This window comes from Microtus oregoni, unplaced genomic scaffold (genome assembly GCF_018167655.1).
Source record: "Microtus oregoni isolate MIOR12 unplaced genomic scaffold, Mior012 000103F_ref0000194, whole genome shotgun sequence".
NCBI classification, from domain to species: domain Eukaryota; kingdom Metazoa; phylum Chordata; class Mammalia; order Rodentia; family Cricetidae; genus Microtus; species Microtus oregoni.
Window position 1 is genome coordinate 3,694,240 of NW_024544717.1, and position 71,554 is coordinate 3,765,793.

At 44.7% G+C, this 71,554-nt stretch overlaps 1 protein-coding gene and 1 long non-coding RNA gene across 2 annotated transcripts; one reads left to right on the forward strand and one right to left on the reverse strand.

Annotated features, from left to right (window-relative positions):
* Nucleotides 1–16,828: 16,828 nt before the first annotated feature.
* On the reverse strand, nt 16,829–27,396 carry LOC121443264. Its single transcript, XR_005973643.1, has 3 exons — nt 27,253–27,396; nt 23,887–24,109; nt 16,829–16,943 (listed from the first exon to the last, which is right to left on the reverse strand). It is a non-coding gene; the product is annotated as an uncharacterized LOC121443264 (long non-coding RNA).
* A 2,848-nt stretch (nt 27,397–30,244) lies between these two features.
* On the forward strand, nt 30,245–54,995 carry LOC121443263 (mediator of RNA polymerase II transcription subunit 14-like). The gene is made up of 3 exons (XM_041644957.1): nt 30,245–30,532; nt 37,405–37,535; nt 53,633–54,995. Exons 1-3 carry the CDS (start codon nt 30,320–30,322, stop codon nt 53,766–53,768), a joined length of 480 nt encoding a protein of 159 aa, XP_041500891.1. The 5' UTR covers nt 30,245–30,319; the 3' UTR covers nt 53,769–54,995.
* The last annotated feature ends 16,559 nt before the right edge of the window (nt 54,996–71,554 follow it).

Genomic DNA, 71,554 nt, shown 5'->3' on the forward strand with positions numbered 1-71,554 from the left:
ACTCTAGAAACAGGAATCTGGAATTAGGGTCACACTTCCTGGGGGGCCCAAACTGACAGTGTTTCAACACTGTCTCAGCCTCAGGAAAGCAGAATATTATAGACCAGGTGGTTTGGGCAACAAACACTGATTCTCAAGGTTCTGGAAGCTCAGGGTCCAAAGTCTACCAGGCCAGGGGATGACCAATACCTACTTCCTGGTTTGCAACTGGCTATCTTCTTCTATCATTACATGAAGAAGATAAGAATACTCTCCCTTAGGTCACTTCTAACACTGGAACTGATTTTTTTCATGAGATTCACCCTGTCATGATGTAAATCCCTTCCAATGGCCCCCATCCTAATATCATTTCATTGGGAAAGTTAAGATTTTAAGATATTAATTTTAGGAAAACACTAACATAAGTGTTGACGTAACATTATCATCCACTGAATTGTTTGTGATTGTTATCAGTCCAATTTTTTTAATGTGTGTGTATAAATGTTCACGTGTTCATAGTACATATATGTAAAAGTCAAAGGTTGACATTAGTGCTCTCCACTTTTTTAAAAATAATTTATTTTATGTGCATTGGTGTTCTGCTGCACATGTGTCTGTGTAAGGGTGTTAGGTCCCCTGGAACTGGAACCTCAGACAGCCATGAGCTTCCATGAGGGTGCTGGGAACTGAACCTGGGTCCTCTGGAAGAGTAGTCAGTGCTCTCAACCACTGAGCCATCTCTTCGACCCCTTCCACTTTGTTTTTTTGAGACAGGGTCTCTTCTTGAACTTATCATTGACTTGCCTAGGCTAATGGGCCAGCAAGGTCTAACAATCTGTCCCTCTGTCTCCCAAGTGCTGAGATTCAACAACAACAAAAACCAAATATAAATGTTGGGCATTCAATCTCAGGTCCTCTTGCTTGCATAGTAAGCTCTTTACCAGTCATCTCTCCTGGCCACTCTAATTTCTGTCTCTCTTCCCTGCCAATCTTCTCCTGTGTGTTTCTACAGAGTCCTACTATAAATACACCACTGTATTTATAATACTGATTTAGCTCTCACCCCGATTCGTTATGACATCACCTTAGCTGTATAGGTACAAAGGCTCTCTTTCCAAATAAGGACATAAATGCAGGTGCTCATTTGGAATGCATTTTGGTGGGAGGTGAGGGAGGTCCAGTTTAGGCATCACAACATTTTCTGTATATAAAGGTTTGATGTCTTTGCGAATATGAAAGTACACGCCATTCTACCCAAATAATGTTCTAATGTCCCTGTCTCTTTAATTTTGGAAGGGCTCCTGGTGATGGGCACCTGCTGGCTTCGCTGGAGCACAGAACATAGCAGCACTCATTTTTGGACGGATGCAACAGAGGGAGTGTGCAGGTTAGTGAGCATGGCTATGCAGCCTATGAGGGAATCAGAGCCAGCTAATAATAGCTGCTCTCGAGAGGAGCGAGCTGGTGCTTTCTTCCACTGCTGAATCCTCAGAGCAGCGATGTGCTGATTGTACCATGTGACTTGTGAAACAAAGAAGACACATGACATCATAATTCAGAGTACTTTGGCTACTGCCATGCACCCTAAAGCTGTAGTGGCTTGCTACTTAAGAACACCCGCTGCTCTTCAAGAAGAGCCAGGATCTGTTCCCAGCACCCACATGAGGCAGCTTGCAAGTGCTTATAACTCCAATTCCAGGGGATCCAACACCCTCTCCTGGCCTCTGCAGGTATTATTAAGCATGCACGTGATGCACATGCGTGCATGTAGGAACTCACACATGTATATAAAATAAATAAGTCTGTAGCATTGTAGTAGCACCTGCAGCATTATTCTACAAAATGATAATGTCTTAAGCTTCTTTAACGTTTTTGTAATTGCCCTGGGAGCATCTCATAGTAGAAGTCCCTTTTTCTAAAAGCTTGAATGGTTGGATGGAGGCTTACTCAAATGACGTAGGCGCCCACTGAGAACTGAAAGCAACCGAAGGTGAGCCGGCACGATAACCCTCCCCAAAATCTGCGATTTTAACCAACTTCAAACATAGTTTCTTTTTCATTTACAGCTACTGTCTGTACTGATTTTAGACCTGAAGAAAAGTGCAGCGCAGATGACATGCAAATAAAAACAAGGTGTTCGCTTTCCACTTGGTCCTTCTAGTCTGGGGCTCTTCCTTTGCAGGGCCTTTGATTTTGCTCAGTCAAGAGTATCTTTTGGAAAATTCTATGTATGTCAGCTATATGCACCTGCTCTCTCTCTCTCTCTCTCTCTCTCTCTCTCTCTCTCTCTCTCTCACACACACACACACACACACACACACACACACACACACACATTTGCTAATCTCCTAATTTAGTGAGTTTACCTGCAACTTGAGCAACTGAAGTAAGCTCATCACACAGCATGTACCTCTTGTTCAAAGAACTTTAGGCATGGGTAATTGAGTTCCTACATTTGACCTCTGTCTTGACATTATAACCCTTCCTTGGTATCAGTGGGGCATTGGTTCTAAGACCCCACCCGTAGCAAATTGTGCAGGTGTTCAATGTCCCTTATGTGACATTATTTTGCCCTTGCATGGCATTGTGTCCTTCCTCCTGGATATGCTGCACCATCCCTTGAATCTCACAACCCCCCACACGATGTAAATGTTGTGCAAGCTGTTCCACTATGTTGTTTAAGGAGTAACAAGAAGACAAAAGTCTGAACATGTTCAACACAGGTGCAACTGCAGTTTTGCTTGGTTGGGTACAGAAATGTGGATCTCACAGATACCCAGGGCTGGCTGGCTGGCTGTACTTCTTTTCCAAACATGCTGGTGCTGCCCCACGAATACGTCTGTCCACGCAGGCTGAGTCGATGGGTACTCACCCATTCTTTCTCAGCAAATGATTTCTGCCAGATTTACATTTCCATGGGTAATTGTTTTCTTCGTCGCTCACCGTGTTGCCACGTCTTTATTGGAATTTGTGTTGTGTTTTCTTTTGTAAGACATTTGGAGTCTGTGAAAAGTGTTATGTATGTATGTAATAGAAACAACACCCACACCATTGCTTTGCTACTGGGGTGCTGCCACACTTCTGTTTGCTTTCTCTTCCTTTTTTTTTTCTTCCAAATCACCAGAATAGTTCCTAGGAATAGGAATGATAAAACATTCTTAAAGACACAGTAAGTCAGACTGCGGGGAGATGGCTCAGTAGAACAAGTGCTTGGCATGCAAGCAGAAGGGCCAGAGTTCGGGTCTCTAGGACCTATATAAATGCCGGGCCAGCCTAGCCTTGAAAGGTAGAGATGGAGGATCCCTGTGGCAAGCTGGCCAGACAGACCAGCTGAGTCATCAAATTCTGGGTTTGATTGGGAGATCCTGCCTCAAAGAGTAAGGTGGAAGGGTCATCAGGGTCAGGGAAGATGCCCGATATAAGTTTCAGGCCTCCACAGATGTTGGCACGCAAGTGTGCACCTACCTACACACAGGTGATCCCACATACACAGGAGCACACATACGCACATGCCTGCATACACATAACAATACAGCAAGTATATTATCACTCATTAGTGGGGAGTCACAGCCATGTGGAACCTGACCCTCCTGTAACTGACAGCCAGCCTGATGGAACCTCTCATGCCATTTTGTCCTGGCTTAAACGGCAGTCGCAGATGCACCGCGCTTGAAGTAATTTACTGACTGCTATAAATTGAGCATGGCGGGAGGTAAATATCAGCAGTCAGAGCGAAATAGCTGTATAGCAACCAGAGAAATTATGGAGCTTCTGCGCGAATTGGACTGCTTTTATAACATACATCAGGCAACAAAGTCCTCAGTGGGGGGGAGCCATACAGCAGTTATGCAAAATTATCGGGCTGGTTTTATGTAATCTTTCCTTTTTAAGCTGCTTTTAACTTACAGGGCAGAAAAGACAATCTTTGGGCTTTCATGGTCTTGCAGAAACAGGCACACAAGGTCCTGGAGTCACTGATGCTAAGAGAGAAGGTGTGGCCTGTTTGTATTGGCTTCTGCTGGCCTCTTCCTCTTTTGGAGGAGAGAAAGAGTGCAGAGCCTAATGGGTCAAGAGTAGCACCTGCCGGTGGGAAGGGGACAAAGCTAATATTCAGCCACCAAAAGGGGCACTGGTGTGAATGTGAAGTGTACCCCCCATGGGACCACATGTTTGAACTGTTGGCCCTCAGCTGACAGTGTTGTTTATGGACACCGTGGACCGTTTGGGATCTTGGGCACATTGAAAGTCATTCTTGTTTCTGGTTCAGTGCTGCACTCTCTGTCTTCTGATCTCCAACCCCCACCTCAAGGCTCTCACCTCTAAAAACAGAGCTGCTTCTGCCACCATGTGTCCCTCTGTCCTCATGGTGGGTTAAAATTCCTCAGACTCAGAAGATACCAATCTTTCCTAGACTTACCTATCAAGTACCCTGTCACAGTGACCCAAAGAGCCTGATACACTGAGCATCCCCTGGGAAGGCCAATGTACAGTGGTTAGAAACCTGTTGAAGGGGGGTTGGACCATGTGACTTGGTGATTTGGAATCCTATCTGTAGATGGGTACACTGCTGAATGAAGCCCAGGTAATAACAGTCAAAATCAGGCATGGCTTCAGGCTAACAGTTCAGATGTGGCTGGCCTGTCCCTAAAGGTGGAGAAGGTCACATCAGCAGTTTAGAGAGAAGGAAGACTCAGGGCAAGATTGCAATGTCCTCGGCTCTCTGTAGAGAACAGAGAACTAGCAGGTAGGACCACAGGCTTCTCTGGAGTGCTAGTGAGAACGAAAAGTGGGGGTCATCTGGTAATGGGATTGCCAGGTCCCCCAGCAGCCAAACCAGTTTCCTCTATTAATATGCCCAAGGATAGTGATGCCAATCAGATCTGGCCCTGGCACAACCGCACATAAGAATTCCTGAAACTCCTGTTCAAATGCAGGCTCTGATTCAGTATGTTTGAATTCGGAAGTTCTCACAGGATCCTGCCCTGATGCCTATGCCTGTAGTGTCCTAATGCGGAGGGTTCTGAGACACGCCACTTGCTCTCACTGCAGCGGCCCTGCACCTTTGTCCTCCATCCAGTCCCGCCAGCATCACATCTGACCTTTCTCTCCTTTTCCTGTGCCTTTGTATGACTGTTTTCTGTTTCCCTTCCAGAATGAGCACGGGGGTGGGGGTGGGGGGAGAACTTAGATTCAGAGAGTAGATAGAGCAAGATGGCCAAACCCAAAATGTGTGCTCCTTTGTCAAGTGCCTTGACCTGTTCAGGGCAGAAGGAAGCACTGTGGTACACCAAGGACAAGCAACAGAACTACTTTAGGTTGTCTCGGCTGTTGTGGTTACTTTTCTTGTTGCTGTGGAATGCTTGACCAATGTAACAAGGAGAAAATGGTTCCTATTGGCTCAGAGCTTGAGAGGGCAGTTTAGCATCCTCGGCAAGTCACGGCAGCAGGAGTGTGCAACAGCTGACCACACTCTGTCCACAGCCAGGATGCTTAAAAGATGCCTGCTGGTTCTCAGCTCACTCTCTCCTTTTTACTCAGTTCCCGATACCAGCCCAGAGACAGTGCTGTCCGCCTTCAGGGGAGTCTTCTCACTCCGGTTAAAGCAATCTAGAAACCCCCTCACAGACATGCCCCATTTTTCTCCTATCAAGTTGGTGATCAATATGAATCATTACAGGAATTTTTAAAAAGTCCTAAATCAGTTTGGAAATTTGTTCCAGGGTGCTTGCTGGAAGCGGCTGGGTCTGACATCCAGGTGGCATGAACTGGGCAGGTGGGAACACCACTCTGAGCTGTGCCTTTCCCTCAAGCCCCTGGGCCACTACCCTGCCAGTCTCCCTCCCTCCCTGCCTGGCCTTTCCTTTTGAAGCTGCTGCACCCGATGAGGTGGGAAGGCGACCTCCCCCACCCCTTTCATCTTTAAGCAGCTGCATTATTAACGGAGAAGGAAACATCTCCCATGAGCTATGGCAAAATCCTGCAGATTGGTTTGTGAATCACTGTAGCTTAGGCTAAAGCAACCTAATTTCCTGAAAGCCATTCTATGGCTTTGGGCTTCCAGAGAGGCATAAAGCTTGTATGGTCTTTCCTCTTAGTTAAAATCAAATAAGAATAGGGAAGAAAAAAAAACTGGAAGAGGAACTCGTCTGGGAAGACATGTCATTAACATGGGGAAAAATGAAAGGCTAGAAAGAAATGTGGGCAGACTATTCATACGGCAGTGAAGGGGGCCCGGCAGCATGGATGTAGCGAAGTGTTACAGTGCTAACTCCCTTCATGTCCTGGAGTTTGGTGTGGCTTTTTTACATACGTTTTTGGTGAAATGCACAGTGACACCCACAGAAAGTCCAACACAATCAGTTATATTAACGGCATATTTGGGTGGTGACAGAGTAAATGAAACCCAACCCCAAAGCCTTCCGCCCAACCTTTTTTGATAATGATCCACCATCCCTATTTTTTAAAACTTTTTATTGATTCTTTGTGGATTTCATATCCCCATCCCTTCCTATCTGCCCTTTGCCCTTGCAAACTCCCCCACCAATAAAATAAAATAAAATAAAATTTAAAAGAAAGAAAACATCTTGCCGTGGAAGCTGTGGTGTGTCACAGTGAGTCACACGGTGGACTCTTTAGTCCATGCGTCTTTACTTGCAAGCACTCATTGCAATGAGTCATTGATCCAGTTTGGGGCTTCTGGCTTCTGCTACACTGCCGATATCGGGCCCTCTCTGGGACTCGTCTTGGGTATTTTGTTGTTGCCCTGTGCATTGCAGATCCTGTAGCTTTGGATCTGTAGGTTCATCCCCTTCACATGTTACTGAAGATCATGGATGGGGTGGGTGTTGATGGACTAACCCTGGTTCTGGGCCTGGGTGGTAGCTGGGGTGGTCAGCACTGCCCCCCAGCTCACCTGGTACCTCAGACAGCAAAGGGCAGAGCCAGTCCTCATGCCCTCGTGCCCTCAGGGCCGGCTCACCTGCACCCATACCAGCAGGACCAACTCTACTGTGCTGCCCAAGGGGTGCAGGGCTGCTCTCCTGAGTGCTGCAGCTGGCGAGAGGCAGGGCCAGTTCTCCCACTCCCATGACCCAGGGACACCCTTGCCTATTTTTTTATATATATATTTATATATATATATTTTTTATTGAGAAAAGGAAAAAAAAACAAGTTTCTGCCTCCTCCCAGCCTCCCATTTCCTTCCCTCTCCTCCCACCCTTCTCCCCGTCCTCCCACCCTTCTCCCCCTCCCACCACTCCTCTCCCCTCCCTCTCCTGTCCAAAGAGCAGTCAGGGTTCCCTGCCCTGTGGTAAGTCCTAGGTCCTCCCCCCTCCGTCCATATCTAGGAAGGTGAACATCCAAACTGGCTAGACTCCCACAAAGCCAGCACATTAAGTAGGATCAAAACCCCGTGCCATTGTCCTTGGCTTCTCATCAGCCCTCATTGTTCGCCATGTTCAGAGAGTCCGGCCCTATCCCAAGCTTTTTCAGTCACAGTCCAGCTGGCCTTGGTGAGCTCCCAATAGATCAGCCCCACTGTCTCAGTGGGTGGGTGCACCCCTAGCGATCCTGACTTCTCTGCTCATGTTCTCCCTCCTTCTGCTCCTCATTGGGATTTTGGGAGCTCAGTCCAGTGCTCCAGTGTGGGTCTCTGTCTCTATCTCCATCCATCACCAGATGAAGGTTCTATGGTGATATGCAAGATATTCGTCCACCCTTGCCTATTTTTAAACTACTCTTCCTACTGCATTTTTCTTTCTTTTTGCATTACAGTTTTACTACTTAAGTATGCATTGGTAAAGAATACTTTTCAATTTTTTAAAACTTTATATGTATTTAAATGTATGTGCATGCCAGTCCTACTACATAGGAGTTAGGGGACAACTCCAGTTGCCACTGCCTGCCTTCTGCCTTCTTTGAAACAGGGTCTTCTACGGTTCTTCCACTGTGCTATGGGACTCTCTTGTCTGTGCCTTCCATTTCCCCGCAGGAATGTGAAGATTGTTGTGGAATATTATCTTAAGCTGTGTTACATTTGTTTATTCTGTGGGACATTATTTAATGATGTAAAGATGTGTTTCATTCTTTTATGCTGCATTTGTTTAACTCTGTGAAGCTGTGTTACTTTGTCTGTCTAAGACACCTGATTGGCCTAATAAAGAGCTGAACGGCCCATTGTAAGGCAGGAGAAAGGATAGGCATGGCTGGCAGGCAGAGAGAATAAATAGGAGGAGAAATCTGAGGAGAGAGAGATCAAGGAATGAGAAAAGAAAAGACCAGCCACCAGCAACCCAGCCAGCCACTGAGTAAGAAGTAAAGAAAAGATATCCAGAAATAGAGAAAGGTAAAAGCTCAGAGGAAAAAGATAGATGGGATAATTTAAGTTAAGAAAAGCTGGATAGAAATAAGTCAAGCTAAGGTGGGGCGTTCCTAAGTAAGAATAAGCTTTTGTGTAAGTGATTTATTTGGGAGCTAGGTGGTGGGGCCCCCAAAAGAGCCAAAGAGTAAAAAGAGTAACGAATCAAAACAGTCAACTACGGAAGATGGCAGATGTGCATAGACCCAGGATTTATGTGAGTTCTGGGGATGAGAACTCAGGTCTTCATGATTGAGTGGCAAGTGCTGTAACCTACTGAACCAGATCCCAGCTCCCTTTAAAAAAAGAAAAAGAAGAAAATGAAGGAAAATATGCGGGAGCATATGAATTTCTTTGCTTTTTTACTCCCACTGATTTATGGTGCAATAAGGTATTCCTAAGCTGGATAAACGACATTTTACAATATTTTCTGCTGATGGATGTTTCCCCTTGTCTCCAGTGCTTGGCTGTTATGAAAGGAAACTCTCTTCCTGTGGTGGATGTGCACCCTGGGGTTCACATCTTAGGCCCTAGATGAGTATCTTTCCTTTTAGTAGGTAATACCTAACAGTTCACCAAGAGATGGTAGCAATTCCCAGGCCTGAGAGTGCCCATCATGTTATAACGGGGGTGAGTATCACCTTTCTCTAGCTTCCTTCTTTTTATCCAAGTTTCCTGTTTTCCTCTTTAATAATTATCAATTTATTTAATTAAGAAAAATGCTACTCTAACACTTTTAAATAATTATATTGTCCATTGGGGGGGGGGTATTTGTTTTAAACCTTTTAACTGAAACAAATCAGTCTGTGGAAAAAATATATGAATCACACATACATGGCTTAATGGCTTATCACACAGTGGGTACCCCTGGGTAACCACCCACAGATCAGAATAGAACTTGCCAGCACTGAACAGCCTTCCGATCACAATTTACTTTGTCAATAAAGGAAAATGGTTAGACTTTGTTGAACAGCTATTTCTTCCCAACCGAAACACTCTCTTCTGGAGGAGAAGGGAAGTACATAATCCACAGAATGCTACAGAGACTTACAGAGGCTTGGGGAAAGTTCCATGATGGGCACGCCCGTTCCTGTACTCATGGAAGCGTTTTATGTGTAGGCAGCATTTGACTGGAGGGAGAGACTCTCTTGCATGGACCCAACTGCACGTTGTACAAGGCACTCCAGGGCTGCAGGTTTGTGAACTATCACTCCTGCTAGGGTGGGTTTTTATTTTCAGGTAATACAACTGCTTTTGAGTCACCCACACTCTCATAAGTAACCCCAATAAACTTCCTAAGTTCCCCCCAGCTAGACGTGGGTATAATTGTCTCTGGTTCGCCTTGCTGCCATCTGTTATGAACAGATGTTTGCTAGGTCTCCCCAGGAAAAGACACACAGCATACTCTCCCCCAACCCTAGAGTTTTGTAAGCCTTTGGACTTTTTCTTTTAAAACCAATGGAAACCATGTAGCCAATGATACCTTACATCCAGTCTTGGGTCCTCCAACACTGGGAGGGTTATCCTTGCTGCCCTGAGCGGTAGTTTGCTTACTTTCTTGAAGCAAAGCATGGGCTCAGGAAACTCATTTACTTCTTTTTGGAACTCACAGACTGTGTGGAACCCCTAGGCAGAGGTCATGTGTCATGACATGTGTTTGTGATAGATGATGTATCTCACTCTGACATTGAAAGAACTGTGGTTTCCAATTGAGTTTCTTTTTCCCCGTTTGCTACCCAGAATGCTAAGCAATAGCACATCCTTAGACTGCGTTTATGTAAATCAGAGCTGTTGGAGGAATTGAGCTTCTCTGGGAAGTTGATTTGTTTCTGAGAATATGGAAATCCACGGATATATATATATATGGCATTTGGCCACAGGACGAGCTCTTGGCCTACAATGCAGGGCAACTTCAAAACGGTGTTGTTTCATACTGGAGCCCATACTGGGAGGAAGAATCCTGCCCTCAGATCTTTGCAAGGGAGCAGTTCTAAAGCTGTCTTCCACAAGCAAAGGTGAAGCCAGCACCCTGTTGTGGGGACTATTAGTTTCAGATGTGTTGTGTTTGTTTATGCTGTGGAATATTTGTTTAATGATGCAAAGGTGGTCTGCTTCCTTTTACTTATTATTTATTTATTTGTTGTTTTTTGAGACAGGGTCTCCCTGTAGTTTTGGAGCCTGCCCTGGACTAGCTCTTGTAGACCAGGCTGGCCTTGAACTCACAGAGATCCGCCTGCCTCTGCCTTCCCAGTGCTGGGATTAATGTGAACGCTACCACCACCTGACCATGTTGCATTCTTTTATGTTGCTTTTGTTTTAGTCTGTGAAGCTGTGTTACTTTTCCTGCTTAAAACACCTGGTTGGTCTAATAACGAGCTAAACAACCAATACCTATGCAGAAGAGGGATAGGGAGGGCTGCCAAGCAGAGAGAATAAGTAGGAAAAGAGAAACGAGGAGGAAGGAGTGAGAAAACGAGAAAGAGAGGAGGATGCCAGAGCCAGACACACAGATACACAACCAGTCACCGAATAAGAAGGAAAGAAAGACATGTAGAATAAAGAAAGGTAACAAGCCTGGAGGCAAAATGTAGACTAGTTAGAAAGAAGTCAAGCTAAGGCCAGGCATTCATAAGTAAGAATAAGCTGTGTGGTAGGTCCCAAAGAATAATAATAATTAGAAAAAAAAACAAACTAAAAAACAAGTACAGTCTGTGCTTTTTACACTTTCAAATATTCAAATAAGAACCGTTCCACCCTTCTAAAAGAAACAATATTTTATAGCTAGCTTTTGTTTCATTTGAAATAGTTTCAACTGAACTGGATCTCAAGGTGGAATCTTAGGATCATTTCTCAGGCAGTCAGAAAGGCTCTCGGAGGCTAAGTCTCCAAGGCTGTGTATGAATGAATGTACTAAACACAATTTTCTTTTCTTTTTTTTTTAAAGACCCTGAGTGTAATTATTAAAGCTTCAATTGTCCCTAGTGATATTAACTAGATAATCAAATCTGGATCACAAGGATGAAATAATTTAAAGTATGCCTTCATTACTGTTCAACTGAAAATAACTCAGTCAAAATGGTTGTCACCCTCCCTCAGCCCCAGATCTGTCACGTGGTCATGGCACTGCTCAATACAGGTAAGAGGTGTACTCAAAAGGTCACACCGATTCTCTACAGCAAAGACCATTCTATGCAAACAAAGCAGATTAAAAGATTTCACCACAGAACCAGGAGAAAACACTGTAGCTATCATATGCAGAAAAGACAAAATCAGCATTTGGGGTAGAATTGCAAGAACTCGGAGCTCTCTGTTTCTAAATTAGCTATGTGGGACAGCCATCGTCAACTAGGAAGAGACTTTACTCAGGGACTATGAAGATGTAAATCGTCTGTGTGACAACTTGCTTAGTCTTACAGAAACTTGTACTATATGGACCAAGATTTCCTCTGACTGAACAGAGCCAGGGAGATCTTGCTGTGTTTTCTGTGACTAAGACAGTAAGTGCCTGTCATTTCTGCACCCGACAGGAGCAGGGAGAAGTTCTCCCATCAGCCATGCCCTGCTGGGAAGCCAGTGTGCAAGTGTCGGAGTCCCTTCAGCAATGCCTTTAATTCTTATCTAGTAATATTCTCTGCCACTTCATGAAAAGAGGGGCCCCAGCTGTGTCCAATACTGTCATAGCTGTATAACCCAGACACAATCCACAGGGGGTTAGGACAAAAATTAACAAATACATTTCAGCTTGAAACCTTACTGATAAAGAATTATCATCAATTTCCCAAAGCAGCCATAGACTCCTTCATCCTGATTTACAAAAAACCCAACTACAAAAGCTGCCACCACCAAGGTCACCTAACCTCAGATAAAGAGTGTCACAGCCGCGCCAACCATCCTTGAGGAGATAAAACACGCGTGGGGAGACAGAAGTGTCTTGGGTTCTACTGATGAATTCATCAGTATGCCACTAATCGCAAGGTCTTTCCCAATTTCCTGCATCTCTTTGTCCCAGATTTATGCCTATAAAAAAAAAAAACCCCAAACAAAACAAAATTGGGTCCTTTAGGGATACAGTCTTAATGGTACAGCATTGTGTTCTGCCCCTCAGTCTGGGATGAGGTCGTCAACCTGCTTCATTGTTCTTCCTCCAGTGGAGCGCCTCACCACATCTCCTTCCCACTGCTGCACCACGGGAGATGACGTAAGGAGATGACTCCCTCCTGGTGATGGTCTCCCATCATCTCTTAGAACCAGAGTCCACAGACAGGAAGTTGGAGTGTTAGCTTTTCGGGTTCTTTGCCGGGAAATCCACGACCAAATTGCCCCTTGCTCCGGAACTGAAATTTCTACCGTGTCCCATGGGAACATGCTATCTCATTAAGAGTTGGAAGAGGGTGAGATGAAGAAGTCTGGACTACGGGTATTGGTGACAGCCCCTTGAGTACTTAGGACCTGTCAATCAATGGTCCTTGCTTCCTGTAACTTTTGGAGTCATTAAATGAATAGTGTCAACATGTAATCATTGTAGGCAGGGCCCGGAGAACGGGTTGAGAGAGCGTGTTTTGAAATATCACCCTTGAGACCCGACATACGAGAGGATGTTCTGCACTGAGACTGTCAGCAAGCACCTTGAAGAAGAACTGACTGGGAGCCAAGTAACCTGTTCTATTAACCCTTCCTGCTTGTCAGCTCTCAGGGCTTCCTGAATCTCCAGTGGCTGCGGCACTCACTCTTTTGCAGGTCCGTGACAGCTATTTCAGGCCTAACAGAGCAGGACAAATGTGCACAAGTCCACACAGTATGACAGAAGAATTAAAAATGTATTTACCATCTGTTGGTCGCTTCCTTGTGGGACTCTTCTTTTCCTCTCCGGCAGCCACAAATAGGGTCTTTGCATTTCCTTCCGACTTCAGAAAGCTGGGCTCTCTGAAATTGCAGGGCTGGCTTCCTCCTCCTCCTCTTCCTCTGCCTCCTCCTCCTCCTCCTCCTCCTCCTCCTCCTCCTCCTCCTCCTCCTCCTCCTCCTCCTCCCCTGCCTCCTTCTCTTCCTCCTCTGTCCAAGACTGTTGAACTCTGGACCAATTCCAGCTTCTATAACCATATCTTTTAAGTATAACTTGGAAAGAGTCAGGCTAGGGAGATGGCTCAGTGATTAAGAGCATTGGCTGTTCCTGTAGAGGACCCATTTTCAATTCCCAGCACCCACATGGTAGCTCACAACTGTCTAGAATTCCAACTCTAAAGGATTCGTGGCACCAGGTATGTATGTGGTGCACATATCTGTTCATGGAGGCCAAATACCCATACACATAAAAATTGAAAGAGTCTACAAAAACTGTATAGTGTTTTACACTTAGGTAACTTCAAGACCCTCTGCTTAGTTCCAGTTCCTGAGGACTCTGTAAAGCTTGGGGTGGAACAAAGTCAACTTAAATGGAACTGTACATCGAAATGAGGCTTGGAAACTCACACTGGCCCCACTACGATGGACTCAGTCCTCATCGCAGAGGACTGGCCTGATAAAACACACCATTTAGACTGGGAGAGAACCCTCCAGAAGGAAGCAGGAACTTCAGGTGCGAGCCATTTCTACCCACAGGCAAAAATCAAAATGTGTTATTTAGTTTTGTTAATTGGGACGTGATGCAGGTTGATCTGGACAAATATTTCCCTCCTCAATGAGAGCCTCTAGTTTTCCTTTCTGAAATACACATGTCAGTCACTTAAAATAAGCCCAACTCATTGTGATGGTAATTCCCACCTGTAATCCCAGCAGGTGATGCAGGCAGGGGAATCACCACGAGTTCAAAGTTAGTTTAGGCTACAATCTGAGTCTTGATTTCAAAGACAAACAAAGGAAACATTGTATTAGGTGCTTTCCTCATTGTTGCGACAAAGTATCTGGCAGAAACCAGTTCAAGGAGGAAAGACTCTCTTTGCCCCTGGGTTCAGAGGGCGCAGGCGGTCATGGCGTGGAAGGCATGGCACCTAGGGAGGTCTGACTAAAGTGGAGGCAGCTGGGTACTTCTGCCTTACAGCTTGGTGGATCTAGAAGTCAAGAGCAGACTGAAACTGGATTGAGCTATGAAAATCTCAAGACCCAGCCACCCTCAGCAAGCCACTTCGTCTGGGGAAGTCACATCTCCTGAAGGTTCCACAACCTTCCAAACAGTGTCATTAGCTGGGGACTGAGTGTTCAAACAAATGAGCCCACAGGTGGGACACGTTACATTCAAGTCCTAACAGGGCATGGGAAGGATCCCTTGGCCAAAACATTGCAATGAAGTATTTTTATCATTTTCAGAGTCCTAGTTCATTCAGGTAATGGCGCATTAAAAACTCTCAAGCTTTTACGGTACCTACTTTACCCTAAAAACATTGAGCCTTGAGCAATCTTTTAAACTCTAGGAAATGAGGATTATGACCTCCACCTCACTGGGTTGTGGGAGATTAAATGAAATGTTACCCGCAAAGCCCCCAGCAGGGAGTCTGTCACCACACAAGAACTTGATCAGTAGAAACTTTTACAGTTATAATTATATATTGTCTTGGACTTTTTGCTTTGTTTTGTTTTGAGACAGGTCTCATGTATCCAGGTATGGCCCCAGACTTACTTTGTAGCCGAGAATGACTTTGAACTCCTCATTCTCTCGCCTCCATTTTCTGAGTGTTGGCATTACGGGCGATTGTAACCTTTATGCCTGGCTTCCTGGGTGTTCAGGAATAGAAGACAGATTTTTCAATGCCAAATTAAAGACTAAATCCCTGCCCAGATCCTGGCTTTGAATTTTGATTCTTCTAAAATGTCTTTATAAACTGGTTTCTGAGCCTAGAATCCATCTCACCATGTTACTTGATAGAACCAAGTCAAAGAGTCAGTGAACAGCCTGGGCAGAGTAAGTTTGTTTTGGCTTAGTTTTTGTTGTTTGGGTGGAACTGGATATCAAGTCCAGGATCTCACACATGCCAGGCAAGAGCTCTACCACTGAGCTACAGATCTAATCCTGGATCCGCTTCTAATGATGCAATCATTCCTCGGTATTGGCTGGTGACTGCCCATAGTAGGTTCTGGAAAATATTACTTATTGATTCATGAATTCATTGAAGAATCAGTGAATATTTATTGGCTATCTATCATTAGCCAAGAACAATCCCAGGTGATACTGACAGAAATCTATCCCTTCCTGACCAAAAAAAAAACAAAAACAAAAACAAAAAACAAGTAACAAATATTTATTTGGTATCATGGGATAACACATCCATGTACTAAGCACTCAAGGAAGCAGAAAGGCTACAACTAGTGTGTGGTAGTCTAAACATGCCACACTGATGGTGACTCCTCAGGGACAAAAAAGGACTGCAGAGGTGGAGCCTTGGCAGCTTTGACTATCTAAGGGCAAAGCATTCCAGAACCGGGAACAGAGCAGAGAGCCTGGGCCCATGGCAGAGTATGCCTGCCTTCATCATAGAGCCGTGGGGCTAAAGGTGTTGGGGCAATGATGGTGGCAGAGAAGGTCAGAGGAGCTGAGATCATGGAGAGTCTGGCAGACATGGGAGTGCTATGGCCTACCTCTAAGTATAAAGAAGCACCTATAAAGGCAGCCCAGATTCACCAGCTCCACACAGTGAACCAAGATGAAGACCAAGATGTAGTCCAAGAATGAACCAAGTAGCAGAGACATCAAAGAGACTGGAGGCGGCTATTGCAACGTTCCTGATGGTGGGTTAGCTCTGATGGTGGCAATCTCAGTGGGGAGAAATGACTAGCGTCTGGACATATTTTGAAGGTCCAGCCAGCTCCATTCAATGGAGAGCTTGGACGTGAGGTACTAGTGAGAGAGCAGATAGATAATGCCAACGGCCTTGGGGCTGAAGACTGAAAGGGTGGGTATAGCTGCCATTTCCTGAAATGTGAGAACGTTGGCAAACATGTCACAGTTATTCCAACCCAGTAGCTTCCTCAGGATCAGGGGCCTGAGGGTAAGATCTCCTGCTCAGTGGTGAGACAGGGCTTACGCAGCTGCTCCTTGAGAGATGGGAATCGATGCTGGCTCAGTAGTAGAGCGCTTGTCTTTTATGCATGAGGCCCTAGGTTCAATCTCTAGAACCTAGGAAGAAAGACAAAAAACCTTCAACACTTGGCCAAATCCGGAGAAATCCAAGGTCACGATATGGTATAAATTTCTCCGCTCTGATGGTGTAGATATCCGCTATCAAGAACAGATTTGTTTGTTTGTTTCTTGCCTCAGGTTGATTGGTTACATGTCTGATTAGTTTATTGTTTGGCCACTCTGCATCTTCAGCTACCATGACACTTGTGGGGGTGGGGGCAGCTGCTGTGTGCGTTGGTGCCCAACAGAGGGAGCTGAGAAGCCCTGGGGAAGCCCTTGTTCTTAGACCTGGCCTTAGGCCTGGTTCTCTAAGGGCTCAACAGTCCATGCAGACCAGGTAGCCTGTGCCTCAGGTCAGAGTCAACAATCGTCTCTTCTGGAAAGATGAGGCTAGGGCCATGACTCTGGGTAACTCTTCTGTTCCATGTCATCTTTTTGTTTCCTGATGTTGTCATGGATGCTGGATCAAATATACACTCAAAACAGGTTATCAATAAATATCTAAAGGGAAAAGAGATGGGGATAAATATGCAAATAACAAGAAAAAAAAGCAACAGTCTTGTAATCTCAGGTCCAGAAGAAGGATAGATTTTCTATCTAGGCCCATTGGAACAAGTGACCAGACAGATTTGCTTGAAGCATGAGAAACCTTTGGTCTCCTAGCTATGGAGGTCAGAAGTCTGGAATCAGCATCTTGGGGTCAGCCTCAGTGGGAAGGCTGTGAGAAAGAACGCTTGCTTCTGCTTGCAGCTTCTGATGTTTGTTGGAAAGGCTCGGCACTCTTGGCCTGTAGTGGTGTCTTTCCTATCTCTGTCGCCATCTTCTCAGGGTCCTGTCTTGCCTCTGAGTTGATGTTTTATGTTCTTATGAAAGTGACATTCTTGCTGGATTTAGGGTCCACTCTCATCCAGGAAGACCTCCTAACTAAGCAAATCTGCAAACCCTACTCCCAAATCGGTCACGTAGCTGCTGGGATTAGGATTTCAATGTACTTTTGAGTGGACTGAATTTGACTCTCAACAGAGTGCAGTGGGGAATGCGGGGGGTGGTGTGTCTGGCGAGACAGAGTCTCTTAGCCAGAGTACTGAAGAAAGGAGACATGCTTACAGCTGAAACTAGCGAAGGCCACACGTGTTTGGGTGCCACAGGAAGCCTTCAGATAAGAGCGGCTCTCCTCCTCAAAAAGGATACTCTCTCCATCTGTGCTCGTGGCCCTGAAAGTTCTTTTTTTTATCTTCTGTTACTGGCTTAAAAATATTGTATAAATAAAAAGAATTAGAAAATAGCTCTGCTCTGACTCACACGCTGGGCAGAGCCACAGACTCTTGTGCTTATCAAGGAGGACTTCGCTGATACGCTGATGCTGAAGCCAAATCTTGAAAGATGAGGAGTAGGTCTCTAGGCTCAGAAGGTGGGGCTGAGGGTAGGGGTGCAGGGGGAAGAAAGGTAGGTAGGCAGGGGCTTTACGTACAAAGAGAAAAGTGTTCGCCAAGGTATGAAGTTAATTTGCTGACACACTTTGCACCTCCTTTAGGAGGGTGTCACATCTCAAGGCCTGTACTGTCAATTTTATGTGTTGTTTTCAAATATTAAAAAGAAGAAGAGGAAGAGGAAGAAGAGAAAGAAGAGGAGGAGGAGGAAGAAGAAGAAGAAGAGGAGGAGGAAGAGGAGGAGGAGGAGGAGGAGGCAAGGCTGGAGGTGTAGCCCAGTGGTTGAGCACCTGCCTAGAGATCACGGGGCCCTAGGTTTCTTCCACTTCCATTATTGCAGGGGGAAGGGAGGAAGGTCAAACCTGTTTCTGGTTTCAATGTGCACATAAGAAAATGATAACACTAGGAACTCATATCAGGAGGAATCAGCTATCAGACACATTTGCCAAAGCACAAATATGGAAACCCCACTCTCAGCAAGATCTGGAGAAATCAAAGAGCCGAATGTGGTAGAAATTCTTCTGCCCTGACTGCAGAAAAAGATCAGCCAATATTTTTTCCCCCTCTGATATATTTCATTCTGCACAAAGGGCCAAACTGGATTCTTACGAACCCGATTGTGAACCAAGATACAAGATTCAGAATCCTCTCCAGGATCTAGGAAAAGTAACTCCCCATTCTTCTTCCCAGAGAAGTACCCCCAGCTTGTCGCCTCAGAGCCTGAATCAGGGTCTGACCCGGTTTCTGTTCCAGAACTACTGCCCTGTTTTTTTGGCACAGGGATATACAGGATGCCAGCAAAGTTCACACCGGGTCATAGCAGTCTCTTTAAAGGCAAGATGATTCATGGTTGGGTGGGGGAGAAAGGGTATTGAGGGAAAGGAAGTACTGAGCAGGAGGGGGTGGAGCCATGCAATTATAAAATTGACTGCAGGAAAAGCTAGTCCTGAGAGTGTTGGGATCCTATGTTCTTACTATTGCTATTTAAGCACCAGCATTAAAGCAGAGAGGGGGTTGGAATGAGAAGCAGATCTCACAACTAGGTTGCCTATTGCAGTAGAATGGGTTCCATGCCTGTGTATTTATTACAATTGCAAAGTATTAATTTCTCTTCATATCTGACAAAAAAAAAAAAAAAGAAGCAAAGATCTCCCCCAGCCATGTAGCTGGTAGAATAAGATTTTGGCTGCAGGGGGATGAGTGAGTAATTTGTCTTCTTCTCTTTGATTGGCTGACAGGGTCTTCTATTCTGCATGTTCATTCTGTAGTTAAGGAGAGTGTTTGTAATTTACAGTTTTAGTTGGGTGCTATTATCCCCGTCCTGGCAGAAGGCATCTGTGGCAGGAGGGGCAAAGCAAAACGAGAACCTCCAGTAGGAGGTTCTTAGATACCGCCGACTCCCTGCCCCAGCTCCCAGCCCCACTTCCAGGTCTTTGTGGAGGCTTCAAACCACCTGCCGATCCCCTCTGAAACCCTGACTGGACAATTTCTTCTATGAACTCGAGTTATTTATGTTAAAAAAAAAAAAAGGAAATCTTGCCAATGCATTTCTTTTTCTGCGCTGCTTCCTCTTTGGAGGCAAGCTGGGTAAATTCCTCACAAAAGGATGTTCTTAAACTATGACCCTTATTCAGACCAGCTTGTCCTGGCCAATATTTATTCAAGAAAAATAAAGTAGCTAAGAGAGAGCTTGCTGTCATGTTTTTCTCATGTCACGAAGCGAGAAGGACAGAGAAGTCTCCCGGAGCTCCCGTAAGGATCCTATGTTTATCTCTGCAGCCTGCTATGGTCCACGCCTCCCTCTGGAAGCACCCTGTGTCTGACGAGTACACCCCTCAAGTGCCACTGTCTTACGTTCACACGACGGTGCCTCTGGCTTGGATTTTAATTTAGAAAATGGATTTCTTTTGAGGAAAAAAATGCCAAGTTGTTAATGAAACACTAAAAATAGAGTCCCAAAAGTTTCCAGCCAATACCAAGCAAGGTTTAACTCACATACTCTCAGCCTTAAAATGTTGCCTGTCTTCTTCTCATTTAAAAAGAGTTGTGCTTATTAGATGATTGGAGTAACAAACTATGATATTTAACAGGCCCGTTTCCTCAAACTCAACCTTGGTCAGGGTGGCCTCGATGACAAATCATCTCTGGCTTGCTGACAAATTAGTAATGGTTAAAAATTCTTCAAAAACCGTCTCATTCCCTTTAGAAGTATCCCATTGGGATGAGTTTATTATACACTAAAAAACAGATTTCTTTTCAATAGACTTGGTATGTTTTCTTGTTAAACAGCAAAATGTATAATTTTCATGTGTGGGTATGAATGTGTGTATGTGTACCTGTGCATTTGTGTAGGTCAGAGGTCAATGTTTGGTATTTTCCATAGCCACTCGACATCTTAATTTTTAAACATTATTTATTATATTATGTATCTTTCCGTGTATGTGTGTGCACGCACACACACATGTGCATAAGTGTGTGCATGTATGTGTGTGTATGAGTGAGTATGTCTCTCTGTATGTCTGTATGCCAGATCAGTGTCCAGTGTTCTCTTTCCCTTCCTTCATCATACTACATTTTTTATTGGTGTGTGTGTGTGTATATGTGTATGTGTGTATGTGTATGTGTGTGTGTATGTGTATGTGTGTGTATGTGTGTGTATGTGTATGTGTGTATATGTGTGTGTATGTGTGTATGTGTATGTGTGTGTATGTGTGTATGTGTGTGTATGTGTGTGTGTATGTGTGTATGTGTATGTGTGTGTGTATGTGTATGTGTGTGTATGTGTATGTGTGTATGTGTATGTGTATGTGTGTGTATGTGTATGTGTGTATGTGTGTGTATGTGTGTATGTGTGTGTATGTGTATGTGTGTGTATGTGTGTATGTGTATGTGTATGTGTGTATGTGTATGTGTGTATGTGTATGTGTGTAGTGTGTATGTGTATGTGTGTGTATGTATATGTGTGTGTGTATATGTGTATATGTGTATGTGTGTATGTGTATGTGTGTATGTGTATGTGTGTGTATGTGTATGTGTATGTGTGTGTATGTGTATGTGTGTAGTGTGTATGTGTATGTGTGTGTGTGTATGTGTGTATGTGTGTGTGTATGTGTTTCAGTGTAGCACTGTAAGTACATACGTGGGTGAAGAAATCAGCTAGGGGTTCTTCCTTTCCACTAGGAAGGTACCAGGAATTCCATCTTTCTGAGCCTTATTTTTGAGACAGGGACTTTTTACATGTGTCCAGCTAGACTGCCTAGCCAGCTAATCCCAGGGATCCTCCTGTCTCCACTTCCCCAGCGCTGGGTTTACTGGTGTGCCAGCACACCCAACTTTTTACATGGGTGCTGAGGATCACAACTCCAGTTCTCACACTCTGAAGCAAGGATGCACTGACTAAGTCATAGCCCAAGCCCCCAAAAATATACTTTCCATTATTAATACCTAAAGCCATTTGTTCCTAAAAGGTATCAACGCCACACTATTTAGCCACAAACAGCAACTTCCCAAACCAGCTACAATGCTAGAACATTACTGCTTTCTAGCACACGTGTCGGCTTTTCAGCAATTCAAGTGACCAGAGTCTGAGCACCCTCCAGGAAGACTCAGGCACAGATGAGCCTAATAGCTTTTGCTTCACAGGCCTGCAGCGTATCTACCAATGGGACAATGCATTCAGACAGATGACTCTCAGAAGACAGGTGATATAGTCTGTGTCACATGGAGAAAGAGGACATTCAGATGAAGAAGGGCAAGCATCAGCTAATATCTGTTGCATGCTTGCAAGAAGCCATCCAGGATCCAGAGGTGTCCAGCTCTTTGAGGCTAATCCTGTTTTGCCAATCTCATCACTTGATTGCTTGATAGCTGACTGTGGAAAATGTTGAATTATGGGGCTGAAAGAGTAGAGGACTTGCCTGACATAATGAAGCTCTGGGCTCAATCACTTTACCCAGTAAGCAAACAAAGAAAAAGATATATACTTAAATATAAATATAAATGTGTATTTGTGTGTATATGATCGCTTATATATTCATGTGTATACATCTCTGCATACAAGCACGTGTATATATTTATTTCATATATGTATATATATATTTATGCTTTTATATGTGTTACCAATATGTTTCATTTATCCCAGTGAATGGTGAATGTACATGTTTTCATTTCAACATTTAATCAATAAGAAATTATCGAGGAGCCAGGTGGTGGTGGCACACGCCTTTAGTCCCAGCACTGGGGAGGCAGAGGCAGGCAGATCTCTGTGAGTTTGAGACCAGCCTGGTCTACAAGAGCTAGTTCCAGGACAGGCTCAAAAACTACAGAGAAACCCTGTCTCGAAAAACCAAAAAAAAAAAAAAAAAAGAAATTATTGAGGTACTGAATATATGTATATACATATTTGTATCCTTCATATACACAGATATCTAAGTAAGTCTTTACATTTTGAAGCATATTTCATGCTTACAGTACATTTCAATTTAAACTAGCCAAGTTTCAATAGCTCAAAGACTGTACTGGAGAGCGAGACTCTATATTAAAATATTTATGTGGTTGTTTTTAAAATTGCTATTTTGTTTAGTTTAGTTAGATATGTGTATTGTTGACTCATAAACTGGCAGCAGATACTATAGTGCAAGGGCTTTTAGCCAACCCTTTTTCTGTGGCTCTGGGGAATAGAACCCAGGGTCTTGCTGATGCTATACTCCAAGTCCTCATTCCACTCTTGAATATTAGTGATGTCATTTCATGATCAAGAAGCCTGCGCTGCTGTAGTTTATAAGAGATCAAAGACGTAGTTCTGAAGCAGGCCTGTAAGAGTCTGTAGGCAGTACCCAGGCTGGGGACTCAGGTCTGTAAGAGTCTGTAGGCTGTACCCAGCCTCAGGATTCAGGTCTGTAAGTCTGTAGGCTGCACACAGCCTCAGGATTCAGGTCTGTAAATCTGTAGGATGCACACAGCCTCAGGACTCAGGTCTGTAAGTCTGTAGGCTGCACACAGCCTCAGGACTCAGGTCTGTAAGTCTGTAGGCTGTAAACAGGCTCAGGACTCAGGTCTGTAAGTCTGTAGGCTGTAAACAGGCTCAGGACTCAGGTCTGTAAGTCTGTAGGCTGTAAACAGGCTCAGGACTCAGGTCTGTAAGTCTGTAGGCTGCACACAGCCTCAGGACTCAGGTCTGTAAGTAGAACCTCTGGACTTCAGCTAGGATGTGGCCCACAGACCCCAGAGTCTATTGAATGGGCAGCTTTCACTTTTGTTTCTAGTTTGCCTCGTTATTCTGGTTTATTTCCCCACAGGCTTCTTTAGGAGTACAATCTAAGCAAAGTGTAACAGCTTGCTCTGTTTTTAAGATGACATATAGGATAAACCCCTTTTTGCAAGAGCATGGTTAAAGAGCTGGCCTCAGTGTTTCCATTAAAAATTCAAAGTTTCCAGGATTATTGCATAGCCATAACAAATTGTTCCAGGCAGAAACTTGGCAAGTATTTCTCTACTGTGGGAGGAAAGACGTTTAACAATTCTAAAGAGATAAGAATAAATAAATGTTTACTACTTCAACTTCGATGATCTTTGATAGGAGGTGCACTTAGATAAGACGTATTTCGTCTTCACATTTGGTCTGGTTTACAAAGTTGAAAGGCTAATAGGAGCTTGTAAGCCTAACCTTGCTCAAGAGTTATACAACTGTTCTCCTACCCCCACCCCAACATTTCAGTGAGTGCCGTCTTGGATTCTCAGTGCTTCCAGGGCTGCCTGTGTGTTTCTGAGAGGCACTGGCCGGCCAGCAGTGAGCCTCCTCACCCTGCTGAAGATACACATTCTTAGAAAGGTAAGGTTGGTAAACTCTTTGTTGGCTAGTCCATCTTCCTCAGTGTGTGTTCTTGGGGGGGGGGGGCTGTGTACTGTATACTAGATTCAAAACAAGTAGTAGCTGAGGAACAAGGACAGAAAGAACAGCTCGAGAATTCAGACACAGGTTCTAATTATAAGATTCCATGTAGTCTGCAACTCACCATGTAGCTGAGGTTGGCTTTGGTCTCTAGTTTTCTCTGTCTTCACTTCCGGAATGCTGTACCCTAGGTCTGAGGCTCCAGGCCTGGTGCTCTATTCTTCATCTCTTACTGAATGCATGCTTATCAGCTGGAAAACGTTCTAGGCTGTCATCCCAGCACTCCTGTGGTTCTGATAGGAGGACTGGAGGTTCTAGGCCAGCCTGGGCTACATCATGAAATCCACCTACAATAAATAAATAGATACTCACTAAATGTCAACTAGATCTCACTATGTAGCTTCCTGATTCAATATTGGCTTTTCTTATGTGCCCTACCCACCTGAGGGAAGTGTTTAAGGATATGATATAGGAGAAATGTGAACAGCATGAAAAACCATATAAATATAATCAAATTGATAGTCATCATGGCAAGCAGTTGAAACAGCCCCAAATGAGACATTTTTGAAAGTATTACAAAAAATCATCTACTTTTTAACCAATGCGTTTGATTCAAAATCAATTTATTGAGTATAATATTGATGAACTAACTCCCTTCTTAGTTATGCATCTTAGTTTCTCTCAGGGTTGTCTATTCTGAAAAATTAACATTATTTTTGACTAGAGAAAACCAATGCATCCTTTAACTAAATTTTATCATGTGCATTTACTTACTGTGAAGGTGTATGTGGGGGGGGGGTCACTCACACCGAAGTGCTGCTGTGGAAGTCAGAGGAAAACTTGCAGGACTTGGTCTGTCCTTCCACCACGTGGATCAGGGACTGAACCTGGGTCCTCAGGCTTGGTGGTAAGTTCTTTTAACCTTTGAGGTATGCCACCAGGAAGGCTTTTTGCTTTTTTTTTCCCCTAAGACAACATCCCACCTATCCTAGACTGTCCTTGAACTTGGCATGCAGTTCAGGAACAACGATTTGGAATTTCCCAGTCTCCTGCCGAAATTACAGGTGTGTGCCAGCCACACCCATTGTGGTGCTGGGCATCAAACCGGGGCTTTGTGCATTCTTGGCAATAAGGTACCTTTCCTAAGCAGGATTCTTGAAGTCCACTGGAAGAATGCAAGCCTAAAACTTGAAACGAGTATATCTTGTATCTTTTATTTTATGTAATTTGCAATCTGTTCAATTATTTAGTTGCTGTAATCGGGTAGGCAGTGTGTTTGTTAGCTTTTTCGTTTTGTTTTGTTTGGAATGGCATAACAGGCTACTTCCAATGCAAACATATACTACAGTTTAAAAATCTGTCATGCTTTGGAGCGCCCTGTGTACAATGGCTGTCCTAAGCACTCTTGTGCTCCCTCTACTGCCTCAGAGAACACATTCCTAGTGAAGACCCCAGCACACTCATTGCAAGCCAGTTTCTTTCATTGATGAACTGCCATTTCCTTCACACATATATAGTCACCCCTCAAACGGGAAGGCTAGTTTTAGGGTTCCTCTTAAATACCCAAATCTTAGATCGTACAAGTGTATTATATAATGTTTACATACCGTGTATTAACATCCTCTTAATGCTTTAACATAATCAGTAATTTAAATTTACAGTATAACTTTAAGTTTTAAGGAATCTCTAGATTACTGATAGCACCCTGGTGTGGTGGAAAGACTTGTTATTCTGTATTCTGTGTGGAGCATGGTGAGGGGTAAGTCTATAGGTATTCAGTGCAGATGGCTTTTAAAAATACTATGTTTCCTACTATAAACTGGTTACATTTGGGGATGCAGAGGTCCAGGAGCAATGTGTTATTTTTTTTCCCCATGGGTAAAATAATTAACATAAAGGTAATTCATTGGTGAATTAAGTTCTGTATCATGGCCAAATGTGCCCAGACAGGGCCCATGAAGATCAGTGTTCTTCAGGCTGAGATGCGCCCAATCTTAGTCAGGCAGCTAGTTCAAAGGCAGACTCTGACTGTATATCGTGGGGTAGGAGCCTTGATTCTGAAGTCTAAACTCCTCCAGACGGTGGTGCTATGGTAGGCGCCGTGACATTTTGGACTCCAATTTTAAACGCAGAAATGTAATATATAAAAGTCTTGTGACTTAATATACAGTAGCCAGTCCATTTTAAACTTTCAAAAGTAGATGGGACAAAAACATTAAAATCTATAGAAGGTGGGCTGGAGACATGACTTGGGTCTTGAGAGCACTTGCTGCAGGACACTGTGGCCCTGAGTGTGGACCCCAGCACTCATTAAAGGAGTCTGGCATCCCACATGCCTTTACCTCAGCGTGGAGAGGGAAGAGGCAAGAGGCAATGGCTAGGTTTGCTGGCTTCTAGCCTAGTGGAGAAGAGATGATCCTCAGATTCAGGTAAAGACCCCGTCTCAAAGGAGTACTTGGAAAGTGTCAGGATGCACGTACGCATGCACGCACACGCACATACACACACTGAAAAAATCTTTAGAAAAACAAATAAAGGGTACTAACATTTCTTTTCACGTTGTTTAAGTCATTCATAACACAGATTAGGAGTAAGGCTCAGAGGGCCTTCCTCCTCAATTTGACTCCATTTCAAAGCTTGACTGAGTCTTGTATAAATATAATATCAGATTTGGGTTCAGGGGAACGGTGCTATACAGCCGTCGCCTGTCACCTTGGAAACTGCTCTGTTACCACCGAGTTTTCATTTGCGTGAGATCTTTTGCTTTTAAAGAACCTGTCCTGTTACCTCTGATGGTGCATTTGATGCTCTGTCATCTGGAAAGAAAATGTATCAGCACTCGAGTTATGAAGTTGCATCATGGGTATTATGTTTGTGTTGGACCTCGCAGCAAGCAATAGCTGGAGGGTGTGTGTGTGTGTGTGTGTGTGTGAGAGAGAGAGAGAGAGAGAGAGAGAGAGAGAGAGAGAGAGACAGAGAGAGAGAGAGACAGAGAGAGGAAAGGAGGAGACAGTGTGACGTGTTGCAGTTTATGGCTTTAATCGTAACGGCTAGGAGAGTAAACAGCAATTTTTTATTAATTATTTTTACTGTGTGGGTAATGCACATATTTAGCTTTCTTCGGGGAACATTTAAATTAATTGACTAAGTCAAATATGAATTATGTGTTTTAATATGTTTAAGGTTGTTAAAATAATGCAAATTAACTGCTTGCACCAACGTAATAATTACAATATTAGTTTTTCCCTTGAAAATTCTCTAAATGTAAGATGTCTAAAAATAGAGTGGAGGTGGATTGGACAGTTTGCAGATTATGAGCTGGAATGAAAACATCTCAGTTACGCCAGAAACATGGCAACCAATATTTTCTGTTATAAAAATATTTTAGATGGATTTCGGTTTTTTGTTTTGTTTTTTTTTTATGAAAGCTGTCTGCAACTGAAGCGAAGAGCAGAAGCTTTGTCGATTCACGGGCCAGCAGCAACAATACCTGTAGTGCAAAGCTTCCGCCTGTTCCACACGAAGACGGCAAGCTTCCGCTCCTGTTCAAAGACAGCTTTTCCAAGAGCACCGAAAGAAAGCACCCGATTAAGCTCTGAACTATTAACCTTCACCTGGATAAAGCTCAGGAGGGAAAACAAAACTAGTCAGAGCCTTGACAGGCAACTCCTGTTAACCGTCCACTAGAGGCTGTAATGAGACCAACGATGTCACTTTAGTGTATGAAGTCTAACAATCAGGGATCTTTAAGTGAACAGAAACACAAGTTACGGAGCGGGGTGGGAGGGAACAGTCGTAGTTCTATTTAAGTAGCTGTGGACGTGTGCACGGTATTTCAAACCTGAGAATAGATATGTAGCCCCCCCCCCGCGCCATGACTTTTTTTAAATTTTAATCTGAAGTGCTGACTCCACAAAACAGTAGTTTAGAAAGCTCACAGGTTTCTCTTGGTGATTCTGTACTCTGCTTCAGACACTGACTGTTAGGTCCTAAGTAAACGGAGCCAAAAGGTCTCTCAAATCCCGCTCTTAGTCAATAATAGAGGCTTCCTACAAGACCAAGGGATCGAGTTTCTAGACTCTGAGTTCTAAGCACCTGAAAGAGGTCAGATGCTGGCCTGACACCTACTGGTCTTCTAGAATTATCTGCAGCAAAGAGAACGCGGCACTGAGCGACCCTTGTAGGGTTGTGTCCGCTCTTCCACTGGGTGCCACACCTGTTGGCAAGGTGCACTCCTCCGGGGAAGATTCCTTCCCACCGAGCTCACACCTGGCAGCGGTGTAGCGGAGGGCGGGGGGGGGGGGGGGGGCGAGGACTCCATGTCTGCGTTTAGCCACCGGGACTAGGGGAAGTTCCTTCGCCGTGGACTCCTGAGAATGGCCATAGAAAGCTCGATGCACCAGTTACCTCACTTCCGATGAAATGAATGATCCCCAGTTAGCTGCGAGAGGAGTGAGCAGGTCGGCTACCAGGGCTAAACCCGAGACGTCCCATTCCTGCTGCAGATTTCTAGATCTGCAGAATTAGAAAGGAGGCCGGGAGGTCGCCAGCTTGTCCGGGCAGGAAAGGTGACGGCGCCAGTGCAAACTGAGGAAGCCTGAGAACTTTCCCGAGTTGCAAGCCAAGGCGCGGGCCCGGAGTCAGGTTGCTCAGGGCTCACGGGCAGGAGGGTTAACAGCGTGGATACTGTGAGTCCTCTTAGACGCGCACCGGGGTTGGGGGTTGGGGGCATCAAGGTCACTTCAGGATTAGAATCAGCCGAGTTCCCCGCATCCTTGGTTATTTTACCAGGTGGGAGCCGAAGCCTGACACCCGTTGCGGTGAGTACTCCAGGTTACCGGAGTTGCACAGTGCACTCGCCTTGGCCCCTCCAACTAGGTTGCAAGGAGCCGAGGAGGCGCGAGAGCACCGATCGGTCACCACTCCAATGACCTCATCGCCCCAACTTCCCCGCCCCTTTCTCAAACCTGGAAGGCACAGTCCCCTCAGGCCGACGTCCGGGATCCGGAGCCGCAGTTAGGAAGAGGCACCGGGCCTCCGCTGGAGGGACCGCTGCTCCGGTCGGGTGCATACAAGGGTTAAGGGCGCGGGCCGGCAGCCGCGCCGTGCGCTCGCCGTGCTCTGTGCGGCTCGCCGGGCCGCCTGCCAGAGGGTGCCCCCCCCCCCCCCCCCCCCATGAAGTCGGATCCTTGAGCTGTGGCGGCGGCAGCCAACTGCTCCATATTTGGCTTCTATTACACATTTACATACTGGAGCGAGCGAGCGAGCGCGAGAGAGAGCGCGAGGGAGGGAGGGCGGGCGGAGGGAGGAGGGAGGGGAGGGGGGAGGAGGAGGAGAAAGCAGAGTATACCGCAGACATCATTTCTACTACAGTGGCGGAGCCGTACAGGACCTGTTTCACTGCAGGGGGATCCAAAACAAGCCCTGTGGAGCCGCAGCTAGAGCTACAGCAGCCGCAGGACACTGTGTCTCTCCCTCTGTCCCCCCTTCCCCACGCAACCCCAGATCCATTTACACTTTACAGTAAGTGGCTATTTTTTTTCCTCCTCTGATTCTTTCTCTCCCCCTCCCCCATCCTCCTCCCCCCCCCGATTTAGATTAAAATCACCCCCTCCCTCACCCCAATCCGCTCTCTCCAGAGAGGGGCCAAAGAACATCCAGCATACACCCCCTCCCCCAGTCTCAATGGGCTGCAAGGAAAACAGCTGGAAGAGGAGCGAAGGGAACCGACGCGTCCTGGTGTGTGTGTGTGTGTGTGTGTGTGTGTGTGTGTGTGTATGTGTGTGTGTGTATGTATGTGAACGTGCGCGCGAGCGTGTGTGAGTGTGTGTGTGTACATACACCCGTGCCGGGTTCCAGCCTCCCGGCTGGGGACCCCACTGTGGGCGCAGGAGCGGCGGGCAAGGGGAGAAGCCAGGGGCCGGGTGGGCGGCCCCAAGGAGAGGGGGCGCGCCAGGGCGAGGGGCGCGGGTGGGGAGAGCGGCGGCGCCCCGCTCGGGCTGCTGCTGGCCCGGCGGCGGCGAGCGTAGAGAGCCCTGTCCTCCTCCCTCCTGGTGGCGCAGAGGGAGGCGGCAGCGGTTGAGGGTCGCGCTGCCCTCTTCGCTCTTGTAAATTCTCCCTCCCGGCAGGGGGTGGTGAGCGCCGCTGGGGCTCGAGGGAGGGCTAGGCTTCCCCGCCTAGGGGTCGCCTAGCTTGAGAGAGGCCACTCCAAGACGGGGGTCTCCCCGCCTAGGCCAACCTCTCGGGGCCCGGGGACTTTGCGCACGGCCTAGGGGAGCAGAGAGGTGGCGGCGCAGGGGGCAGGGGCGCGCAGGCTATCGGAGCGCAGCGGGAGGGGCGGCGGGGAAGGGCCCTTGCTGCAGCTGCCACCGCCGCCCTGTTGGTGCGGTCGCTTCCTGATCCAGAGCAGCCGCTACCGCCACTGCTGCCCGAGCCGGGAGCCCGCGAGCGCCCCAGCCCGGCCCGGCGTCCCCGCCGGCGCCCGAGGCAGCAGCGGAGGAGCTGCGGGCTCTGCCCTGCGCCGGGACTGCTCGGCTGCGCGGCGGCAGGGAGGGTGAATGAAGATGGGAGGAGGGGAAGGAGGAGGCGGCGGCGGAGGAGGCGCTGCGGGGATTGGGATGCGCCCCGGAGCCCCGCGGCTCGTTCACTCGGGGCCCGAGACGCCGCCACTGCCGGGGCTGCCGCCGCCGCTGCCTCCTACGTGGTTACTGCGGAGCGCACAGGCCGGTCCCGCAGGGGGCAGGGAAGGGGCCGGACGGGCGGAGCGAGAGGTGAGGCGGGGTCGGAGAGGAGGGAGTGAGTGCAAATGAATGTGTAGGTGCTTGCGTGTGTGTGTGTGTGTGTGTGTGTGTGTGTGTGTGTGTGTGTGTGTTCGCGCGTCGGGCGGGGGCCAGGGCCATCGCGATGGTGAGGGGGTCCCCGCGATGGTCCCTTGACTGACTCTACATCGCTTTGACCTCTCCTTAGCCACCTCCTTCAACTCTGTGGCTTGTGCGCTTTCATTTTATTTCAGACCACGTAGAGAGCTGACTGGAAGTGGTGAAACAATTCAGGTTTTCTAGGGAGATTGAGCAAAGACCTTAGTTGGGGGGTGGGGGGGAGTGGAAGTAGGATGGTGATCTAGACTCCGTCAGAAAAAAAAAATAGGGTTTTAAGACGGTGGAGTTCAGTTTGATCCCGTGGCTGTCCTGGTTTGTTTTGCTTTCTTTCTGTATAATCCTACAGATAAGAGGGTAATATAAATACTTGGGAAGGTTGGGAAATTGCTGAAGAGTAGTAAGGGCGGAAAAAAAAAGCCAGTCGGAAGCTGGTTATATAATGCGCTGTGTGGCTAACAAGAAAGGCAAGCTATTTTTGTTTACCGTATGCTGTGCAGTAGGAACTCCTCCAAACTGGTTCTGTCCCCGGAGAGGTTTCTTAGCTTCTCAGAGAGAGCCACAGACTACAACTGGTAAAATTAGAAGACCCCACACCACCTACAGAATCAAAAGTAACGCCTAAGAGTCGAGTTCTCCCCTCACCTCCTGCCCAGCATGCAGGGGAATGTGTGCCTGTGCAGTGTTTCCCTGTAGCAATCTAGTAGTCGCATCGCAATGACATTTCTGTTTTATAATGCAAGCTCTTCTTAATATTTAAACATCATTGCTCTAGATTGTACACAACAAGGTAGTTACATGCTGGTTATTTTCAGCGCAGCTGCTTACTTTTTCAATATTGTTCGCTAAGCCATTTCTGTTTGGCTTTTTGAAGAGCCCTGCAGTTCCTAGAAGCCCTAGTTAAGCCCACCCTCTGCTTTCTTGATGATGGGTGGGTAGCTAAGACAGTTTGATAGCCCAGGGTTTATTTTTATTTTATTTTTGAATGAAGTTTATGCCAGCGGAAGCTAGAGGTAGCCTCCAAAGAGAAGAAAAACATGCGCACAAACTCTTGGAAAGGGATTGCACCAGAGCAGTTTAGCTGTGGCATTTAATCTCCTCTGATTGTCCTCTAACTGGCTGTGCAGCAGTCAATATTTTAGCAGCTTTGCAAATAAGTGGGCTTGAATGCCACCTTCTACATAAAGCTGAGGCTGAAAAGCCTGTCTGCCTCTCACATCATACAGATACTGTCAGTGGTGTTAGTTTTCTGTGCACTTACTCTGCCCCTGATCACTCATGTAATTAGATCAGGCTGCCATGGCAACAGACAGTGCTGCTTGGTCCATTCAGGTGGGTTTGCCTGAACTGCTCCAAGTGTTTTATGCCCAGTATTTGAGCTGCCCGAACCAGAGAGGAGAGGCTTTGCCATTTCAATTGCATCTCCTTTCAGTCATCTGAACCAGAGACACTGAATGAGGCAGATTCTAGCTACTCAGCTTTTCTAAAGGAAACCAACAAGCTGCTCCTCCTGGGTGCAGTGTGTAGATGCACCTCCCCAGACAGTGAAAGGAGCTGACAATCCTGCTGGTGTTTATTGTGAGCAGATCAACAAGTATTTGATACTTGCTAGAAACCTTTCAAAACTGACTGAAGCGACATTTCTTCTTCAGTCTGGAGCCTTTGGCCTTGCCAGCACTTAACCCTTTCAAGTGTGAGAGGCGAGCACAGCCATGCTTGAGAAATGAAATTGCTGGCGGTGCTGGCTGGCTTTCTAGGTAGTTCACTGAGAGGAGATGGCTTCTTCGGAAAGTATACTCCCCACTGCCATATTTTAAAACTTCACAGACCATAATATTAAAAGGTATGCTGACAGTAGGCAGGCATTCTGAATGCTATCTTTCTTAATTTGGATCTGTTGCTCCTGATCTTTGATGATCAAGTAAAAATTCAAGTAAAAACGGAAGATATTTTTTTGCAGCTGAGTGAGAGATGCTACAAGTTGGTATCACGCATGGAGCTTTGCCCAGTAAACAGTGTATATGGTACTTTAGGATATAATTTAGTGAACATCTAGAGAGCTGCAGGCCAGTGTTTGCATTCTGGTACCACCTTAAGCCTGCTAAGGCCAGAAAAGTTATATTATGACAGAAAAGACAACAGAAAAGTAGCTTTAGCTGCTGGAGCCTGGCACTGTTCAGACAGCCCAGATGAAGGGGAATGTTTTAGTAACTCTGAGTGTGTCATAATTTAGTTGTGACCCTGCCAGTCAGTTTATAGTTTCAAGGCCAAGTAGCCAAATCAGTTAAAATAGAAGAAAGGAAGAAAAACACACAGAGAGAATCCCCCCAGTGCACACACACACACACACACACACACACACACACTCACACACAGTCTCCCACCTCTCCAGGGCCCAAACTGGGAAAGTTACTCACTTCTCCTCACAGGGGGTTTATGAGTTTCCCCTGGTTACAGAGTTTATGTGGTTGCTACATTATTGTGGCCTGGTCCGGTGAAGCATCATTGTGGTTAAAATGAGCTATTATTTCTGAGAGGTGAATTCATGTAAAGACAGGATCTAAAACAGAGGACAGACATTTTAAGTTTTACACAACCCTTGGAGGTTCTTGGTTCTATTTTGCAACAGAGAAGGGCTTGATTTGCAATTAAATGTGGGCATGTATTTTTCAGTGTACAAATAATCCCTTGCTAAAACAAATATGAGAAGTGTATTGTACTTAATTGAGAACTGGAAAAAGCATCACCCTCTCCCCGCCCGATTTTCGTCTTAAGAGGGTTTGGCCAGCAGCGGTATTTTGTTAGAAATAGCATGGAGAGACTTCAGGCCTCTCAGGTGGCTTTGAGCTAGAGATTAAAGAAAAACTCTTGAGCCATCAGATTACATATCAAATAGCTGGAGATGGTCAAAAGTTTCCACTGCCCTGAGTCCCAGGAACCTCCAGGGTGAAGAGATTGCTAAAATGTTAGTCAACACTCCTAGGCTCCCGGTGTCAGTAGAGAGTTCAAGGGTTCACATTCCTTTTGAATAAGGTGACCTTGTTTTCTCTCCCATCCCAAAATGTCAAGAGCATTTTGCTCCAGCACATACCTTGACCTGGCAGCTTCTACTGACTAATAGGCTGTAGCAGTTCGCAGTGCTTCCTATTAGGAGACAGTCAATAAATATACTTTACTAAAAGCCCGAGCTCCTGTAAGCACTTGAATGTCGGAGAGAATGTTGATTTCTTTGAACTCTAGGGGTCTGAAGGCAACACGTCATTTAGACTCAGAAAAGCTTAAATCCTTGCATATGAAAAGAGCCTTCTCCAGAGACAGTCTGCTGCTATTTTTTTAGGGAGTTGGGGGTCCCTGACATCCAGGCTCTGCATTTTCAGAGTAGCAGGCAAGTCTGCAGGATTGGCTTAGAGAGAGTTAGGTTTGTGCGATTTAATTGCTTCAAAGAACAGAATTTGTTCCTGTTGGCCATACTTCCAACCTGAGAACAGAGGCAGCCCTTCTGATTTTGCTAAATGTTTGTTAAAAACAACAAATTGTGGGAATGGCAGTGAAGGCCACAATTTATGCCCAAGGGCTAAGATACAGTTTTTCTTTTGTTTGTTGTTTAAGAGTTGAAGATCTGAGTCATCAGTAATACTATTTTAGTTGCATTTAATTTGGTTTAGTAAAATAAATTTACTCATTCCAATTTTCTGCGAGCAGTACCATGATGATGCATATATAGGATGCTAGCTTTCCATAATTGAAAAACTATTGGCTGAAAGAGTTATAATTGGATTGAGGCTTTTTTTTTAAAAAAAAAATAAATACTTAAAATAATGGAAGAAAAGGAATGCTGTGTGGTAATTTATCTTTATTTGTGGAAATGGTGTTTTTATTTTCCTTGCCCAATTTTATTTATAAGTATTTTTGACTTTAATCAGTGCAATGGCATATTTTATAATCCTTATAAACCTGAGCCCTTTAGGATAATTGACTAGAAATGCTTATGCTACCTGTTACTACTATCACGCCTGAACTAAAACATGTTTTGAGCTATTATAGACAAACAAGGCCGCTCGCGCACCCCTTTGTTTGGCATGTTTGATGTTAGCAGACGTGTTTCATTGATTTTTCTATAATTCCTAATGCACACCATTTGTGGGATAATGAAAATGCAATGATAATTGCCATCCTGTAAACAAAAAAAAAATGTATTCTACTTGAAAATCCCTTTTCAGAAAACACATGGTGTAATAAGATGTCGGGCTTAGAGGGTAGGTGTTCCCCTGACTGCAGGGCATCATTTGGTATCTAAAGGACTCATCCTGCTTCCACCAAAGTGCCTTAAAGGGTCAGATTTAGAACAATGTATTTATCAGGTATTTTTAGTAGTGATTACAGCTGCCGACCTGTAAGCATGTGTGCTTCTTGCAGAAAGAGAAGGCCTTTTCTTGTCACTGTGGAGGGCAAACTTTCTCTTTTTGTGCCCTTGGCCCTGGTCCTGACTCAGTGTTACCTCCAGGTGTTTGTATACCATCACATGTTTAGTTATTTGGGCCGTCTGGCTTGGTAATCCTCCACTATTCGTAGTACTGTGTTTCTCTGATATGTGCTTTTGAAATATTAAAGATTCCAATTTTAGTGTGTGTCATTGTCTATAATGTGCCATCATTTACTGTCTTGCTTATTGTGTGTCCTCACAGTGAGTTCATGTGGCCTTGACTTGATTCTTGTGTTTCTTTCCTGGGATGGGATACACAAGTAAATAACTCTTACTCTGTCAAGGGTGGCCGGACAAATGCTTTTCGAAAGAAGGAAGCATACCAATGCTAGAGTAAATTAATATTTGACAGCATTTACATCACATTTGACTGTTCTGTGCACTTCAGCAGAATGGGAGGAGACTGTAATTTGGACTCTAGCAAGTCTTATCTGCCGGGCGATGTGTAAACAGGGCCCTGTGTGCACACAAACCCACATACAAGCAAGCCCAAGTCCCCAGTACCTGCAGCATCTGGGAAAGTGATTATGAAGTATTTTGAGTGTCCTCTGAAATGTTACCAGATAAAAATCAAGACTTCCCTTGCCCTTAAAATAAATGCTGCGCTAAGATGAAATAGAATTTGGTGAACTCCTGCTGAACTTGGTCACCGCCTGTAACCCAGCAGCCTTCTCCGTGGAAAGATGGTGTCTTCTTTTCTTTCTGTAAGAACATTATAGCCCACTTGAGCTTTTCTCTCCATACACAGACTGCACACGGGGAAACCGAAGACTGTTAAAAAGTCCTTTTGCAGAGCAGCCCCTGGCTCCCAATAGATGCTTAGATAAATTGGTGGTGAATGGATTCGTTAGAAGGAAGAATGCTTTGGCTACTATTCATTACTTTGCAAAGTGCTGGAAAGAAATGGGAGTTATTTCCCTTTCCAGCTGGGCTGTGCTCTTAAAAATAGCGAGTGTGTATGGTTGAAAATAATTATGACTCCCGAGATGAGCTGCTGTGGACCCGGGGAGAATTGGCTTCTTCACCTGTTTACAGAGTACCCACACTGGAGATCATATTCATAGTTCCAGAATAGTTTCTTTCTGACACCCAATATAATTCTGGGCCTTCTCCTTCCTACTGTTACCTGGCGTGAGCGTAGGAAATCCAGACTAAATTTAAAATCTGCCTAAACACACGCAACTCGGCTCCAGCGATCTGACTGAAAACCAGTTCAGCATTCACTTAGTTGAGGGGATTTTTTTTTTTTTATCCTACCAGCATGGCTGGTGTTTTTGCTTTAATCTGGTTGTGTATCCCCAGCACTTCAGTATATGATTTTAATGGCTAAGGCTAAAAAGTCTGCTAGCCGTTCAAGCTGTCTACTTCTGTGTCTGTGCATACATCTTTAATTCACAAAATTATCTCAGGAGCACCAAAATCCACAAAGATTCATTCATTTCTTCTTTCATTTATCCATTCACGAATTCCTCATATAGTAGGTAACCTTGATTGACTCTTGGGGCAAAATGAAAGTGATGACAGTATCCGTTCAACAATGAAATGATTTAAAATTTAGGGCTGGGCAAGTACCCCAGTTGGCAAAGGTGCCTGTCTACCATGCACAAAGCTGTAAGTTTGATGCCCTCGCATTGCATAAACTGGGCATGGTGGCACATGGCTGTATTCCCAGCACTTGTGATCTGAAGTTCTGGGTCATCCTGAGCTACATAGCAAGTTTGGGATCAGCCTGAGCTACATGAGACTTTTCCTCAAAATGCATCCTTATTTTCCTCTGCATTTGATTCCCCCCTTACCATTGGGCTAGTGTGTTAATAGTGATATCTGTCATGATTGTCTTTCAAGTTTCATGTGGATAGGTTAATATATACTCAATTCGAATTAGGCTTTTGGCCCAGTTACTATTTCATCCATGCCCTTTTCTATGTGATGCTATTTGTGATGACTGGCATGGGCTTGCGTGTTGGCTGTTTGAGGAAAATGACAGTGGCTGCTGTAAACGCGGAACCAAGGTTTTCATTTGGCTCAAGAGGTGGCCTAGATTTCATATGTTGGATTCCCTGAACCCTGGTGGAATAAAACCAGACCTGTCTTAAGCTGGCTGCTATCCGTGTAACTCTTTTAGAACAAAATTCAAAATTTTCTTCTTGAGACTTGTGTTTCAGTGCCTATGTCTTAAGGTAGACTTCTTTTTAAAAGCAGTTTTTTTTTTTGTTTTGTTTCTCTGTTTGCTTTTGGCCTGTCACCTTGGATTTCTTCTCCTGCACTTCCTGGACCACTGTAGAGGCATCGTGCGCCCCGAAACAAGTCATCAGGGCAGACCGTTCAAGCTGCAGATCTGTCTGCCATCCTTGTCCAAGAGTCTGTTCATCCTCCCACACCACCTCCTTCTGCAGGGAATGCCTCCCGTGCCAGGTGAGAGGTTTACCATGTTTTCTATCTGACTTGGGATGGTTGCTCATCAGCTGTGTACTCTGTAAACTGTGAAATATAATTTTCTTTATAATTGTAGTGTATGGAAAATTGCCCAGTGTGTGTGTGTATAAAAACTGGATAAAAGCATCTATGGTTGTGGTCTATTTGGTTCACGAAGAAATCTGCACTGAATTTGTCTTGATTGATGCCTGCTGCCTGGGGCTTGAGCCTGCTCATTTTACACGTCACCTTTCCTTAAGTCAGTTAAGAACACTAAGCTGCCATCTCCCCTGAGACTGCTTCTCCCGTTTTAGGTTCTAACTGTAGTATGATACGTTTGCAAGGAAGCAGAAAACTGTTTGTTGGGTCGGTGGCTGCCGGGAGTTGTTGAATCTTGAGTCTCTTTGTGTCTGTTTGGATTTTACAACTTCCTGATTTCCTCACATGCAGTAAATTTTTCTGGCTGGGAGAGTCTCGAAACAGCGTGTAAGCAAGGACTGTTGACCCAGGGTTCTCTGTTAAAGAGCAGACAGGAGGCCAGTGCCCTTCTGTGAAATCCAGAGAGAATGGAATTCAGCTAGGACGTGGGACTGAAAGGGCTTGGGGACACTAGTGTACACAAGCAGGCGAGGGAGGGGGTTGTGGAAGAGAAAATAAAAGATAGATTTCTAGCTGCCTTGAGAATAGTTCTGCTTGAAGCCGTGAAGCCAGGCAACATCAGAAGTTCCAAAGGCTGGCTGGGCAACAGACTCACTCAGAGAGTTTCAAACAGAGTTTGGGGCTCCACCCTAGACCTCCTGAATCAGAATGTTCCCCGCTGGTCTGCTGGAATGAAGGAAGTGTTTCTGGAACTTTCCTGTTTCCTTTCTTGGTAAGAAGCAGAAGGCGCTTTTACCAAACCACACACCCCAAATGGAGGACATCAAAATCTATTCAGCAAGAGGTAGATACTGGCTTTACCAAGTGTTCATTTACAAAATGGCCTGGTGGAGCCGGGCATGGTGGCTCATGTCTGTGATCACAGCACTTGAGAAACAGAGCTGAGGCAGAAGGAGGATGGGCCAGAGTCGGAGGCTAACAGCAGCTATGCAGTGAGCTTGAGAACAGCTTGGGATACAGCCCCAGACCCTTCTCAAAAAGCAAAACAAAATCAAACTCCCAAGAAAGTTCACCAGTTTTCTGTGTGTACGCCACAGAACCAGTTTATTTTAAGCTAAGGACAAGCTTCATGGCCTCCGAGATAACAGCCCGAAGCTCTGACACTGGCCAGAGTATTTGGATTTCAAATATCAAGATGCTGCTTTGATTGTGCACATGCCTGTATCCTGTTCATGTCTCGGCTTCTCCTTGTACAATGAGGACAACAGAGGGCCACTGTGAGGATGGACTGAAAACAAATGCGTGTGTGTAGCTTGAGTGTGCTGGGCATATGGCTTATGTATGACCTGTTCTCATAAGCTATCATTGTTAGCACATAGCTTATCTCTAGACAGGGAGGGGGGAATGTAAATCTCTTCTTTTTCCACGGCTGCTCCTGGACCATACATGACTAAGAACAAGTAAATATACCCAGACCTTGGCCTTTGGACCAACCCTGTAGGCATTTGTGGCTCTACAAAGCCAATAAGGGTTCTATTTATTTTTCTGAATTTTAAATTCTGAACTTATCTTAACTCATATTGTGATAGGATGCATATCTTTTTTTGCACTGTAAGATAAACTGATGAATAGCTTGCATCAATAGAGTTATTTGTAGTTTGTTTGAATACTAATAATAATAAAAGGCCTGACTAATAACTATGTTTAAGCCTTAGGAAGAGTAGCTGGAAGTCTGGAAACACAGCTCAGTGGGAGAGCACTTGCCTAGCATGTGTGAAGCTCTGGGTTCAATTCCCAAGGCAGATGGACAGACAGACAGAAAGACAGAAAGAAAAGAATCTAAGAGTCCTCTGTGGGGCAAAGCAGAGAATGTGTACCAGGCCATAAGCATTGTGTTCTTTTGGATTATGCAAGTGGATTCTTTCTATTGTATTGACTGTGGATTTGAGAGACTCCATTTAAATGGTAGTAAGTGATGTCTAGCTACTGGCAGGGCAAGGCTCTTAAGATCTGCAGGTGTCTGCTAATGGGCAGGGTGGGGCAGCACACTGTTACCTTCCCTCTTCGGGGGAACCTGTTTAATACGGGTATTTTGCCAGGCAGATAGATGGTCCTTGCACTGACCTTTCAGGAGATATGTTTCAGGAGTATGTGGGGTGAGGTGTTCTTTTCTTTTTAAAACCTGTGGTATTTGAAGAGAGTCATTATCTATAACCAAACAATCTCAAGAATTTTCTTATGAACAAGACAGGCTGCCAGGAGCCTTATCTTGGGCAGCATGGCCTGCTTGTTGAGATGCAGGGGTTTCTGGTCTCATAACCACTCAGTTAAGTGTCGTGATACTCACGGCCTTACTGACAAAATAGCGCAATGTCACCTGGAACATTAGGCTGTTGATATTTTCTGTGCTTGCGCAGAAAAGAAACGTCTACACTTTCTCTAAGCATTTTGCATACATAATGGCCTCATTATGGTCCTCACAACTGACGGCTGTCTGTGGGCAGGGAGAGAATATCATGTTGTATTCTGATACATTCATGTTATTCTTCTAAATGAAAGTCTGGGTTATTATTTCTGGCGCTGGTTATTTTATAAAGATGATGCAGCTAAACAAGTTATGACCTAACTTATTCACAGTTACTATCTATGTAAAGAAGTGATTCATTCATACATTCACTGGGTGTTTTTTTTAACTACTGCATGGTGCCGTGGACATGCAAGTGAGTAAGAGCTACAGGAGATTATACATTCTTCGTGACCAGGCTTGAGAAAGGAGGAATGCGCTGGAATAGCTAACAAAGCTGAAAGGGTTGGGCTGTACTTACTGAGGGGTACATTCTGACCCGGAAGGAATTTAAAAGGGTGGTGGGAGCTCAGGAAAGACTGTGAGGAGGAGGATCATGTGATTTGGTCTCTGAAGGCTGGGATTGCACTTCTGTGGGAAGAGATGGAGAGAGACAGAGGAAAGTCTTGCAAGCGGCTGGGACAACAAGCAAAAGCTTGCTTGTATGTCGTATGTAGGCTGGGCAACTGTGGCTGAAGGTGGGGGGTGTTCTGAGTTGTAGAAGTCAAGGAGACTGGCAGGGGTATGGGAATAGCTGAGAAGTCCATCCGAAGAGCAGTTTGGAAGCGTCACTGGCATAAAAAGGGTTTTGAATTTGGCCTTTGGGGTCTTGTGCCTGGCAAAGGGGTGAACACACAAAAGGCATGACTGGATCTAAGGACACAGGAGCTGGCGGTGAATGCGTAGGGTGAAGGTAAGAGGCAGCAAGAAGGGGAGCTTGAATGGTGGCACAGCCTTTGTTTGCCAGTTTTTCCAAAGCTGGGGTGGCAGGAGGGATTGGGTTGTTGCAGGGGTGGATCGTGGAGGGGGGCTTCTTCTGTGAGAGCTCCGGAACCCTAGAAAGTCTGTGTTCAACTGAATGCCATGAAATCTTGTTGAAACAGTTATTCCTTTATAAAATAGGAACTGGAGCTAATTTTAGCTAGCTCTAATATGCATGTGTAAGAACACGAAGGCCGCTTTTGACACGCAGCCCATGCGGTGTCTCTCTCCGCTTAAAACAAATGCTTCCTTTGCTTTCCTCTAAGTGATTTCCCGAGACTTTCGATGGTGGCCCTGCTCCTGCTAGCAACAATTCCAGCGTGTCTTTGATCTTTGCTACTGTTGATTGATTCTTCTCATGTGACAGGCGTGCATCTTCATTGTGTCAGCCACTTAACAACTTAGCCATTGTTCATTTGTGGCAATTCAGCTACTGTACTTTTGATAATCGTATTAGTATGGGTATGCTTCATAACTTTGGAGGATTTCCTGGAGGCTTTCTATAGGTTCTTGTAAATGTGAGAAAAATACACATATAAAAAGATAGATAGTCGTGAATCTTTGTTTATGAAAATTCTAAGATTCCAGACACAGCTCTTTAACAAATTGTCTTCTCATTTAATACCCTATAGAAGATAAAGATTTATATAACTGAGCTGAATATGGCTGTGTATTCCTGTAGGCCTAGCACTTAGGAGCCTGAAGCAGGGAAGTCAGAAGTTCAAGGCCAGCCACAGCTACCTAGTAAGTTTGAACAAGCTTGGGCTACTTGAGATCCCATTGAAATAAATATCATTGTTAAGCTTTAGTTCTGGGGTTGGGGGAGGGGGGAGTTAGCCTAAGAGTCCATGGCACACAGTGGTGTTAGTGAGCAGCTTATTACACAAAATTAGGGAAAACCTGAGGAGTGCTTCAAGATTTTATTTTATTTTGTTATTTTACTGAGTTGTTTATGAACTCTTTGTATTGCCCTCAAGTGGCTAAGAATGAAAATATGAATACATAAATAATAATGTTAAAAGTGTGACATTCCGTGCATGTCTATATGTGTCCAGGTGCAGCTCTATGTTTGGAGTGTGTAGAAGCCAGAGGTCAGCCTCAGATGTCCTCCTCAGGCGCCGTCCATCTTGTTCTCCCAGACAGGGACTCTCGCTGATCAGTGAGGCTGGCCAGTCAGTGAGCCCCAGGGATCCTTCTGTTGGGCCTTCTCCAGCATCGGGGTTGAAGTGTGTGCCACCACCCCTGACTTTTTCACACATATTCTAGGTATTTGCTCTGCTGACTGAGCTGTCTCAGGTTGTTGTGGGAGCTGCGGGCTGGTTCCTGCCACCCCTGGCTAGCTTATGCCCCGAAATAACAACACACAAACTGTATTCTTTTAAACACTGCCTGGCCCATTATATTATCTAGCCTCTTCTAGGTTAATTCTCATGTATTAACTTAGCCCATTTCTAATAATCTGTGTAGCACCACTAGGTGCGCTTACCGGGAAAGATTCAGCATGTCTGACCTGGCGGCTTGCTTCACCCCTCTGGCTCTGAGAGGAGCTGCATGATTTCTGAGCTCACATCCTCTTCCTCCCAGCATTCTGTTCTGTTTACTCCGCCTATCTAAATTCTGCCCTATCAGATGGGCCAAGGCAGTTTCTTTATTAGCCAATGACCTTCCTCCATCATCAGGCTGCCTGGAAACCTTTAATGAGTATCTGGGGTGGAAGAAGAGACCCTAGCGGGAAAGCAGTGATAAGCAGCATACAGTTGCTTTTTTTTTTTTTTGAATATGAAGTCATTTAATCTTCGTTACGCTCATATCTGGTAGACACTGTGGTTATATCTAGGCCATGGGATGTAGAAACTGTGGGACAACAGTGGGTAAGCAACTTGCCCACTTTTGCCAGGAATTAACTGACCTTAGCTCAGACTCCTCACCGTGGCTCTGAATTAGCCTCAAGCCCTGAGTCCTATCTATATTACGAAGCTCACACTTAGATACAGAAGGCAAAGTCTGCCAAGATTGATAAATGAGCCATAACTCAGACACAGTGGATGCTCAGAAACCAAGATGGGGCCCCCGAACTTCCCATTTCTAGGTCTGCGCCTTTGATCAGAGACTCCCATGAGCTTCTGATTCAGGCGCTGTCTTTGTAACAATTCTTCCTGTTCTTCCCGGTGCGGCCCCAAGATTCCTACGCACGTTTGATAATTATTAATGGAAGAAAATGATGACAGCAGCACTCTGCTTATCTGCTTTGGGGGACTGGCTGAAGTTGGCTCCAGATGTTGTTCAACACGGAGTCCCAGGGAGCTGCTGAACTTTTGACTCCAGAGAGCTTCTCTGGGTCATTGCTCAGCTTCCACGACTTGGCAGATAGGAGCGATCTATCTCTCCAGCGCGATAGATGCCGAGCTTCACTGGGGCACACTCTAAGAACAAAACGTGCAGCCAGAGGCGGTCAGCTGTAGCCAGGTAGCCACTCAGGAGTGCAGGGTTCACAGTGGTCTGCACCATTGCCTTTCCTGCCCTCGCCTGTGCGCCCCCCCCCCCCCCCCCCAGTCAGTGACTCTTAGCTAGTTTGTGTCCAGGTGCTGTGTAGGTAGCCTGAGTGTCTTCTGGACGCTGGGTGAAATTTACCACGACTTTCTTTTCTCTGCAGTGGCAATGCCCCTCCCTGTACAGACGTGCGGAGAAGGGGAAAGGGCCTGAGATTGACTGGTGATGAGCTTGGCTGGCAGCTCCGTCACAGCTGCAATCGCGCCATGCATTTTATTTACAGATTACTAGGCTCCGAGTCTGACATATGACTGGCTGGGAAGCTCCTCCCCAGAACAGTTGTATGTCATCTGCTTCAGAGGACTAATTGCTTGGCAAATCCCCTTCGGTAATTTCCTCTATTTGCTGATGAGTTACTTAACAGTGATGGGCTTGTGGAGTAGACCGTGGAGTTGACTGAGCGCCCCAGAAGCACGACCGCCAAAGGCCCCGGGGGATATGCCTTTTGAATTCTGTTTGGCTTTCCTGAAGAAACACTGAAACCATTATATGGCCTGTTAATATTTCACTCAATACTAGGTTAAACTCCCGGGCACTGTACTGTTTTCCAAAAGGAATCAAAACCAGGCCCCCTTTCTTCAAATATGCCCCTGTGCATTAGAAAATTATTAAAAAGGAATTTAATATTTATAGAATGTTTAATGCTGTTTTAAAAATACGACTTGGAGTGCAATAGCTTTCCAACACACAGTGTTCTGAGGAGGGGGGTGGGTCGGTTCAGCTGCTAGCCTGGGAACCCAGTCTTTGTTTTGCCTTATTGCTAGATCAGAGGGAATGCTTGCCTTTAAGCCTTGCTGGGCCTCAGTTTCCCCATCTCTAAGTGATGGAAAGAAATAATGTCATGGGCCTTTTCCCTTGCTGACCTTGTATAGATCTCTGATTCTATGTGTGTGGTGGTCAGAGGTCAACATTGAGCGTCTTTTATCTGTCAGCTAGATTGGCTAGTCTGCAAACTTTGGGGATCCACCTGCAGCTCATCTCTTTCTCTCTCTCTCTCTCTCTCTCTCTCACACACACACACACACACACACACATACACACACACACACACACACACCTTCTCAGCTCTAGAGTTACATCATAATGTCCAGTTTCTCTTTTCTTGTTTGTTTGTTTGTTGGCTGGTTGGTTTTGATTTTGATGTGGGTGACGAAGGTCCTCAGGCTTGTGCCTCAGGCACTTTACCAACTGAGCCATCTCTCTCCCGAGCCGAGTTCTGTGATTTCATTCTAATTCTTCCCCCTCACCTCCCCTAAGACCTTTGCTTCTGTCAAGCATCATTTGCTGTTGTTTGACTTTGTTAGGTTTGGTATTTAATTAGAGTTTATATTTTGCCTATTATTATGTCATTATTTGGAGAGTAAGTCAGAAGTGGTACCGACACTCATTTATCAACACATCTATATTAGTTTCATACCGCAGTAGCTTCCTGTGTGTGTGTGTGTGTGTGTTTTTACTGTTCTTGCTATCATACCCCCAAACAAGAGCCCTCTCAGGAGGGGGAGTGTGTTATAAGTAGGAGGAATCTTCCAGCTCACTGTGGCATTATTTCTTGCAAGAGGCAACTGGAACTTAGATCTGAGTGTCAGTATCTAGGGCCATATACCCTGCTTTTCATTTGTGAGTAGACTTTTTTTTTATTATGATTATTTCATTTAGTTTTACCTGCAGGTGCAGGTGGGAGTCCCCAGGTAATTCTTTTGCTCTTCTGCCTCAACTCTTCCAATTAGCATGTGCAATGCACCCTCGCCTTTACAGTTCATTTATAAGCAGCTCGTGCAGATGCCTCGAGATGTATCGCAATTATTAATAGTTTCTTTAGGCGGGTGTGTGCAAATGGAAGAGATGACATTTGGGAGCTTTTGGAATACCTACCTGCGCCTGTGTGGAAGCTGATTTTTTTTTTATTTTGATTGGGACTCCATGGTTGAGTGGCCCTGCCCACATCTCTTAAGTCTGTGACCCCCAGATCCCTCATCTGTTGAATGGGGAAGAAATGCCTGTCTTGGGATTGTTGGCATGATAAGCATGCTGGCTTAGTTAGGGTTTCTGTTGCTATGATAACACACCATGACAAAGCAACTTGGGGAGGAAAAGGTTTATGCCACTCACAACTCTCAGGTCATATACTCTATCACTGAGGGAAGTCAGGGCAGGAAGTCAAAGCCTGGAGGCAGGAACTTAAGTAGAGACCATGGAGGATTGATGCTCACTGACTTGCCCCATGCTACTTTTTCTCCTTCCCTTCCTTCTTTCCTTCCTTCCTTCCTTCCTTTTTTTCTCTCTCTCTTTCCCCTCCCTTCCTCCCTCCCTTCCTTCCTTCCTTCCTTCCTTCCTTCCTCTCTTGTTTTTCCTTTCTTCTTTTTTTTTTTTGCACCCAAACCACCAGCCCAGGGGGAGGCACCACTCACAGTGAGCTAAGCCCTCTCTCACCAATCAACAGTCCAGAAAATGTACCACAGGCTTGCCCACAGGTCAGTTAGATGGGGACATTCTTTTCCCAAATGACTTTAGCTTGTGTCAAGTTGACATAAAATCCAACTAGTACACATACCCTGACCATATCACCTCATAGGGTGGAATCTCACACTTACAGAAGTAAACGCACAAATGTTGAAGACACAGTATTCTAGAGGTGAGGGAAGGAAACAGAAGTAACGGCAAGAGTATGTTTCAGGGGTAAGAGGATCCCCTTGGGTTTTTGAGGACAGAACTGTGAGCCCTAATTGGATCTTTGAGACTTGGGGAGGACCAGACTCATTTCCCTTGTGTGGAAGTGATGTCATCAGCAGGTGGGATGGCCCGTGGAAGAGTATCTGCTGCCCTTTGAGGGGTGGAAACACGGCCTTCAGCTAGATGTAGTGCTAGCGTGGCTCTTTTGTGGGTTTTCCATTCAAGTCCTTAAGCCATGTTCACCTTGTTTATCTGTTTAGTGGTGTGTGTGTGTGTGTGTGTGTGTGTGTGTGCATGTTTGTATGCATGTGTTATGTGTGTGTGTTTGTGTGTATGTGTGTGTGCGTGTTTGTGTGTGTGTGTTATGTGTGTGTTTGTAGGTCTGAGGACAACTCACTTAAGGCTCTCTCCTTTCACCACGTGGATTCTAGGGATCAAACTCGGATCCTAAGACTTGCCAGCAAGCCGCTTTGCCTGCTCTATTCTAGATTTTGACAAATTAAGATGTACCTTTTTTAAATTTATTTTAATGTTTGGTTTTCCCCATGTATGTTTAACAGCCTGATTTGCTCCCTAGACTATAAAACTGTCGTCTCCTGGAATACTTAGCAGTCTATCAATCAGTTCCATGTGAAGGTGCATATCACTGTGTACTCGGCCTGTTTCTGCTGTTTCTTAGCATGAAGCCAAGATGAGTAGTTTTTGCTCAGGGTACAGATCCGGAGGCTGACTGCTGAGTGAGAAGGGGTTTGTTCTGAATCGCTTCCAGAACGTTTCCCGACCTCTGTTGCTGCTAATGATGGAGAAACAGGTCTTGCTTCAACCTGACTCAGGGTGTGAGGTTCATCCATCTTATTTCTTTGGCGAGCTCAACTGGCCCCTGGGTTTTCAGATTTGCCCTGCTTTGATCTCACTCCAGATAGCACAACTCTGTGTTGACTTACTAATTGTCCTTCTGTCAGTCAGCAGAGTTTCTGTGTGTGTGCTGATCTGTGAAAGCGAGCCCTTTCTGCGTTCCAGATGGGACTCTTTTTGGAAAAATCGTATCTACCATATCTATTGCACACCCTAATTTTAAAATTCCAGAGGCAATGGTTTTTAATATTTATTTAAAATTTTAATTAGTGCATGCATGCGTGTCTGTGTGTGCACTCGAGTACATATATCTGCAGAGACCTGAAGAGAGCGCTGCAGCCTCTGGAGCTCATTCCTGGAGGTTGTGTCACCCGACATGGGTGCCGGGAACTGAACTTGGATTCATTGTTAGAGCAGCACATGCTAACCACTGAGAGAGCAATCTCTCCAGTTCCTGACGATTCCTTTGTGTTGCACGGAAAAGTTCAAGGCATGATGGGTTGTTCCTTTCTTTAGTTTGTATTGTGGACCCTCTTGGAAGGAAGATGAGATCAGAGGGACATCTGAGCTCCTCTGAGCTCTGTACTAGGCCAGCCGACTATCTGGTTCTTCCTGGGATAATTCATTAATTCATTCTCTCTCTCCTTTTTCTCTTGGGAATGGTTTCTTCTTAAAGACCCATGTTGTATGTGCCCAAATTCCCGCCCCCCCCTTTTCTTCTCTTCCTATCTGCTCTTCTCTCTTGACTCTTATTCTAGGCCACCACCCTGGCTGTCACATTTCTTCTGCTCTGCATTGATCCCCCTGCTCTCTGTGGCTGACCTGTGTTTCCTGTCCTGGGAATGTGGGTGGAAATACGTCCGCTTTCCTCCCTCCCTTGGGTCTCAAGGGATGAAGCAGGAATATCAAAGTTGTCCAAGATGCTGGTTGATTGAAGACTTGACCTGCAGGGGTGGTTCAGCTCCCCCATCAGGCTGAAGGATAGACAACTTGGGTTGACTGTCATCCATGTTGGAGTGGAGGCATGGAACTTCTTTCCCTCCCTGCCTGGTGTAGCTCTCCCTTGTAGATGGCTCTCTGGAAGGAAAGGTTGGCACAGTTTCCTGGGTATCGAGTCAAAGGCAAGAGTAAGTTTCGGGATCTGAGTCTGGGCTTATGGCTCAGCTAGGCTGGAATGGCTTGTCATGCAACATGTCTACTGAATGGACTTTCTATATAGACATTTCTCTTTCTGTTGTTCAAGACAAAAGCTGGAATTTGAGTTGATCTTGAATGTAACTCTGGAGACAGAGGGTCATATATATATAATATATATATTTATAGTACATATAATATATATATATATATGTGTGTGTGTGTGTGTGTGTGTGAATAATGTACATTCTTCAAAATGTGCTTTACTCCCCAATTAAGTGGTTGGGGTTTCTTTGGAAACAGGATTGTTCTGTATATTCCTGGCTGCTAGCTTCTACCTGCCAGTGATCCTTCTCTCTCCACCTCCCCAGTCCTGGGCTTCAGACAAATTCATGCCAGTACCTGACTGCACACACTCTTGTTCCAGTCCTACCCATTCTACCCACTGAAGTCTGAGCAAACATTTCTGAATATTAGAAATCTGTTTGTATCTTTGTTTATGCTAATGTTCTCCCTGTCCCTTCTCTAGGTTCTTACAGCTGTAGAATGAAGTTTAGCACCTTTAATCGGGCTCCCTGCCTTGGGATGTCCCTTGTCACACCAGCTGGGATACCCATGTCTCAGTCACTGAGTGCTTCCTTCTGATTATTCTCTTCTGTTGGAGACTTTAAGTGCTTTGGACCACCTTCCTTAGGACCAGCGCCCTTTTGCTTCTGCCTGGCTAATTTCCCCTTGTTCATAAAATTTCAGTTTTCTGTCCCTTCCTAAGGGAGCACTTGGGCTAGGCTGGCTGAAAACTGTTTGAACTCTCACAGCCCCTTTCTTCCTCTGTAACACTTGTTTGCACAAGCTATGTGGCTCTGTCTAGCTTTGGACTCACTTTGTAGAGCAGGCTAATTTTGAACATGTAGCAATCTTCCTCTCTCTCGGCCTCATGGCCACTGAGATTACACGTGTGAACCACCACACCCGATACTTCTGTACCATTTTAAAAACATTTTTTCTAGCTCAGAAGGTCTTCCCTGCTGCCCTAGGCTCAAAATTTGACTTACATAAGCATGCAGCATATACAGGTACTTCCCTATGACTTGGGTCTTTATGTTACAAACTGACTATGAATCCTTCTATTTACATGGGCCAAGGTAACACAATTGTGACCTGGATCCACTCTGTCTGCGACAGGCCACAGCGGAGGAAAAATGGTGACATCTGTTAGAGTAACATCGGGCACCATGTTAGTTGGTGACAAAGTAACAAGGATGTGCCAGAGGGCTGTGGCAAAAAGACAGGAAGGATACAGAAGGGCCCAATCTTCTGGAATGAAAGTGCCACGCAATGAAATGCTGGCTTTGCTCAGTTTTGAGTCCTAACAGTACTACACATTCAACTCAGGCAAAGGAACTCTGAATGTCGAAAACTGTCTTTGTGTAGAAAAAAAAAACCCCAAAAACCTGCTGAGTTTTGGTTTCCTGATGATTCCTAAAGGCATAACTGTTGTGTTGGAGGACTGAATGGATGCGAGTGAGGTTCAGGTGTCCTAACTTAGTCCCCTGGTCTTGGTCAGCCTTTTGTACATGGTCTGTAGACTCTGTCTGCCAGCTCAGATGAACACCAGGCTTACGTCTATCTGGAAGGGAGTTCTGAGTCAGGTTGCTCGGGTTTGGAGGGGACGTAATGTGGAATTGGGAGCCATGTGACCAAGCTGGGGCGGGGGCAATGAAGCAGTCCTTTGTATATGTAAGAAGATTCAACAGGAATGAGACTGGGTGGGGGTAGAAGCATGATCAGAAGGTGGCATCTGGGCCTCTTCCATTGGGTGGCCCAGCTACCTCCTTCTTGCATATGGTTTATCTAGGAGATGCCCTGCTGGGGTAGATAAAGATACTTTTGGCAGATAGATGGCGTCCCTACCTGGTAGTTGGGGTGAGGAGCTATGCAGTGGACTGCACATCAGATGGAAATGGGGTCTTAATACCAGAAACCAAGACTCTAGTTCCTTGGACCCCACACAGTCCCACAGGGATCCACAAGTCACCCTATCTTATTCTGCTCTGGGTGATTCCAATTGGGATAGAAGAAATTTTGGGTGGCAGTTCTAAATTCTCTTGCCATGTTTCAGGTCTCTTGGGTTGTTGAACCCAGGACATAGAGAAGTACACATCTATCTACAGTTTTATTTGGGGGAGATGCCCTTCACATAAGGACCTGGGCAGGGGTGCTTCCTGCTGTCAATGTATCTTTACTGCTCGACTTGATTCTCTTTAGAAGCTGGGCAGTAATTCATGCCTGTAGCCCTAGCATGCAGGAGGCTGAGGCAGGAGGGTTACAGTGAGTTCCAGATCAGGCTGGGTTTCAGAGGGAGACCTTGACTTAACAACAGAAATGTGAAATTCAGCTCAGTTTTGCCCTTCATATGTTCAGAGTCTCAGAAGATAAGCATATAATTACTGTGTCGACAGAAGCAAAGATGATTCTATTATTAACTTAAACATCGAATCAAGTATAGTGCTGCATGCTTACAATTCCAGCACCCTGAAAGGGGGTGCAGGAGGGTTGTTAGTTTGAGGCCAGCCCTGGCTGCATAGGATGACCCTGTCTCAAAAACAGAAAACAAAACCAAAACACTATTTAATTCTTTTTTATTTTATTTTATTTTATTTAGTTTTGGGCCTTCTATGAATGGGAGAAGGGCTTATGAGGCCCTATCCATTTCTAAGGAGGGCATTATTGATTGCTGGTGGAGGGCAATCAAATTCTTCAGTGGTATAGACACTGGTAATTTGCCCATGCTCCAGTAATTAATCTCTACTTGGTGGCTCACAAAGCAAAAAACATGAGAGTGGAGGGCGATATTTTGAGAAGAAGAAAGGGGGTCATCGGGAAAAAGAGAGGAAGGGGAGATGCTGCTAGGGTGGGAATAACCAAACACATTATATACATGAAATTGTCAAATGGATTACAACGTTGCGCTGTATGGAATCTGAAGGAAATGTAGCAATGGTGTCGAAGCCCTCTGTGGTGTTTTATTTTGGCTGCCCTGTTCTACTTAAGCCCTGCAACCCTTTGTCCTTTTCTCCACTCTTCAGGAGGCTTGGACTGTAGTCTTCTTCCATCTTGGAACCGCCCAGGTGAACAGTACTATTTTAACAACCCGAATAAACATGTATAAAAGAGGAGAGACACCGGCAGGCACACTGTGGAGCTATTTCAGTTACCCTGCAGATTCGCATAGGCGAATGTGAGCTGGGTCAACATTAACATAGCAGAAAATACGTTTCGTGAAACTTGGGCCTCCCCAGACCAAAACTTCTCTCACCTACTCCAGACCAAGCTCTAGAAGTCAGAGTTCATATCCTATGTAAAGCCGAGAGGAAGGCAGCCAGTCTTTGGAAAGGAGAGATGAACAGGCTGAGCTGTGCTTCTGGGCAGAGAATGTCACGTGACCTGACGGTGACTGTTCTCTAAGTTCCTCTGACTGATGCACTAAGTGGAGACTCTTTGCCCTAAAATCTTAGAAAATTATTTCATCATCATCATGATTATCATCACCATCATTATTTAAAGTTTTCCCTTTTTAAATGTCCAGGGTCTCCCAAGACTTCATAGGCATGGAAGTCCTATGCTTCCTGCTTCTCTGCAGAATTACTCAGAGCTCCCCTTATCTCTTGGTACTTTACTCGGAGAGTCTGATTGAGAAACCCCAGCCTTAACACCCACAGCTATGCATAGTATTTATGGTGGCTGGCGTGTCATAGGTCTGCCTTCCTTGATTACAATGTGTCACACGAATCCAAGTCCTATGGGTAAATGGCCTCAGTGGAGTCAGGATGTCTCCTTGAGTGGAGTCTAGTCATCACCTGAGACAGCAACAGTAACAACTGAACCTGGCAGTTCTGACACGGCCTGATGGGGCCCCTGTGGTATCATAGTTTATCCTCATTGTCACTTGACTGGATTTAGAATCCCATAGGAGACAGTTCTGGGAGTCTCCAGAGAGGATCAATTAAGGAGGAAGGACCCACATAGGATATGATGGCACATGCTACGAACTACAAAGGAACCAAAGAGAAAACCATCAAAATGCTTTGTGGCCTTCCCTCTGTTCCCTGTCCCACCTAGATGTGAACAAGCAGCCTCATACTTCTGCGGCCACAGCCCAGAGACCTTCTAGGTGTTGCAGCGTCACTTCCTCTCAAGTATGAGCCCAAGTAAACCCTTATTCCCCTGTGAAGTTGTTTCTTGTCAGGTATTAGGTTACAGCAAGGGGGAAAAGAAAAGATAATTTATTGTATAACTAGATCCTTAGATCTATAGTCTGGGTTTTCTGACCTTTTGTCTTTCACATTCCTCGATCCCCCAGTACAACTAAGATTCCCCTGGGCTTTATGCAGGTAGGCTTCTGAATTCATAACACTAAAGGATATGTCCTTATTTTATCAAGTTGGTTCAACAGAGAAGTTTGGAGATGGACCTGGTAAAATATAGAAGCAATTCAGCCTCTTGAATATGAGCAAACATTTGATGCACTTTGGGACATTTTAAGATTTATTTTATGCATGTGAATGTGTGTGTGGTGTGTGTGTGTGTGTGTGTGTGTGGTGTTGTTTGTGTGTGTTTGCATGTGTATTCAGGTGCCTGTGGAGGCCATATGAGGGTGTTGAATCCCCTGGAGCTGGAGTTGCAAGTGGCCGTGAGCCCATCAGCATGGTGCTGGGCATTGAACTCCTGTTTTCTGTAAGAGCAGCAAGCACTTTAAAACACGGAGCTTCTCTCCAGTCCTGGAACGTTCCCTTGTACATTTAGATTTTAGATGTGTCCAGAGTGCCCAAGTCCTGATGAACTGAGGGCTAGGGAGGAAGGGTCTCTTTATACTTTCATGGCTGAGCTGTCTCTCCTTTCCTGCAGTCCTGTTGGCAAGGTTAGAAGCACCAGGAATTCAAATTGATCTGGCATTTGGGATTTTGAAATCTGAGAGAAGTTCCTTCCTGGGTGGGTGGGTGGGTGGGAAGATGGAGCCAGGCCAACTTCCTGTCCGTAGGTTCCTGCTGTTTTGCTCTTGGTCATTGTAGGGGAGGTTAGCAAAGTGTGTCCCACTGCCCGTGACTCTGCATGGTGCTTGTTGCAGATGCAAAGACAGGCGAATCTTCAGGACCGTGAACTGCTTTTGTGATGACATCTTTTTGTGTGTATGTGGTTAATTGCTGTCCATCTCCAGAGCCCCGAAGCTTGTGTCCTAACTGTAACGCAATCTCTCCCATCTTTGCAGATGTCATCTGGTGGCAGACTACCATGCTCTTAGGTGCAGAAACACTTAGAATTGGATGTACTTCTCTACCTACCCCCCCCCCCCCCCCCACTATCTCTCTAGAGTCTTTCTTCCCCCACACAGAAGTCAAGGTGATTTGTCTTGCAGGGAACTTAACTTGGTAATGGAGTAGCTAAGGATGTTTCTCTCTAACAGGTTCCAGAACAGAAAATGCTGGTGGACGTCACTTGTTGCCCCCAGGATCTTCGTTGGGAGTCCTCAGGACTTGGTGTCTTTAATGAACTTGCCAGGAGGCATAATGTATCACCATTTTTATTCTGGGCCACCCTAATGGATGACACCCAGCTTCAGAGACCTCCCCTTGAACGTCGTCCCTGGCAGCCAGTGTGTTAGCCATCCCATTGTCTGGAGTTGGCCTCCTACTCATTTTGAACTAGGCTTAGTCACTGATGGTCAGACCCAGCTGAACGCTACACCGCTTGCCCTATGTTTTCTCTAGGGTTTCCAGTCTCTCTTCAGTTTTGGGGTACCATTGTGCCAACACCACTTATTCCTTTGCTAGACACAATGCATGCATCCACTCTCTCTGGGTTGGCATTGGCCCACCAGCATAACTTGGAGTCAAGGCTAACTTCATCTTGCCCAGACTTGTTCCTACTGGTTCTGAACTGTCTCTCACCACAAGTTGAGCCTTCAAATACACCATTGATAGGTTGTGCGTAGACACGTGTGTGTGGACTGTTAAAAGGATTCTCGCTCTGTTTTTCTGTTGTTTACATAAGCATATAAGTATTTAACAAAATGTCCTATCACTGAATTAAACAACAGGGCTTACTTAGTTTTAAAGCCGTGAAGGCTCGAAGGTGGCACAGAATAAAAGCCATGGGTTTTGTTTCTCTTTATGACAAGCTGCAACATATCCCAAAAGGTGTCTATTTCTGTCTGGGCAGGAAAGGGTCAACACTGGCAATCTGCAGCAGAAACAGGCAGTAACTAACAAACCCATGCCCCTTGTTGGGAAGTCAGCCCATGGAATGGTTCTGTAGGACAAAAGGAATGGCGGAGATATTTCAGTTACATTTTGTTCTCGGTCAAAACCTTCTCAAATATAAATCTGCTGTGTGTTAGAGGACGGGGACGGCAGTTGATTGAACTTGAATGGCTTTCATTTTACGAGAGGATCCCACAGAAAGAGGTGCTTGTTCTGACAACCATATTGTTGGCTTTCTTTGACTTAAAGAAAAAAAAATCAAATCCCTGTTTACATATCTGAGAGGATTGTTTTATGGACAAAGGCACGGGTCAAATGGCACCACACTGGCCTCTGCTACAACAGAGGGAAACATCTCTAAAATGAAATACAAGTGTTTCTGATCCCCAGCCAGAGTCCACAGTAATGATACGAGTTGGTGATGTGAAACCATTTGTAGTTATAATTCAGTTGTACGTGTGCTTCTTTTTAAGTGTAGAAATCTTTTTGAAAAGAAAATTCTAATCTCTTGCCAACATCCATTTTTATTTGTACTTCACCTATTTGCATAATAGGGAACGAATATGAATATATATATTCATATGCATACATAATTGTAGAAGTCAACTTTGTTTTGTTTTTATTCTGCAGAAGATTAGCTTCCCCTCTCATAATAACATCTGGAATTGTTTATGACTGTGGAAATTTCATAATTATCTACAAATGTGACTTTTCCGTGTTGACCTATCCTGCAGAGGGCTTGTAGCCAGTGCTCGTGGCTGACAGAGCTGCCCTTTAAGAAGTAAGAGCTCTGTCTGACACAAGTTCCAAGGAAACCTCCACTTTCCATCCTAGGAGCAAACAGTATTGTTCTATGTTGGGTTTTGAAACTCCAGATCCTGCTGACATTGACCTAGTGCAAATGTAATAATTGCTGCTATTAGCTACCACTCCCGAAAGTTCTGTGGCCTGGGGTTCTGGAGACTCTGAGGCTTCTCAGGGGGGTTGAAGATTTAGATAAAGGATAACTTAAAATATTTAGGGTTGTGGGCCAAGCTGCGGTAGCAGTAACATCAGCTAGGTTTTACCCGTGTTTTAATTCATAGGCTCTGAGTATCTTACATTTAATTTCAATTCTTTTCATTGTGTTAACTTACCCTTCTGTTTGTGGTTTTCTCATTTTGAAAATATTTGATTATTATTCCTCTGTTACTTTGATGTTGTTTCTAGATTTAGTCCTCACAAGATCCAGGCTAGCCTTGAAGTCCCGGTCCTCCTGCCACCACCTCCACGTGTGAATCATCACACCACAGGCTGCAGGAACTATTTTTAAAACAAAACAACGTTGCCAGGTATAGTGGCTCCTGCTGGGAATCCCAGTACCTGGGAGGTTGAGGCAGGAAGCACACCTGGCTACATGGTGAGTTCCAAGGTAGCCTGGGCTACAGAGTGATACCCTATTTCAGAACATAAAACACAACACAACACAATACATATCGAGAGCCGGTGAGATGGCTCTGTGGCTAACGGTGCTTGCTGCTCAAGCCTGGCATCCTGAATTAGGGTCCTGGGATCTCTGTAAAGACAGAAGGAAGAAAGACTCCACAAAGCAGTCCTCTGACCTTGCCACGTGCTTGGTGACATGTACCCCTGTCCCATGTCCACATACACAATAAATATGACATTTTAAAAATTAATTCCCATTGAACAATGAGTTTCGATTTGCTCATTCTTTTTATCTCGGCTGTCTTTTCTGTCTTAGTGCCCAACCATGGCTTCTCTGCACTTCGGTTCTAGGGTTTCGTCTTGCTCTGAGGGTGAGGGTTTGCATTTCCTGTTCAGCTTCTCATTGCATCTGAGGTTTAAACTGTTGGCTTTCTGTTCAGCACTCTGCTCCCTGACCGGACTGACATCAGTCCTTACAACACCGTTCATGTCTTCCTACTTCTTGTTCCGTTATTTCCATGCAGGAAACTCTCCTTGTCTTTAAGAAGTTCATTTTGGTGTCGCTTCCTCTAGATCTCTTAGAGTCCTCTGTTTTCTCACTGCGGATACACATCCCGGCTTCTAACTGTAACCACTGTGAGCAGGACTTTGGGGAATCGGTTGTTCCTACACACAGTTTACGATATTGCTCTCGCTATTTAAAAAATGATTAAGCTTCTCTGTGTATTCTTTGCTGTGGGTCAGGAACTTGACCTGCCTAGCCATCCAACACAGAAGTTAATCACAAATGGGTCCTCTGAACCAAATAATTAAAAATAGACCGAAGTTTCTGAACTAGGCAGTTGGCAGAAGAGTCCGTAGTTACATCTGTGCGTGGTTAGGGAAATAGTTCATGATATTTAAATAACATCAGATTGGCTGTCTGAGGTGTGTGTGTGTGTGTGTGTGTGTGTGTGTGTGTGTGTAATTCCTTTCCCTGAATGCTATTTGACTGTCAGTTAACCGTGTGTGTATGTGTGTGTGTGTGTGTGTGTGTGTGTGTGTGTAAGAAAACAAATGCAAGTGTTTTAAAATAGAATCTCGGCATATAGTCCAGGCTGGCCTCAAACACTTGGCAAGCCTCCCCCTCTCCACCTCCCAAGTGCTGGGTTAGAGAGAGGCATGAGCCAGATACAGCCAGCGTTTTTCTTTTTATTTTTCTCTCCTTCCTTCTTGTTTTTGAGACAAGGTCTCTCACTGGTCCAGAGCTTGCCAAGGAGAATAGATGGGCTGGCCAGTTAGCCCCTGTGTCCCTGTTCTCCTGCACTGAGGTTATAAGCAAGCACCACCATACCCACCTTATTTTATTTTATTTTTTCTCTTAACGTGGGATTCTGGGGCTCAAACTCCCGTCCTCGTGCTTGCAAGGCCAGCATTTACTTGATAAGCCCTCTCCCCAGCCCTTTCTAGGGAGAAACAATGGTTTCACTCATGCTTTTCTCTTAAACTGACTGTTTTTTGGGAATTGGGAATCTTTATGTCTTTGGATTTTTCTGCTCACATGTTACCTTTGCTAATTAATGGCTTTTTGGAGCTCTAGTGATTGACACGGAATACTGGTGAGTTTGTTCAATTTAGAGTGTAATGGGATTTATGCCTGGAATATATGTCAGACTCCAATGCCATGTGACATCAGTGTAGACATGTCAGTAGCTGGGTTGGAGAATTTGGTCCTTCAAATTGGACTTTCTTTTGGGCTTACTCGCAGTCGGGATTGCACTATATACACCTACTTTGGGCCAGTTCTAGAGCTACAGCATGACTTTAAAATATTTAGTTGGTCATATGCTTTAAATTTACATATGATATAAAGCCTATTGCTTTCTGACATTTTTTTGTTGTTGCAATTGGAGTGGCTCTTTGTATCCTTGGAGAAGGCTTGTTTTGAGGTTGTTTTCTTTCTCCCAGAACAACCGTTGTATTAAGCTAATAATTAATGCTCAACAAACAAAGTGAAGGGAGATTAAGATTTATGTGTTTATTTATTTGCTGCTGCTGGGGCTCAATGAGGCCAGGCAAGAGGTCTACCACTACGCTATGTCTCAAACCTGGCGCTGAGGGATTAGTGAAGAAAAACAGCCTTATACTTGCATCCCTGGGTATGTAAAAATTAGATATGTGTTTCTCATATTATTGGTGTTATATGTTAGTATTATGAGTTAATAGTTATAAGCACTAAAAATTAAGAGCTGTGGCTTGAACTTGCTGTAGTAATTGAAATTAATCACCAAGAAGTAACTTGGATCAATTTCATCACTCACAGAGCAGTGCATTCTTAAGTTTGAAGTATTCATGCTGCTGTGATTATTTAGTAGTTTTTTATTCACTCATGATATTTCAGGTCAGAAGAATGTTTAAGCATCTTTTTGTTCAACTTTGTTGACATTCAAAATCATCATATAATTTCCCGTAAACCTGCTGCTTATTGGATGCTATGCTTAGAGAACACTAATGTTGAGTAAGTGTAACTTGTAGTTTCAGATGGGTTAATCTTTGATTTCTTTTTCTATGGTACTTAAGGGACAGCTTTTAATAAAAGTGTATTAGTTACTTTTCTGTATCTGTGATTACAAAAATGATCATGATGACCAAAGCAACTCAAGGAAGGAAGGTTTAATTTAGCTTACAGTTCCAGAAGGCCAGAGTCCAGTATGGCAGGGAGGGCCTGGCACAGGGACAGGACAGCTGGTCACATTTCCAGGCACATGCAAGAAGCAGAGAGAGCAAACAGGAAGTAGGGTGAACCTATAAGCCCTCAAAGCCTTCCCCAAGTAACATACTTCATCTAGCAAGGCTGCACTTCCTAAAAGTACCATAGCCTCCCCAAATGGCACCCCTGATTGGGGAACAAGTGTTGAAATACAGGAGTCTATAGGGGGCTCTTCTTATTCAACCACCACAAGGAGATAAGTTCAGTTTTCAATTATTATTATTCTTTGTCAATGTGTAAGATAGTAGACTTCAATATATTTTGGTAACATGAATAGATATAAACAACAGTTGTTTTTGTTTGTTTTGTTTTTTGAGACACAGGCTTGCTAGGTATCCCTGGCCGGCCTCACACTCCTGTTAATGGGTCCTGCCTCAGTTTCCCACATGCTGGGATTGCAGCTGTGTCCCATCATGTCTGGTTTAGTAGTTCCTGTCATACTTTAAGTTAGGCTTATATCATGTCCCATTACAGAATTTTGTTCTCTTAGAGAAGACCTCTGATAGGAATGCTTAATGATAGCCTCGGACCAGGCACCTGATGCTTGCTGGCTTCACACATTTATTATGGAGCTGTTAGTTTTGTCTCTTTCAGTCACGTGACCTAGTCTTCAGACATGCATATAGAATTACACTTGAAAGAGCAGAACTTGTTTGTTGATAGTTTCACTTAAGAAGACATTGTTAGTAATTATTTGCTTTTCAGATTTGTGGTTGGCAACAAAGGGAGAAGTATATATGATGCTCAAGCCCCAATACACAGAGCCTGGGGTTTTCTTTTTCTTTCTTTTTTTTTTCCTAGCTAGCCAGCATGCCAGGGGATTTAAGAGGAGTTAGTCACCCTGCTAATCATTTAATCCTCCTGGTAAACCTACACATGGCATCATTATCACCACTTCACAGATAAGGTCAGTGGGTTAGTAGATTGCCCAAGGTCATGGAATTGGTAAATAACAGTATGAAGGTTCAGCTCACACCATCTCGACCTCAGCCCCCAGGCTGGTAATGAGCGATACTTCATCACTTTGCATTGCTGACACAGAAGCCCTTTGCAAAATTCTTTTTACTAAATATCACATATGCAGAAAAGCCTATCTACAAGATAAATACAAGTCATTCGGTAAGCTCTCATTTTGACTCTCTACCCAGATTTTTAAATGGCCACAAACTTGATGCTCCTGTGTGGTGCTCTCTGATCTTGACGCCTTTCATCTTAAATTAAGGCACTGTAAAGGGCTGGGACTGTAGCTCAGTGGTAGCTACATGTTTGCTTAGCATGCACAGGGCCCTGGGTTGAATTTCTAGCACCGGGAATGAGGTGAGTGAGGCTGGAAGGAGCCATTATAGAAAAATATTACACACACACACATTGCAAAAGTCCACCCTTGCTGGGTCATTTCTCCTTCTGTCTTCCCTTACGTCTACCAGACCCCCTCATCTTCCCTTTTTACTGTCATAATTATCCAAAACAAAAAAAGAACAGTGCTAGCTTTGCTTTAGAACATCGATGAGAATGCCCCAGTGTCATATTCAGGCCCCTTACAGTGACTGTCCCTGGGGGTTCTGGGCGAGGTGACACGTTCTTATGCTTGTCTGAAGGGCTCTGTCCTCTTTCATGTAAGGTGTGCAGCCGAGGGGCTGTAACAAAGGGGCCAAGTGCGATGTGTTATTTAAGTTGACTGTGCTGACAGCACTCTCACAGGCTTGTCAGGTTATAATTCGCCAACATTAGCTCTATAGATGTGCTTTTTAATAGTGACTTAAAATAGCGATGCATTTTTCAGAAGCAGTGTAAGGGCGATGCATAGCACAATCAAAAACCCTTGAATGGAACATGTTAAGATAACACGGCCTTGTTGTCTCTTAATATTTCAATGCAGCCATTTAGCAAGCAGCAATCTGTGTGTGTGTGCACATGTATAAAATGGAATAGATTCGGACTATGGCAAGAATGACAGAATTCTTTCATTAATTGGAGAACATATTTGAATAATTCTCTAAGCTGTTGTTTAAAAGAGGCCTTTTTTGTTTTAAACAACTCTGTCTTAATGGTTTGGCATTTAGAATTTAGAACTATATTGCTCTTACATTACTTACATATATTTGTTAATATTTAATGGATTTATTTTATTTTTAAGATTAATTGTGTGTTGTGTGTGTGTGTGTGTGTGTGAGAGAGAGAGAGAGCAGGGTGGAGTGGGGGAGAACAGGTAGACATGGATGCCACAATGTAAATTCAGAAGTCATGAGTCACTTCTCTCCTTCTGCCACGCGGAAATTGAACTCAAGTATTCAAGCTTGTGAGAAGTGTCTTTTCTTACCGAGCCACCTCGCTGGCCCCAGAATATGTCGTAGATTTCAAAGGATGAAGAAGGATGTCTTAGCAGAACATTCAAGTGCTTATAAGGTCTTCTGCATATAAATATGTATGTGTACAAGACATTTTATGTACACATTTACAAATGTATGCTTGCATTGGCTCGCGATTTTCTGGAGCTGTCTGCATTTCTATGTGTAAATATAGTGTATGTCTTTTATCAGCTGCTCTTGGAGGATACTTTCATGAACCACCTATCTATTTTACTTTCTATCTTTCTGCCTTCCTCTCTTCTTTTTCTTTCTGACTTTTTTTTTTTTTAAGACAGGGTCTCACAATCTAGTCCTTAGCTGGTCGGCCTGGACTTGCTATGTAGACCAGGCTGGCCTTGAGCTCACAAAGATCTCTGCATGCCTATGCCACCCCCCAACAAGTGCTGGCATTAAAAAAGTGTGTCACCACCCTCGACCCCAACTCTATGATTTTTAATTTTCTCACGTGGGTGTGTTGAATGGTCATGATTTTGGTCTGGAATAATAAGTAGTGATATAATGAGATTTCACTGTGTCCACTTCCTCTTCAATTTGTGTTGAGACAATGTGTGTATTAACCTTTAAAGGGGGTGGGGAGAACCACAGACCCACAGATGACACTTTGTTGCCGCCTGTCCATTGTCTCAAAACCGTGCCATAAAAATATGGAAAGTAGGGAACTCTTGGCAGAGGCACTCTGAAAGCGCTGCTGGTTTCAAGCTGCCTGGGAATGTTCTAAGGACTGCTCCCTGACAGCGATCACTACAGGGACTGGCGCCAGTGAAGAAAATGTACAGTTTCATTCTTCAGAGCAAATAAGGGCTGGGGCTGCTTTAAATAGCTCAGGAAACGTGTCGAGTGTTTACTTGACATTTGCTGTATTGAACACTAATACTGAAACATTCTTTGACCACAGAGAATGCCTGGGTGGGTGGGGCGGGGGTAGATAGGAGCAGAAGAGAGAGAAAACAGCCACCATGATTCAGTCTCCGTCAAATGGTAAACGGAGTTTGTCAGAATATGGAGATGCCAGGGAAATAAATGACCGCTTGTTTGATCAAGTAGCTGTGGAGGGTGGCGGCTGAAGGCAGAGGGCAAAAGCACAAACAACTCCCTTGGATTGGGTTTCCATGGCTGGAGGCTGTCTTCACCAGAGCTGTCAGAGCCTTGGAGCTGTTGGCTGCTCTGGTTGGGGTTTCAAGGTCCTCAAAACAGGATGAATACCTACTTATTTATTTATTTCTTCATTTTTAAATAGAGCCTGTTATCTGCCTTGTCTACACATGCTTGTGTGTGTATGTGGCAGGGTGAAGGGCTCCAGCGTCCTCGGTTAGTGAGTTATTTATTCACTTACTTTTGTATTTGTTTGTTTTTTATTGTTTTTTTTTTTGAGCTACATACTTTTTTCCTCTCAGTGTTTATTTTATGTATATGAGTGTTTCGCCTACATGTGTGTCTGTGTACCACATGACTGCAGTGCCTGAAGAATCCAGAAGAGGGCAGCAGATCCCTTTGGGCCTGAGTTTCAGATGGTTGTTAGCCATCATGCAGGTGCTGGGAATTAAGTCTGGGTCTCCTAGAAGAGCAGCCAGTGTTCTTAACTACTGAGTTCTCTCTCCAGTCTCTAGTACCCTTATTTTAAGTGCAACTCAGTGCTTTCAATATCGGTTCTCCTACTCCCACTTCCAATGCATCTCTTGTTCTGTCCCAACTTCTCCCTGCGTTCCCAGACACTGTTTATGTGGGTCTTATCCTTTTCTTTTTCTTTTTTTTTTTTTAACATGCCTTGTGATTCAGTAGCATTTAACAGGGCAGAACTCGGGTCTAATCTGATTTCTGAGGCTAGTGAGCCCTAGGCTACAAAGCCCTCTTGCCTTTGAGGGCAGTTTTGAATAGATTGCCCAGTGAATTTTAAATGTATATGTTAAAAGCTACTTGGCACATATTAGAGGCCCAGGAATGTGAAATTGTGCAATGTTAATAAAATTTGTTTGAAAGACTCTCTCGTCTATCTTGTCAGACCCAAGATGCTTTGAAATACCCAAGAGATTATTGAAACCAACAAGTAAAACTCAAAGCTTCTCCCTCATAGATTGGCCCAATGCTAGAAACCCCAAGCTGAGGAAAGGCTGTATTTATGGCTTTTCCACTGGCTTGGGAGTTGACCTTGAATGAATCATCTTAAACCTCTCTGAGCTTTGTGAAATTAGCTCTGGGAAGATATGTGTGGCTGTGGGAGGAGAAGAACTGAAGTTCACAACAGAAGGAGTACGTGAAGGAGAACTTTCTAGAATAGAGCTGTAGGCATGAGCGCAGTTCTCGCACAGGGCCTTGCTCTCGCTAAGTCTCACCACGCATAGGTCCAAGGGAGAGTAGGGACTTTACCATCATAATCTGGGTGTGATTTTTTTTTCTGAGGGGAGGGCACAGATTGAACCCAGGACCTCACCTATTCCAGGGAAGAACTCTACTGACTGAACTATACCCCAGTTCTTACTGTGTTTTATTGAATAAAAAATATTTTTACTTATATTGTTTTATATTTAATATACGTTTTGTATATATTGGCTAACCTTTAACTTCAGTAAGTTGTGTGATCATACATCCCTACAAAGGGATTTTTATTTCTATTATTACTGTTTAAACTGCAATCAGGAGAGCTGGAGGGATGGCTCAACATTAAGAGTACTTTCTGCTCCAAACTGCCTGTGCCTCCAGCTCCCATAGATCCTATGCCCTCTTCTGGCCTCCCTGGGCACCAGAACATGTGTTTGATTGTTTTTGTCTATTTACACATAAATTAAACAAATAAATCTTTTAAAAATTGCTGTTAAACCAAATTCCATTTATTATTTGGACATTCAATTTTATCGTACGAAGAAGGGACTTCTCAGATATTTGAAAAGTTTCTTTTTGATCTGTGGCTACCTTCCTGACCTCCTGTGGTCGCTGTCATTGTTTGCTGTTGTTTGTTTGTTTTCAATTCATCTGAGGAGAAGGAAGAAAAGTAACCAACATTTGTGAAGAACCTACTGTGTGCTGGGCACCTGTCTTCGGTGATTTGGGTTAGAGAGTCTGTTTCCTGCTTCCCTATTGCTTAGCCACAAGAACCAGGATATGGGAGGAGATGAAATATGCCTCGTGCTACAAGAGTTGACAGGAGAGCCTTTAATATAGCAGTAGCTAAAGTGCTACCTCATAGCTGTGGGTTTCGAGATCTTCGTAGACCCAGTGCTGGCGGGGCCCTTCGGGCTGGCAACCCCCTGAAGCTTGCAAAACATGGCTAAACCACCTCTCCCTGCTTAGGGCAATTCAGCTGTTGCCTCACTGAGGTTTCCTGGTTGTGAGAGGGACACAGGTATAAGCTGCGATGACTCCAATTTGAGCCAAAGAATATTGGCTTTCCATGGTACTGTGTGTTTGGCTCTGGGTCCCAGCTGCGTGTAATCAGAAAGCTAACTTCAGATGTGCAAACATTTCAGAGAAAGTTTACGTATTAAACGCAATATCTTTGATCCATGTTCTCTTTGCTCCCTCCGTCGGCCGGTCTTCATTCATTGCTAACCTCACAGGAAGGCTCTGTGTGAAGGTCCCTTTGACTACTCTGCAAGACATCTGCATGTGTACCCTGGGAGGATGAGGGGGGAAAGGAGGGAAAAGATAGAGAGCACAATTTTTAGCCACGCTGTAGCTGATAACAAACTCTTATGGCCAGGTGCTTTGTATAAGGGTAGATGCAAAAAAAAAAAAATCCATCCTTGGTTGTCTAGAGGCAGCTATCATTCTGCAGAAGGCTCTGTCCTGGGGTTTCTCAGCACTGTAAGGGGTTGGAATTGATGAGATTCTAACCAGCCTTGGAAGTTAGGTCTCTAACCAGCTCTAGAAGTAAGCTCGAAGGTTTAAGACTCTTTAGCAATTGTGTATATAGAGATGTCACATGTACCCCACCAACACGTACATTTATTATGTCTGTTTAAAGCAAATATTCGTTGTTGTTGTTGTTTTTAACATTGATATTGTTGTTTCTGAAACAGGTTGTAGCCCAGGGTGACTTTGAACTCCCTGTGTAGCTAAGCCCGACATTGAGTCTGGATCTTTCAGCCTCTGGCTCCTAAGTGCTGGGATTAGGTGTGCATCATCACACCCAGTGCTGATATAACAACAACAGTGTGCTATTATTATTGTTGCTGTTGTTGAAACTGGATCACACAGTGTAGTTCAGGCTGGCCTTAAGATTTTCCATCCTCTCGTGTGTGTGTGTTGGGACTACAGGTATGCACCACCACAGTCCTGGATATAGTTTTAGGACAGGATCCTTGACGGTTAGGATGAAGTCTTCAGAAGAACAGAAATGGATGAAAGCCAGATGATGGGAATGGGTCTCCGTGCTTCTCCAGAGCTGAAGGGCAGCCTTGTTGGAAGGTAGTACTGTGTGTTCACTTGTCTTGGCTGTCCCAAGATTATGATGTCACTTGTGTCTATGGATGGCCTTACTCCTCACAGTCATGACCACGTCACTCACCTCTGTGCTTTGGTGTCATCTGAAGAGCAGAAATGATCACCCTTTTAAGGAATCAATAAAACTTTATATACAAGAACGGTGGGTTTGTTGTAGGTGTAACTAACATTTCCTGGTTTCCTGATATACCCGTGTAGCATGCAGAGGAAGATACCGTTCCCTGGGATGATGGTTTGGAGGGATGGGAGGGAAGCAGAGGGGTGAGAGGAAGACAGAGGGTAGTAAAAGAAGCAGCTCCTGCTTTCCTCCCTAGCTCTCAGATTTTTCCTGCACACACCATGCTTTTTTCTGAAAACCAGGATTGGCTGGTATAACTCTCAGACTTACCTCTTAATTTTTTCAAAAATTACTTTGTTTTTGCTTAAATGTACATTGCGCACTGTGAACCTGCAGTACTCATGGAGACCAGAAGAGGGCACCAGATACTCTGAGCCAGAGTTACAGACAGCTGTGATCCACCATGTGGTGCTAGAAATTGAACTCAGGTCTTCTGGGCAACTGCTGAGTCCTCATTCCAACCTCATGTTTGCTTGTCCATATTTTTTCCCTCTCTCCATGCCACCATGAATCCCGTCTTCTCTAGAGCACAAAGCCCAGATGAGCCTCTGTCCTTGCCTCACCCCCTTCCCAAGTCCTTGTCTGCACAGCTTGTGTTAGTAGGTCATTCAGTGTCTGATCTCATCACTCACAGGTCTCATGCCCCAGGTAGACATCTAGTGATTCCAGGTTTCTACTTTCCTTAGTCACTGGGGAGGTATATCCAAAAGAGCAAGTGCCAAAAGAAATTAATGGCTTTTTCATCTCTCTTTCCTCTTTGAGAAAGTTAGAGTGCTCCAAAATCCCCAGTGCCTTCTTAGTCAAAATGAGGGTGAAGGCCTTTGCAACTTCCTTCTACAATAGTAGATGATAGGTAAACATGAGCTTCATGGATGAATGAATAGGATGGATGGAAGGATGGATGGATGGATCGATGGAGGGATGGATGAATGGATGGGTGGATGGATTGATGGATCGATGGATCGATGGAGGGATGGATGGATGGATAGAAGGATGGATGGATGAATGGATGGGTGGATGGATGGTCTCAAGTGGTTCAGATATGGTTTCAATTATTTGTGTGTGGTGAATGGAAGGAATGGTCTTAGGGATGCATCTTTCGCTTTCAGTGGACACAAAGCTTGCTGATTTAACCCTGCGTGTGCTGAATTGTCCTCATTAATATTTACACCAGTCATTGTCTAATAAATATAAGCTAAAAGGAGATACAAATACTATCACAGAAAAATAAATGTTTAGCACAGGAAAGATGTGTTTTTAAAAGCCCTTTAGAGTCGCTTCATGTATCATCTGTATTCTAACACAGAATAATATAAAGTAACTATATGCGTTCATTCAGTTTATTCATTAACTAAGTTATTGTTCACATTGAATGTTTTCTATAAGTATTTAATACTATTTTTCTTATTGGAGACTGAATAGAGGTCTCAGAGGTTAAGAGCTCTTGTTGCTCTTGTAGAGGGCTCTGGCTCAGCTCCCTGCAGCCACATCAAGAGCTCACACCTGCCTATCACTCCATCTCCAGGGAGATGGATAGACCCACGCCCTCTTCTGGCCTCTGTGGGCACCTGCATGCGCTCCCTTTCTCTCTCTGCCTCTCCCTCCCCCCATCTCAAACTCTCTTTCTCTCTCTCTCAAAAGAAAATTAAAACTATGGTTCTTAAAACTTCATAATTTGGAACTGTTTTCTTGTCCATATTAGGTGTCTTTTTGAACCCCATTTACTGAGACGATATTGTTATTTTTTATGTTAAGGAGATTTCAAGAAATAGTCACTATTTTAGCATACATATCACATTGGAATTATTTATGAATTTTATTGATTGCTCTTACAATATAATTACATATACCTATAATTGAACTCCAAGTTAAGTGCTCCTTTATCCTGTCAAATGGAAAAGTTAAACAATTACAAAGGATTGAATTTACTGAGTACAATTTACTTAACTTTCTGGGGACCTGAGGGAGGCAGACATAAGGCTTTTATTTGCTTACAATCTTCTTTGTGCACAATATAACCTCAGAGCAGTGACTTGGCAGCTGAAGAGGAGTTTTAGTAATACGTCACTGTGTTTTCCATTCTGTTCTTATTTTCTGAAATCAAAAGGTATTCATAATGTTTAGCTGCCTAGACTTAGGAGGGAAGATCTAATTGCACCCCATATGACTTGAACTCCCGGGACACTGGTCCGAAGTGGGACTCTGTTAAGAAGTTATTTTGTGTTACACATAATGGCATTGAGGAGGTCCTAACAATTTGCGTTTTTAAATGATGGCTGAGGGGCTGGGGAGATACCTCAGTGGGAACAGCGACTGCCGTGTAAGCTTAAAGACCCAGCTTTGGATTCCCAGCACCCACTAGACAGGCCTGGAGGCATGTGCCCGCCATCTTAGCCCCGGCGCAGCCGCAGTACAGGAGGAGCTCCGGAAGCCTTTGACTGGCCAACCTAGCTGAATCAATGAGTGGCAGGTTCCGTGAGAGACCCTGTCTCAAAAAGTTAGGGGAACAGTGATTGAGGATGCTACCTGAGGCCAACCTATGACCTCCACACCCATGTGCACACGTGTACATGTGCACCCTGACACATGTTAACACACACGCACACACGCACGCACGCACACACAGACAAGCACAAGATGAATTCGGCCTCAGCGTCATTAAGATAGATATCAAGAGCTTTCGGTATCAGTGGATTTAACTGTGATTTCCTGATCAACTTTTTAACATTCAGAATATAAGCCTCTCCTTCTTCTGCAGCCTTCGGCTTAATATGAATTCCATATTATGACCAGAAGGGAACAGTATGTCTGTATTTTAAGGAGGAGGTGCTGATTCATTTTCAGCAATAGCACAAACTAGCCACCTGGGGAAGAGTCAACCTCAGTTGAGAAATTGCTTCCACTGATTGGCTGGCGTGTATGTCTGTGGGGGCATTTCCCTACCTCCTAACTGGTGTAGGATGGCCCAGTGCCCCCATGGGCAGTATCATCCCTAGGCCGCTGGGTCTGCATAGTATAAGAGCTATAGCTAAAGAAGCCAGAGGAGGACGCATTCCCCTGCTCTCTCTGCTTCAGTTTCTGCCTGCTGGTTCCTTCCTTGAGCTCCTTCCCTGGCTGGACTGTGACATGGAAGTGGGCGCAGAATCAACCCTTTCCTCCCCAGCTGCTTTCAGTCAGTGTTTCTAGCACAGCAACAGAACCCTAACTGGTGCCGAGGGGAGTGTGGAGTGGGGTGTGCGGAGAAATACCAGCTCGCTTCTCTCCGCCAACCATGTGTTTTGTTCTCATGTTCTTGGCTCCAAGGAAACTGAAAATATCTGTATTCATTGAGTCCTCCCTCTTGAAAATGTTTGGGTTTTACTAAAATGCCCTTCCACCTCTTGTCTGTTAAGCTGGTCCCGGGGCAAGTCGGAATAGCTACGGGCAACTTGTGGGAAAATGCTTTCTCATATGTGGGCGTAGATGCTGTTGTGTGGGAGAATGAGCAGTAGATTCTAGCTAAGTGCAAGTCATTCTTGATCTCAGCCACTTAAGAAAGGGAGGAAATTTTGAAAACTATTCCTGATATTTCAACGAAGGTGATTGTTGAAATTTGAATTCTGATGTAAACTGGAGTGAGCTTTTCTGGGGCGGTTGGTTTCACCGGTACGTATTTGCCATGGCTTGAATGGGAAAGGGATTCCTGGAGCCTCCATCTCTTCAGCAGTGAGTCATTGCCCATGCTTTTGAAGCGTTTTCTACCCTTTCTTGCTCTGTGTAGTTTGAGCTTTTCCCTGGCTGCTTTGACTCCTTAAGAAACTCCCAGGAGCGGATGAGGAGTCAGACTCCTCTGGGATACAAACACCCTGTAGTCAATAGAGTAAAAAATAGCAGATTTTAGAATCCTGAGTCAACAGAAAACCCAGCTCTCAGACTTGGGAAGGCTATTGGAGGAGTCTGGCTAAGCCCATTAGATCCAAGCAAGATGCACCAGTTAAAGGACAGGGAAAAGGGGTTCGGAGAGAGAAGGAACACTCGTTTTTCTCATTGTTGTTTGCCAGGTGACCTCATTGTAAAACAACATAGATTCTTTCTTAGCCATCCGTCTGACCCACCCGTCCGCAAATGTACTATAATTTAGGTAGCATGTATGATATTAAAATAAGATGTGTTGTTTCTTTGGGAATATCATGTTGGTGTGAACTTCTGGACTTTCCATGTTTCTCTGGAGACCCAGGAACTAGGTGAGGCCTTAGTGGGATCCCCCCCAGCTCTGTGACTGATGTTCGCCCAATCGCTGAAGTCTGTGTCTGCAGTCTGCCTATGGTCAGGGTGTGGATAGATGTCCTGTGGGAATTTGTAAACCAGAAGGTTGCAGATGCAGAGGCCCCTGTTTTTCTGCTCTGTTCAAGGGTTTGCTTGCTCTGGCTGAGTGCTTTGTCACTAGGTAATGGACAAGATGACAGACCACTGTCCTGGAAGGTGTAGCTCCTCCCAGTGTGCAATTTTGGCAGAAAGTCCTTGGGTCTTAGTGGTTCTACTAATGAAGAACATCTACAGGGCTGGGGAGATGGCTCAGTCAGTCAGGTGCTTGCCGTGCAAGCATGAGGACCTGAGTTTGGCCCCATAAGTTTCTTGTAAAAAAAAAAAATCTGGGTAATGTATGTGCCTGTAATCCCACTTCCAGGGAAGAGGAGATAGGAGGATTCCTGGGGTTTTCTGACCAGCCAGTCTAGTTGAATCAGAGCCTCAAAATCAGCAAGCGAAAAATAAAGGGTGCAGGGTGCAGAGCAATGTGCTGGACACTGATCCCTGGCCTTACGTGCACCTCCACACGCACACATGCACACACATGCGTCTGCACAAACACACACACACACCACACACACACACGAGTTAAACAACTCTCGCAGATTTCATGATTTCCTTTCTTTCAATTTGTGCGGAGGAACTGGATGTTGTCACCTCCCCCATTTCAGTGTCTCATGAAGTCTGTCCATATTTAGGCAAACGGCCCCACTGTATTGAAGACAATGGAGCTCTTTGCTCACCTGCCGGGAAGAGCTGATGGAGTAAAACCTGCAGCTGAAGCTTGTGAGTCAGAGCCTAAAATGTTACTAACACGAGGAGACTCTTGAACATGAAGTCATCATGCTGCAGGTTCCCTGGAACTGTCCTCGGAGGCTCTTTGATGAGCTCCAACACGCTTTGGTTTGATGCCGAGAAACATTGGGGGAGGGGGGGAGAAAAAGAATGGTAAGGAACTTGAGTCTGAACCATTGCCAGAAACTCTCAGATGGTAGAAGCGTCATTCTGTGATAAATATTTAGTGAAGCTACTTGGCTCAGGGGCCCTTTTAAAACGGCTTTGGGGTTCAGGAATTCTGAAAAGTCGGAGCTTCTTTGTAATTCACATTTCCTTCTAAGGAAGGCGGTGCACTGTTATTAATTTAAAAAAAAATACATATATACTTAGAAGTTAAAATTGTGTAATCATCTTAATGCTTTGGAGAGGTTCTTTTGTGACTAAACTTTGGAACATATGCTGTTGAATGCAGGGAATTTGTCCAGAAAAGCTTAAGGAAATTTAGCCCACGCACTGCGATTTGCTCGACTTCTAAGTAAAAGGTTCAGCTGCAGGGGTGATAAATAGCGCAATTCTATTTTATCTATGAAAGATGGTGTTTGCATTTGGTCTCGTCATTCTCCTTTTAGGATTAAATCATAATTGCAGCTCACTTCTTGTGCTTGATTTATAGTATTAAGTTATAGGCAAGCTGACTGTATGAAATTGAACTCATTTCAACTGTACAAGGAAGGTTGTTCAGAAAAAAAAGATAACAATCATTTTTTATAGCGCATAAATGTCTCGAGATGGAGTACCTGGATTCTTAAAGCAAGAGCGGAGGCGATAATAGTGTATGCCGTTGCCTTTGGAAGGAACTGCTCCCTTATGAAAAATAGCTTGCTGGAATTCAAAGCTCAGGGTCTGTAGTTGAAATTCAATGAAACACACAGCAATGACTTGCAGTCCTTAGTATAATTCTCCC

Excerpts from the sequence above, each read along its gene's own strand:
- LOC121443263 (XM_041644957.1), top strand. The coding sequence starts at position 30,320 with ATGAAGATGGGAGGAGGGGAAGGAGGAGGCGGCGGCGGAGGAGGCGCT. Across the intron at positions 30,533-37,404 it reads CCGGACGGGCGGAGCGAGAG|AGGCATCGTGCGCCCCGAAA; the intron begins GTGAGGCGGGGT and ends GGACCACTGTAG. Across the intron at positions 37,536-53,632 it reads GGGAATGCCTCCCGTGCCAG|GTTCCAGAACAGAAAATGCT; the intron begins GTGAGAGGTTTA and ends TCTCTCTAACAG.